At 41.6% G+C, this 72,089-nt stretch overlaps 1 protein-coding gene across 1 annotated transcript; it reads left to right on the forward strand.

Annotated features, from left to right (window-relative positions):
• Positions 1-29,637: 29,637 nt before the first annotated feature.
• LOC120025213 (TOX high mobility group box family member 3-like) lies at positions 29,638-60,083 on the forward strand. The gene is made up of 6 exons (XM_038969682.1): positions 29,638-29,687; positions 47,054-47,296; positions 55,873-56,133; positions 56,380-56,610; positions 57,280-57,360; positions 57,800-60,083. The coding sequence occupies exons 1-6, from the start codon at positions 29,655-29,657 to the stop codon at positions 58,643-58,645; spliced, it is 1,695 nt and encodes a 564-aa protein (XP_038825610.1). The 5' UTR covers positions 29,638-29,654; the 3' UTR covers positions 58,646-60,083.
• The last annotated feature ends 12,006 nt before the right edge of the window (positions 60,084-72,089 follow it).

The raw sequence follows: 72,089 nt of genomic DNA on the forward strand, positions 1-72,089 counted from the left end.
TTCCCCTTAAACCACTCGAGTGTTGCTTTAGCAGTATGCTTAGGGTCATTGTCCTGCTGGAAGGTGAACCTCCGTCCCAGTCTCAAATCTCTGGAAGACTGAAACAGGTTTTCCTCAAGAATTTCCCTGTATTTAGCGCCATCCATCATTCCTTCAATTCTGACCAGTTTCCCAGTCCCTGCCAATGAAAAACAGCCCCACAGCATGACCACCATGCTTCACTGTGGGGATTGGGTTCTCGGGGTGATGAGAGGTGTTGGGTTTGCGCCAGACATAGTGTTTTCCTTGATGGCCAAAAAGCTCAATTTTAGTCTCATCTGACCAGAGTACCTTCTTCCATATGTTTTGGGAGGTCTCCCACAATCCTTTTGGCGAACACCAAACATGTTTGCTTATTTTTTTTCTTGAAGCAGTGGCTTTTTTTCTGGTCACTCTTCCGTAAAGCCCAACTCTGTGGAGTGTACGGCTTAAAGTGGTCCTATGGACAGATACTCCAATCTCCACTGTGGAGTTTTGCAGCTCCTTCAGGGTTATCTTTGGTCTCTTTGTTGCCTCTCTGATTAAGGCCCTCCTTGCCTGGTCCGTGAGTTTTGGTGGGCGGCCCTCTCTTGGCAGGTTTGTTGTGGTGCCATATTCTTTCCATTTTTGAATAATGGATTTAATGGTGCTCCGTGGGATGTTCAAAGTTTCTGATATTTTTTTATAACCCAGCTCTGATCTGTACTTCTCCCCAACTTTGTCCCTGACTTGTTTGGAGAGCTACTTGGTCTTAATGGTGACGCTTGCTTGGTGGTGCCCTTTGCTTAGATTGCACACAGGTGGACTTTATTTAACTAATTATGTGACTTCTGAAGGTAATTGGTTGCACCAGATCTTATTTAGGGGCTTCATAGCAAAGGGGTGAATACATATGCACCCACCACTTTTCCGTTTTGTATTATTTTTTTAAAATTTCACTTCACCAATTTGGACTATTTTGTGTATATCCATTACATGAAATCCAAATAAAAATCAATTTAAATGACAGGTTGTAATGCAACAAAATAGGAAAATCACCAAGGGGGATGAATACTTTTGCAAGGCACTGTGCACCAATACTTAGGTGTTTAACCTTGATACACCACACTTCCTTTTACATGGGTGTGGCTGGCTTGAATGACAACAGTCATTTAAAGGAATCAAGTATTTCTTTGTTGTGGTTTGTTTTCAGTGAAGTCTATTAGAGCGCCATTGATTCTCCTGGAGAGAGCCAGAGATTGGTCACTGTCCAATGTCAGATCCTTTGTGTATGTTGAAAGCAGTTGTCTGGTGTTACAAAGGTCTCAACTTGTGATGTTGTTGAAACAGCAGCATATCTGTATGCTTTGGACAGTAGCTTGGATCATGTTCCTACTGCTTTATCCAGACCATTTGCTACTCAACAGGCCATAGTGCTAGCGGCCTAGCACCATTAGCTTTGATCACTGACTAATAAAGCGTTCTACTATCTAGGGATCCTGTTGCCACAAAACATTGAGGATGTCAGGTGATGTCATATTTTGATTGGCCTGTAAGTGTAAGACGTTCGTTCCTATTTGCTAATGACAACATTAGCCTGTTGCTGACATCATAGATTACACCTACTTCTCCTCCACAAACTATCCTCCAGATGCTAATAAGATATTTAAGCAATACTTAGCCTATATAGCGATGAGCTATTGCTTAAAAAGATAATACATTTTCTCGGCCCAGATGTGTGAAATCACAGAAAAACGGCATTGTTTACTGAAGCATGTTCCAAGTGATGCTTCATTCGTGTTTACCAACATCTGTGAGTAGTGAGTATTGTAATAAACTGTGGCTAAAATGGAATTAAGATGGTCGTTAATGAGGCGATATGCTGAAGTTAGACGGAGGAGCGTGAGTTACGTCTATCTTTCTGTAATTACCTCAGTGATTGTCAACTGCTTTGACTCTTATCAGACATAAACTTGAAGCACATTCATCTGTGTAATTGTGCTCGCCATTATTACTGCAATTACTGTAAGTTATTACTCATATTGTTCTCTGTTGGACTGGTAGTTTGCTAGTTGCCAAATATGGACACTAGGGTTGGGCAGTATCCAGGTTTTCATACATTCATACCATTTCTGTAACCTCCCAAAAACATTTATTACATTTTTTTTTTACACACAAAACAGTTTAGGCAACAGGGATCTTCATCCAGGGGGGAATTGAATGTCTCTGCTGTAACCAAGAAGCTTGATCTTGACATCTAGTGACTAACCAAATGCATAGCTGGAGCCCTGAGCTGGATATAATTTATTTGACACATCTTAGATTTCTTATAGTTATACTGAATTTATAGTTATAAGCAGAGGTGTAGCATGCACCCCCACAGCCACCAAGAGGCAGGGGTGCCCCCACATTTCCACTTCACAATAACAGCACTTACTGTTGACCGGGGAAGCTCTAGCAGGGCAGAAACCTGAAGACATTACTTTTTGGAAAGTTGGCATCCTATGATAGTGCCACGTTGAAAGTCACTGAGCTCTTCAGTAATCCCATTCTACATTCTAATGGTTGTCAATGGAGATTACATGGATGTGTGCTCGATTTTATACACCTGTCAGCAACAGGTGTGGCTGAAATAGCCGAACCCACTAATTTGAAGGGGTGTCCACATACTTTTGTATACATACACTGCCTTCGGAAAGTATTCAGACTTTTTCCACATTTTGTTACGTTACAGCCTTATTCTAAAATTGATTACATTTGAAAAAATCCTCAGCAATCTACACACAATACTCCATAATGACAAAGCGAAAACAGATTTTCATTTTTTTTAATGCAGATTTATAAAATATATAACTTTTACTTGGTACTCATCCCGGATCCGGGAGCACCCTCATCAGTAAAAAAGCTGACTAGCATAGCCTAGCATAGCGCCACAAGTAAATACTAGCATCTAAATATCATGAAATCACAAGTCCAAGACACCAGATGAAAGATACACATCTTGTGAATCCAGCCATCATTTCTGATTTTTAAAATGTTTTACAGGGAAGACACAATATGTATTTCTATTAGCTAACCACGATAGCAAAAGACCCAACTTTTTTTTCTCCACCATTTTTTTACTGCATAGGTAGCTATCACAAATTCGACCAAATAAAGATATAAATAGTCACTAACCAAGAAACAACTTCATCAGATGACAGTCTGATAACATATTTATTGTATAGCATATGTTTTGTTTGAAAAATGTGCATATTTCAGGTATAAATCATAGTTTTACATTGCAGCCACCATCACAAAATCTCACCAAAGCAGCTAGAATAACTACAGAGACCAACGTGAATTACCTAAATACTCATCATAAAACATTTATGAAAAATACACAGTGTACAGCAAATGAAAGACAAACATCTTGTGAATCCAGCCAATATTTCAGATTTTTTAAGTGTTTTACAGCGAAAACACAATATAGCATTATATTAGCTTACTACAATAGCCAACCACACAGCAGCATTGATTCATGCACGTTAGCGATAGCGAATAAACCAGCAAAATATATTAATTTTTTCACTAACCTTCTCAAAACTTCATCAGATGACAGTCCTATAACATCATATTACACAATACATATATGGTTTGTTCGAAAATGTGCATATTTAGCGGCACAGATCGTGGTTATACAATGAGAATAGTAGCCAAACTGCAAACAAAATGTCGGGAGAAATCTTGGGAGAGGCACCTAATCTAATCAATAACTAATCATAAACTTGACTAAAAAATACAGGTTGGACAGCAAATGAAAGATACATTAGTTCTTAACCTGTTAAGGCTAGGGGGTGCTGTTGTCACTATTTATGGAAATCGTGTAATTTTTGAAACGGCTTCCTACAAAATTCTTGATCGTACAATATGCATATTATTATTATTATTGGATAGAAAACAGTCTATAGTTTCTATAGGAGTTGAAATTTTGTCTCTAAGTGGAACAGAAGTCATTCTACAGCAATTTCCCTGACATGGAGTCAGATTTCAGAAATGTTGGCCCCTGTTCTGGAGTCAGTTTTAAGGCCAATGTTATTCATATGAGTATACGGACACTGCTTACGTCTTCCCCTGGATGCCTTTACGTGATGACGATTTGAATGGGGTCGATTGCGCAATCACAGGCACTATAAATAAAAAAACCCTGTAGCTAGGAACTCTTTTCTTGCTGCGTCATGCGCGTGGCGGCCACCGACCCGCACTTGTTCCAAGCATTAGTGTAGGGAGTAATATTACTCTGGTCATGTTTCTACTCGTTATAGGAGTTAAAAACATCATAAGGTAGTTAATTTAAAGCGTTTTATAGCAATTTATATCCGTTTAGTGCGATTTTGGGACATTTATTTCTGAGACGCTGTGAATCTCTGGGCACGCTTCCAGTTCATGCCGAACGCAGTTGGCATTTCCACATGGCAAGAGGACAGCTTTCCACCAAAAGACGATTAGACCCAAGAAAGGATCCTTTGCCCAAGATACTGATGGAAGAACAGCTCAAAGTAGGAACAATTTATTATGATAAATCGTGTTTCTGTCGAAAAATGTTAGTGGCTTAGGACGCCATCTTTTTTGACGTAGCTTCGCTTGGCGCAAACTGTATTGAAAAGTAAGGATAATTTAAAAAATGTAATTCCGCGATTGTATTAAGAATTAAATTGTCTATCAATCGCTGTCCACCCTATATTTTTTAGTCACGTTTATGAGTATTTATGTATACGACTAGATCACTGTCTAATATGGCACACGGCATTTTCTGACCAGCTCGGCTACTTTTCTCATTGTATAACCACGATTTTGGTGGCTAAATATCCACATTTTCGAACAAACTGTATATGTATGTTGTAATATGATGTTACAGGAGTGTCATCTGAAGAATTCTGAGAAGGTTAGTGAAAAAATTAATATCTTTTGGCGATGTTGACGTTATCGCGCTCTTTGGCTAGAATCAATGCTGGGGTAACGTTTGCATATGTGGTATGCTAATATAACGATTTATTGTGTTTTCGCTGTAAGACACTTAGAAAATCTGAAATATTGTCTGTATTCACAGGATCTGTGTCTTTCGATTAGTGTATGCTGTGTATTTTTACGAAATGTTTGATGATTAGTAGTTAGGTAAACACGTTGCTCATTGTAATTATTCTAGTCCATTTGTGACGGTGGGTGCAATTGTAAACTATGCCAGCTACCTGAAATATGCACATTTTTCTAACAAAACCTATCCCATACCATAAATATGTTATCAGACTGTCATCTGATGAGTTTTTTTCTTGGTTAGGGGCTATAAATATCTTAGTTTAGCCGAATTGGTGATAGCTACTGGTGTTGGTGGACAAATAAAAGATGGTGGATTATGCTAATGTGTTTTTAGCTAATAGATTTACATCTTTACATATTGTGTCTTCCCTGTAAAACATTTTAAAAATCGGACATGTTGGCTGGATTCACAAGATCTGTGTCTTTCATTAGCTGTATTGGACTTTAATGTGTGAAAGTAAAATATTTAAAAAATATTTTTTTTTTGAATTTCGCGGCACTGGTTTTTCAGTGGGGGTGGGGGGGGAGTGCCGCTAGCGGCACCCCAGTCCTAGACAGGTTAATGCAAACGCTGTGTTAGATTTTTAAAATTAACGTTACTACGACATACAGCGTGCGTTAAAGCGAGACCGCACCGAAATTAATGGCGGAATAATAGTTTAACTTTTTTGACAGAAATTACGAATTAACATCATAAATAGTTCTTACTATTTGATGAGCTTCCATCAGAATCTTGTACAAGTTGTCATTTGTCCAGAATAATCGTTGCTCGGTTGTAGAAGGTCGTCTTCAACTGTGGAATTAGCAGCAAACGTTAGCCATGTGGTGCAAACGTGTCCAACTCAGCATAACGCAGAACAAAGAAAATCCCGAAAATCGCAATATACTGATATAAACTGATACAACTCGGTTTAAAATAACTACATTATGATGTTTTTAACACGTATATCGAATAAAATCAGAGCCGGATATATCTAGCGCCTATAACAACAGCTTTTCAGGACGCAATCCTGAGGTCTGTCTCGCGTCATGACGAACGTAGAAAAGACTGCACACCCGGTTCCAAGAGCTCTTGTTCGGCCTCAGATCTACCTAGACACCCCATTCCAATTCTCACTGCTTACTGACATCTAGGGGAAGGCGTATGCAGTGCATGTAGACCCATAGATTACATGCAAATTAATAAACTGACCCTGGAACAGAGCCCCCGATTTCAGATTTCTCACTTCCTGACAGGAAGTTTGCTGCAAAATGAGTTCTGTTTTACTCACAGATATAATTCAAATGGTTTTAGAAACTAGAGAGTGTTTTCTATCCAATAGTAATAATAATATGCATATTGTACGAGCAAGAATTGAGTACGAGGCAGTTTAATTTGGGAACGAATTTTTACAAAGTCGAAATGGCGCCCCCCTATTGAGAAAAGGTTTTAAAACAGAAAAACATTATTTACATAAGTATTCAAACCCTTTGCTATGAGACTCGAAATTGAGCTCAGGTGCATTCTGTTTCCATTGATCATCCTTGAGATGTTTCTACAACTTGATTGGAGTCCACCTGTGGGAAATTGAATTGATTGGACATTATTTGGAAAGGCACACAGCTGTCTATTTTAGGTCCCACAGTTGACAGTGCAGGTCAGAGCAAAAACCAAGTCATAAGGTTGAAGGACTTGTCCGTAGGCACAGATCTGTTGTGTCGAGGCACAGATCTGGGGAAGAGTACCAAAACATTTCTGCAGCATTGAAGGTCCCCAAGAACACAGTGGCCTCCATCATTCGTAAATGGGAGAAGTTTGGAACCACTAAGACTCCTTCTAGACCTGGCCACCTGGCCAAACTGAGCAATCAGGGGAGAAGGGCGTTGGTCAGGGAGCTGACCAAGAACCTGATGGTCACTCTGACAGAGCTCTAGAGTTCCTCTGTGGAGATGGGAGAACCTTCCAGAAGGAAAACCATCTCTGCAGCACTCCACCAATCAGGCCTTTATGGTAGAATGGCCAGATGGAAGCCACTCCTCAGTAAAAGGCACCTGACAGCCCGCTTGGAGTTTGCCAAAAGGCACCTAAAGACTCTCAGACCATAAGAAATAAAATTCTCTGGTCTGATGAAACCAAGATTGAAATGTTTGACCTGAATGCCAAGCGTCAGGTCTGTTTTTCAGCAGAAGGGACTGGGATACCAGTCAGGATCGAGGCAAAGATGAACGGAGCAAAGTACAGAGAGATCCTTAATGAAAACCTGCTCCAGAGTGCTCAGGACCTCAGACTGGGACGAAGGTTCAACTTCCAACAGGACAACAACTCTAAGCACACAGCCAAGACAATGCAAGAGTGGCTTTGGGACAAGTCTCTGAATGTACTTGAGTGGCAAATCCAGAGCCCGGACTTGAACCCGATCAAACATCTCTGGAGGCCTGAAAATAGCTGTGCAGCAACGCTCCCCATCCAACCTGACAGAGCTTGAGATGATATGCAGAGAAGAATGGGAGAAACTCCCCAAATACAGATGTGCCAAGCTTGTAGCGTCATACCCAAGAATACTTATGTAAATGTGATGTTTAAAAAATTTCTAAAAACCTGTTTTTGTTTTGTCATTATGGGGTATTGTGTGTAGATTGATGAGGGGAAAAAATCTATTTAATACATTTTAGAATAAGGCTGTAAGAAAATGTTGGAAAAATCAGGGGGGGGGGGGGCTGTGGGCACCCCTGCCTCGTGGGGGCTGCGGAGGTAGTAAAGTATAACTATATGAAATCTAAGATGTGTCAAATAAATTATATCCAGCTCAGGCCTCCAGCTATGCATTTGGTTTGCTAGCTAATGTATAACTTGCTTTAGTTTTTTTTTTTTATAATACCGTCTGTATTTCAAAATACCCCAGTATATGGTGTAAACAGTATATCGCCCAAACCTAGTGGACTCCCTCGAAGAATTAAAGCATCTTTCCAATTATTTACAGATTGGACAGGCTCAAAGAATTCAAGCATATTTACATTTTTTCTTTCCAGTTTATATATTATTTTGCCTGAGGATAGTACATTCAGCAGATGGACTAATGATTACTTACACAGCTTCCACGGGCTACAGGTAGCCTAGTGGTTAGAGCGTTTGGCCAGTAACTGAAAGGTTACTGGATCAAATCCCCAAGCTGACAAGGTTGAAGTCTGTCATTCTGCCCCTGAACAAGGCAGTTGACCCACTGTTCCCCAATAGGCTGTTGTTGTAAATAAGAATTTGGTCTTAACGGAATTGTCTAGTTAAAGGTTCAACAAAAAAAATGCAGGATGCGTAATATTTTCATAACATTAACACATTTTCCACCAGTGTCCACCACATACCAGGCCTGTTTATTCAATTCCAGGATCTCTTTCATTTTATGAACTAGCCTAATGTGCAGGGGGTTTCAGATCACGTTTGCAGATCAAAGCACAAATTCCCTTTCTATGTTTTTCTCCAGCATGTCTAACTACAAACAAGCTCTCATATTTTCTGGTTGCAGTTTTATTTTGTTTACTCAAAACAGATGAAGAGGTCCGTGACACTCCAGCATGAGAGTGAGCTGTGCTAATATCTCTCCAGGCTAAAAGTCTGATAGACGTCTGATAGAGCCATGATATTGAGGCTAAATCACAAGTGTGTGCACTCACATTAGCAGGCTACAGTTGGACAGCCACAAGGTTGAGTACTAATTTGTGTTTTTAAAAGCCAATCAGTTCCGCACGATGGCTGCTTACTGCCGTCCAAAAGTGTAATTTTATTTAATCTGGGTATCAAAGTTTATCCACCAATGGAGTGTCATTGCAAATACAGGCAGATTGTTTTTGGTTTAATTGTGAGAAGGCGGAGACTGGGAAACGATAGGACAGAAAGAGAGAGCCGTATGTTCAGACTGGCTGTTGTGGTGTATTGTGGGTATTGACATTTTCAGAGAGAATATATTTTTAACAGGAGCTAATTAACAAATAAGAGTAAATGCTCCATCCGCATATTCATCACCAGGCAGGGTCATCTCTCTCACAACACAACAGGCAAGCCTTAAGCAGGAAAAACAAAGTAGTACATAAATCAAAGAGGTTTTCTCTGGCAAGGCGGAACCCCCTGGGACCTACCTTGGTGCTTAATTAGACTCCAGAAGGATCATGTTTTAAGTGGAGGTGAACGAGTTCTGAATAACAATGACAAATCATGCCTCAGAGCATTGGGTGTTTAGGGAACATAAAAGCAACATATCCCTTTTCCTAAAAGTGAATAAAATATTATTTGAGGGAAAGGATATTCACTGCACTATATCATATACGTACAGTAGTTAACGTAATGGCTACTATTGCTAATTCTGGCAGAGTTTCCCAAATTGAGGTTGAGCATATTCCTTTCATAATTACCCACATGGGATTACAATGAATATATGCTCTTTATTAGACTTCAGTGTGATGGCTTCACATGTTTTACTAATTTAAATTGTTGTCCTTTTTGCATCTCGTCATATTTGACCACAAAATTCTATTCACTTAACTCACCCCACATACAGTACTTATGTGAGGAAACACTCATGATAATATATGATCAATATCACGTTTCTCTTTTAATTATAAAAACATGATGTTTCTCTGCAGAAAGTGATACTAACATAACTGAGAGAATATGCAGCACTATGTAAAGCTTGTAAGATAAAATACTCCAGAGTTTGTTACACAGGCTGTCAAACCACTGTGTGCTGACATAGAGGCTTTTAGAGCCCAGTCAGGCAGGCCTCTGGCTATTGTTGTTCCTGATCTTTGAATTCCTGGATCTGACAACTCTACACTGACCGGCCTAACCAGCACTGATGTCTGATGGTCTGTGGGCTAGAGAGAGCCAACAACAAATCTGAGGGTAACAAATCATCATATAAAAATGATATGGATTAACCTCTAATTCCTCCCAAACCCGGATCCGGGAGCACCCCCACCAGTAGAAAAGTTACTAGCATAGCCTAGCATAGCGTCACAAGTAAATACTAGCATCTAAATATCATTAAATCACAAGTCCAAGACACCAGATGAAAGATACACTTCTTGTGAATCAAGCCAACATGTCCGATTTTTAAAATGTTTTACAGGGAAGACACAATATGTAAATCTATTAGCTAACCACGTTAGCAAAAGACACCATTTTTCTTACTCCATCATTTTTTCACTCCATCACTAGCTATCACAAATTCGACCAAATAAAGATATAAATAGCCACTAACCAAGAAACAACTTTATCAGATTACAGTCTGATAACATATTTATGGTATAGCATATGTTTTGTTAGAAAAATGTGCATATTTCAGGTATAAATCATAGTTTACCATTGCAGCCACCATCAAAAATCTCACAAAAGCGACTAGAATAAATACAGAGAGCAACGTGTATTACCTAATTACTCATCATAAAACATTTCTTAAAAATACACAGCGTACAGTAATTGAAAGACACAGATCTTGTAAATCCAGACAATATTTCAGATTTTCTAAGTGTTTTACAGCGAAAACACAATATATCGTTATATTAGCATACCACATGTGCAAACATTACCCCAGCATTGATTCAAGGCAAAAAGAGCGATAACGTTATCACCACCAAAATATATTAATTTTTTCACTAACCTTCTCAGAATTCTTCAGATGACACTCCTGTAACATCATATTACAACATACATATAGAGTTTGTTCGAAAATGTGCATATTTAGCCACAAAAATCGTGGTTATACAATGAGAAAAGTAGCCAAGCTGGTCAGAAAATGTCGGGCGCCATCTTGGAGAGTCACCTAGTCTAATCAATAAATAATCATAAACTTGACTAAAAAATACAGGGTGGACAGCAATTGAAAGACAAATTAGTTCTTAATGCAATCGCTGAATTACATTTTTAAAATTAACCTTACTGCGCAATACAAGGTGCGCTAAAGCGAAGCTACCCAAAAATTAATGGCCGCTTATGCATTTAACATTTTTCAACAGAACAACGATTTATCAGCATAAATAGTTCTTACTTTTAGATGAACTCGCATCAGAATCTTGGGAAAGGTGTCCTTTGTCCAGAACAATCGTCTTTTGGTCGAAAGATGTCCTCTTGTCCTGTCGAAATGGCCACTAACGTTCGGCATGTACCGGAAAAGTGTCCAAATCTTGAAAGTGCTTCACAAAGAAATGCCAGAAAATCGCAATAAACTGCTATAAGTCAGTTTAAATTAACTACCTTATGATGTCTTTAACACCTATAACGAATAAAAACATGACCGGGGATATAGAACTTGCTAAACCAAAACTTGGAAGGAGGCCAGTCCGACGTCTATTCTGCGTCAAGCACACAGCTGAAAAGAAAGGTACTTCCGCACCATGGTCTTATATAAAGTCCCAGATTGCGCAATCGACTCCATTCAAATTGTCACCACTTACTGACATCTAGAGGAAGGCGTAGGCAGTGTTTGTAGCCCCACAGCGTTCACAGGGACTTATAAACTGACCTGGGAACAGAGGCCAAGATTTCTGAAATCTCACTCCCTGGCAGGAAAAGTGCTGCAGAATGAGTTCTGTTTCACTCAGAGACATAATTCAAACGGTTTTAGAAACTATAGAGTGTTTTCTATCCAATAGTAATAATAATATGCATATTGTACGAGCAAGAATTGAGTACGAGGCAGTTTAATTTGGAGACCAATTTTCACTAAGTCGAAACAGCACCCCCTATATTCTCAAGATTAAGGATATGGATTCAGATGATGCTAGTGAGAAAGAGTCACTGAACTATAATATATCACAATTTGCGATGTGCGGCTGCCTGTTTAGAGAGGCCTTTACAAATGAGTAATACATTAAATAGAAAACCTTGTGTAGCTGAGTTATAATAAGAAAGCCATTTCCAGAGTATAAATCTGCTCAATTACAGACAGACAGGAGAGATATGCTGGAGCAACATTCCCATGGCTATTCAGTCACACTGAATATCCACACATGGCAGATTTGAATAAAGAGATCGGGATTATTATTGCTTCCCAGTGGGATGGTAGCCTCGTTTTCCAATCCAGGCCTTTATTTGGATTTTGGGGCCAGCATGCTAGCAGTAATGCTCCCGATTTAATAAAAACTGTGAAATAACAGTCAATACTGTTGGAGAGCTGATTTGGTCGATCTCTTCAGTTTACATGAATGAAGAGATGAATTATCTCTGTGTCCATTGAATCTGCCCCTCTCTCTCCAGGTAAATTGGCTGATGACAGGCAGGGTGATAGCTTGTATCCTCTCTCTCTCTCTCTCTCTCTCTCTCTCTCTCTCTCTCTCTCTCTCTCTCTCTCTCTCTCTCTCTCTCTCTCTCTCTCTCTCTCTCTCTCTCTCTCTCTCTCTCTCTCTCTCTCTCTCTCTCTCTCTCTCTCTCTCTCTCTCTCTCTCTCTCTCTCTCTCTCTCTCTCTCTCTCTCTCTCTCTCTCTCTCTCTCTCTCTCTCTCTCTCTCTCTCTCTCTCTCTCTCTCTCTCTCTCTCTCTAAAAGAAAGTGGTGTTTTCTCTCCACCTGTCCAGCACAACTGTTTAAAAGCCTCTCACTCTCTGTGTCTTTAAAGAAGGACTTCTGTGAAGGATAGTGAGTAGGACAGTGTAGAGTAGATGAGATGTGGGCTGCTACAGTATGAAGGAGCTGCAGCTGCTCCCAGTAGACCCTATACTTACAGAGATGTGGAGAAACAGTTCAAACACAAGCTTAATGAAGACGAATGGAGAGGCATGTTCGTACACACACACACACACACACACACACACACACACACACACACACACACACACACACACACACACACACACACAAAAAGACACACGAAAGTGCTTGGGTTCGTTGTAGAACGTATGGTGGAACCCGACCTTAACTGAACTGTCTCGTTTATTTTGGTGCAGAAACTCACAGCGTGGTTCCCATTTACCCCTAGCATAGAGGTCAAGGCTCAAATACAGCATATGTCACTGTCTGACCCCTTTATCATCTTCCTGGACTGTTAGAAATTGGATAAAACTGCTCTGAGGGAGCTGTGGTCAAAGGAGGAAGTCAATGGCTTATTTTGCTATAGACACTTAGCAGACCTTCCTGCCTCAGAGGTGGAGTAGTGTACAAAATCAAATGTGCAGTGTTATTTTTAAGCGTGGAAAAACGGATACTTTTTCCCCGTAGTTGTTTAATACAAACTGTACACTACTTAATCTCTGTAGTCAACTTAATTAATACCCAGCATTAAACTGTCCATTAAAGCACCTCTACATTGCAGTAAGTAGATCCTCATGTTCTAGAACACACTACCAAATCTAATTGAACCATGATCTTAATGTAATGTATTTCACTTCATCTAGTATACTCAGTTGAAAGGGGTTGGATAGACTAATGACATTACCATGACTCTCCTACTTTCCATTCCAGACCCAGATGTTGGTTTATGGTTGTAATGTACTGTATGCGCACATGACTGACTTTATGAGTTATACCATTGGCTCATACATTAGTCGTAAAGGCAAACGCTTAGCCTCATATTATCCAGAGGGAAATCCACACTTTTAAGTGTCATGGCTGTATTTGATTGGTCACATGCTTTTTACGTGTCAGCCTCACCAAGGATATTTTTGAGAGAGAGAAAATGAGAAAAGGGAAACTAGAGAGCACAAACAACATTGCAAATACCACCAATATTTATCTGCTTATTCATCTTACTGTACTATTCGTACTTCAACTATTTGCACATTACTAAAACACTGTAAATAGCTGATAATATAACACTTGAAAGTATTTATATTTTTGAAACCTTTTTGAGTGCAATATTTACTGTTAAATTCGAATTGTTTTTTGTTAATGTTTTGTGTCTTCTCACCTTTGTTTATTGTTTATTTCACTTGCTTTGACAATGTAAACATATGTTTCCCATGCCAATAAAGCCCCTTTGAATTGAATTGAGAGAGAGAGACGGAGAGACAGATATAGGTATATTTTCTCCTTCACCTTTTTCAATGCTTTGCCAGCTAAACTCAGCTTCTCTTTTTTCCTTCCCTGTAAAAAAGAAATCCTCTAAAACATAGTGGGGTTCCATTAACTCTGTGGACTGTCATTTTCAGGTTCACTTTGATCTCGCTGTTCTTTCTAACATTGAGGAAAGGAATAATTTTACATTGTGTCTAAACAGATGCGGATTTCTTCTTAAGCTCTCTAAATGTCACTGGCTGCTGTGATGTGAAATAAATAGTGAAGATTAAGTCTTTGTAATTATTCAACAGTAGGTATCATAATCTTACACTTCCTTTGAAAAGTGAAATGTTAAAATGGCACTTCAGGTGTAAATAGAGTGTAAAGCATGAACAGATCATTTAGTCTTGATGGCTCCTGTCACATAACGAAAACAATATCTGAAACTCAACAGACGCTTGTTTTTTTTGTTTTTTCGTTTCGGAGGCCCTGTTGCCAAGAATTGTCAGTCAAATTGCTGAATGGAGGGTAGTATGCTGGAAAATACATACTTGAAATAGCTAATTGTCTGTAATATGCAGGTCTAAACAGCTGTTTTTTGTCCAGAGTTGTCTTTTGCAGTTGTCCTTTCATTGTGAAATAAAACAATTAATAACATGCTTGGCAGTGCACTAACATTGACTCTTGTGCCATAATGGGTGTGTATGTGATCTTACACACCAACCCCCAATGATTGTGTAGGAGAACGATACTGTAACAACTAACAACGACTGGCAAAAATGGCAGGTATATGTCGCTCGACAACCCAAAGGAAAACATCCTTATCCATAGCATTTCCATAATTTCAGCCAATTTGCTCCAGTCATTGCGTTTATCTGTGCCGACCTGTTGATTGCCAGTTTTCCAGACACATTTCTGTAGCCGAACACAAACAGTATTTGCAGCAGGACCTCTCTCTGTTCTGTCAGTAGTGCCAAGCAACACAGCCACAAATTGGAACGTGGTAGAGCTCTGGGAAAGCAGCCAAGATTGAAATTATACAATAACCTTTGCTCCCCTATACTGGCTCTCTCCTCCAGCTGCAGGCAGATCCATTTGTTTAATACAGTCAGCCCTGTAGTGTATAATAGACTGATATATGAGTCACCGCTCAGCAGTTTGTGTTTCTCAGATTTATAGAGATTGAACAACTGGTCGGTTTCTACTTACTGTAGTCTTATGGAGAAAAATACATGGAAAGGAAGGATGCATGCAGCCAGCACAGCACAGGGTAGATAGATACAGTACACCCACGCCAGTTTACAGCTGTATCTTTACAATACATGCATGGAGATACACACAGGTATTTACCTAATCCATTACTAGCCTAAAGAGTTTTGATTTGCGAGTAAGAAAAGAAGCATGAGTTAAATGTCATTTTTATGCAATTACTCTCAAAGAATTAGAGGATTAGCTTACAGTGAGTCCCTCAAACAGTGACTGGTACCTGAGTTTTGCAGTGTGTACAGAGGCAAAACCGTTCTAATGAGTGTGTTAACCAGTAATAGTGTCCAGGGAATAGAGAAATGTGTCTGTTCTGCCAGCGCAATAGGAGAAGACTCCATTCTCCGCAGCCTTCAATAGGGCTGGATCCAGGTCACTGAGCCCATACCCACCTGTCATATCTAGTACAGCAACACCACCATCAGCACTAATACCACTGAAACAAACCCATCTACTGTGATGAAAAGCTTTCCTGTATGGCGATTAAACAATGCATTATCTCAGATAATGACACCTAAAACCACAATAGCCGTAGACCAGAGAGCTAAGAGTGCAGTAAAAGTAACCCGGGTTTAAATGATAGCATCTTGGAGCTGGAGTTACTTCAAAGCTGTCCCAAAGTAAACAGCATGTAGACATTCAAGGTTATGAGGCGAATGCAAGACAACACCACCACCAAGCTGATTTGAACTACTCTCATGTCATTTCCTTAAAGGTCCAATGCAGCTGTTCTTAACTCAATATCAAATAATTTCTGGGCAACAATTAATTACCTTACTGTGATTGTTTTAAATTAAAATGGTCAAAAAGAAACAAAAATACTTTCTGAGCAAAGAGCAATTTCTCAAGCAAGTATTTTGCTAGGACTGTCTGGGAGTGGTCTGAGTGGGGAGGGGAAAACTGAAAACTAGCTGGTTTGGAACTATCTTTCTTATTGGTCTATTAAGTAATGTAGATCCTGGTGATGTCACTAGGCAGGCCAAAACTCCACCCATAACTCTTATTGGTCTATTAAGTAATGTAGATCCTGGTGATGTCACTAGGCAGGCCAAAACTCCACCCAAAACTCTTATTGGTCTATTAAGTAATGTAGATCCTGGTGATGTCACTAGGCAGGCCAAAACTCCACCCAAAACTCTTATTGGTCTATTAAGTAATGTAGATTCTGGTGATGTCACTAGGCAGGCCAAAACTCCACCCAAAACTCTTATTGGTCTATTAAGTAATGTAGATTCTGGTGATGTCACTAGGCAGGCCAAAACTCCACCCAAAACTCTTATTGGTCTATTAAGTAATGTAGATCCTGGTGATGTCACTAGGCAGGCCAAAACTCCACCCAACACTCTTATTGGTCTATTAAGTAATGTAGATTCTGGTGATGTCACTAGGCAGGCCAAAACTCCACGCCTGAAATTTCAGGCGGTCTTTTCAAACAGCTCTTACACTGAAAGGGAATTCTCATCATTTGAACAATTTTACAGTATTATTCCAACCTCATAGTGTGGAAATACTGTATATATATATATAAAACACAGGTGAATCAAATGTTTGACTGCACTGGGCCTTTAAAGATTTGCATGTCTGTGTCTGTGCTACTAACAGCAGGCATTGTGGGAAAGCTTCCCCATGTTTCTGAGGCCTTATACTCTTCTCCTCAGCCCTAAGCCCCTTTGTGGCGGCGGGCCAATGGCTTTGCACCCCGCTAGATCAAAGATGAAACCCCTCATTCAGCTACTGCTTTCTTTTAGGATTTGCTCTTGGGAGTGTGGACCAGACCAGACTCAGTGGCAAGGGGAGAAGAGGAGAGGGTGGTTCATCTACATAGTATGTAGACTAGCTGGATTGGACCCAGGCTAAGGACACAAGTCCATGTAGGCCTAGTGCTAGAACAGATGCTTTTGGTCATTATTGGTATCAACTAGGGCTGTGGCGGTCACGAAGGTTTGTCAGCCGGTGATTGTCAATCAACTAACTGTCGGTATCACGGTAATTGACCGTTAATTAACATAAACACATTTAGCATCTCCTGGCTTCCACACATAGCCTACAAGCCACTGATGCAGACCTTTGGAACATATACATTTTATAAAGTCTAATAATTCCATGTAATATAGCCTACACCTTCACAATAAATCCATTATTTATTTTAGACAGGTCTAAAGAAACATGATATGAAGAAAATGTAGTCTATTTCAGAAGAACAGAATAGCATACTCCGAGTTGTCCTTATGTTAGGTCCTGATCTGGCTATGCCAAATGGCTGTAGTAGGCTACACTAATTAATTTAGCAGACAAGATTTGCTTAGAATTCTGGGCCATTATTTTATAGTATGAAGAATACAATTGAACATAGCTGAATAAAATAGAAAGGATATTTTCTCCAAACGATTTGAGGGAGTGCGCACATCGGTTAGTGTTGAGCGGTTAGTAAGAAATAGGTATTCCTATATGCTTCATTTAGAGTTATTAATGTAACTTTAGTTGTTCTACAAATGTTGGGCTATATGTTTAGATTTTTAATACATTGTAAGGCTGCATGATGCGACTTTAATGATCATTTGAAAAAGTTGCTTGAAAGGCATGATCTCTGCTTTGTTTTTTTGTGCAGGCTGTACACACTACATCAGTCACTCATTCACAATTTGACAAGCACTTGGTAATGCCTAGAATTTCAATAGCGGCATCCACTTTGTGTGGCCGAAATGCACCCTAAAAAGAATCCATGCCTTTTGCGGCCAGTGGCTGTTGTGCCCTTCTCGCTGAGTGCTGCGTGCTCCATCACATGATCGGGTCCTTCTCACAGGCTACAAGTGAAGACAGACACATCGGGGACGCAACTGCGTGCATCCTTATTGAATTCCGAGGCGCATATTGAAGATATTGGAAGAACTGTCCACATTTACTTTTCGTCAGCCAACAAGATGAGTAGGCCTAATGAACAGCAAAAACACCATCCTATGTCAATCTACTATCCCGCATAGTACAAAGGTCGACCTATTCTAGTCTGTGCAAGAAATAAATATTCATAACATAGTCCTGGACAGTTGTGGGCTGCGATAGATCCCAAATGAATACAACCACTAGCATCCCAAAAACTTTTTTACACAATGTGGCTGACACAACAGATCAGAACATTTACAGTAGCTTAAATGGTTGATAAACTATTAGGCTATTTCTTCACATTATAAGCGCAGCAAGGCTATAAGCACAAATGTTCCATTCGTGGAAAACATCATTATCAACGGTGACCGCAAATGCAATTATGCATGTAATGCTTTTATTATAAAGGCGCATTTTTATGGTGAAAATGATCTTCCCCAAACTTGATCTCACGCGCTGCTTATGTATGCCAGTTAGGCTCTCCTCTTTATTATTCTTGTAAAGCAGAATAATATGCTTAATTTTAAGAAGTTATTTGGACACTTTAGTTGTGATACAAACCTAATTAAATCATATAGGCCTATGGGCTAGGCTGCATGAGGTGTGCAACTATGATTCGAAATAGTCGCAAAAAAAGGCATTGTTTCTTATGCTGGGCATCATTCACAAGTGATAATATATAATTCACAAGTGATAGGATAATATTGTCACCCATCAGACAATTCTTGATTTAATCTTGTCTTTACATATGTAACGATGTGCGCTGAGAGTCGGGAAGCAAGTCCAGGGAGTGAGTGTTTAAATAAAATAAACGGAACATAATACAAAACAAGAAACACTAACAGCACACATAGATGAAACAGAAACAGAAACAATGACACCTGGAAAAGGAAACAAAGGGAGTGACATATATAGGGAAGGTAATCAGAGAAGTGATGGAGTCCAGGTGAGTCTGACGACACGCAGGTGCGCGTAACGATGGTGACAGGTTTGCGCCATAATGAACAGCCTGGTGACCTAGAGGTCGGAGAGGGAGCACATGTGACAACATATACTAAATAATACATATGTGTGAAATTTGTTTTGATTTAAAATGGACCATAATCATGCACGTGTATCGAAACAGGGGCAGCGGGAAAAAATGTAGGACTCTTTTCCCGTGGTTTATTTTCATGCCAGCCAGGTAGGCTATACTCCTGCTGTAAATATAAGCAATGTACTTAATATTAGGAGTTGAAAATAATATAGTAGGCCTAGCCTATAGAAAGCTGATCTTCCTCTTTTCAGTAGAGACCATCACTCTATTTACTCATGCAATTGCATAGCCTATTGAAATGTTGCACAACATGAGCTCATGGGCTCTCATGAAGTGTTTGATTCGATTTTTGAACACATTTGCATTGATGTCAGAGTGATTAGAGGGAAAATAAAGTGCTGAGTACCAGGCAGTTAGCAAGTTTAGTAGACTACTAATGACCATCAGCAGCATCAGAGTTTGGAGAAGCCTAATTACCCTGACTAAATGGTCACGTGGAATTTGACTGCCTTCATGACTTGTGACCGCCGGTGTGGCGGTAATACGGTCACCACAACAGCCCTAGTATCGACTACAGTGTTGAGGCTTTGGTGGGCATCTATCACAGATCCAGTGAATTTATGACATACTTTGTGAATTTGTTTTGACTGTAATGAAAGTAGCTTTGTGTCATCATAATTCCAAACGTGGTTGATTGATACTGCCTATTTATCCACATATTCCATATTCTTGAAACAGATCAAGCATTGTTTGAGTTGTAGGGAACATTTTTGGACAACAGTGAATATGTGACACAGGAGTAATAACAAGAAAAATGTAGCCTTCAGCACTGGCCGTCATACGGAACCAAACCACAACTCTCCTCGGCCCAGTATTTGTTATGTTTGCTCTGCAGAGAACACGACAAAAGATGTCTACGTCACTAACCTCAGACTTTTACTTACAGTCTCTCTCTCAACACTACCAAAACAAGCTGGCCCAGAGAAGAAACTTGAAAGCAAAGCACACTATAAAATCATTCAATCTCATTTCCTTTATTTTCTTAAAACCTTTACCGAACCCCAACCCCGGATCCGGGATCACCCCCCACCCCCCCCACACTGATTAGCATCGCTAGCATAGCGTCACAATTAAATAGTAGCATCTAAATATCATTAAATCACAAGTCCAAGACACCAAATGAAAGATACAGATCTTGTGAATAAAGCCACCATTTCAGATTTTTAAAATGTTTTACAGGGAAGACAAAATATGTAAATCTATTAGCTAACCACGTTAGCAAAAGACAGCACTTTCCTAACTCCATCAGTTTCTTACTCCATCAGGTGCTATCACCAATTCGGCCAAATAAAGATATTGATAGCCATTAACCAAGAAAAAACCTCATCAGATGACAGTCTGATAACATATTTATTGTATAGGATAGGTTTTGTTAGAAAAATGTGCATATTTCAGGTATAAATCCTAGTTTACAATTGCACCCACCATCACAACTCGACTAGAATAAATACACAGAGCAACGTGTATTACCTAATTACTAATCATAAAACATTTCTTAAAAATACACAACTCACAGCAATGGAAAGACACAGATCTTGTGAATTCAGACAATATTTCAGATGTTCTAAGTGTTTTACAGCGAAAACACAATAAATCGTTATATTAGCATACCACATATGCAAACGTTACCCGACCATTGATTCAAGCCAAAGAGAGCGATATCGTTATCATCGCCAAAATATATTAATTTTTTCACTAACCTTCTCAGAATTCTTCCGATGACACTCCTGTAACATCATATTACAACATACATATAGAGTTTGTTCGAAAATGTGCATATTTAGCCACAAACAACCGTGGTTATACAATGACAATACTAGCAAAACTAGCCTGAAATGTCGGACGCCATCTTTCACAGTGATCTTGTCTCATGGATAACTATTCATAAACTTGACTAAAAAAATATAAGTTGGACAGCTATCGAAAGACAAATTAGTTCTTAATGCAATCGCTGAATTACATTTCTAAAATTATCCTTACTGTGCAATACAGGGTTCGCCAAGCGAAGCTATACCAAACAAAATGGCGGAATATGCGTTTAAAATTTTTCGACAGAACAACGATTTATCATCTTAAATATTTCTTACTATGAGGTGATCTTCCATCAGAATCTTGGGCAATGTATCCTTTCTTGGGTCTAATCTTCTTTTGGTCGAAAGATGTCCTCTGTCCGTCGAAATGCCCACTAACGTTCGACCGGGACCCCGAAACGTGCCCAGCTCTTGGATGGGTGTCACATAGAACTGCCTCAAAATCGCACTAAACGGATATAAATTGCTATAAAACGGTTTAAATTAACTACCTTATGATGTTTTTAACACCAATAACGAGTAAAAACATGACCGGCGATATATAAGTGGCTAAACCAAAGCTTGGAAAGAGAGGAGGTCCAACGTCCATCCTGCGTCAGGCGCAGGGAGCAAAGGGACGGTACATCCGGTCTTTGCCGTTTTATACAGGCACTGATTGCGCAATCGACTCCATTCAAATTGTCACCACTTACTGACATCTAGAGGAAGGCGTGGGCAGTGTTTGTATCCTCATAGGATTTACAGGGACTTTAAAACTGATCTGGAACCAGAGGCCAAGATTTCTGAAATCTCACACACTCCGGAGGAAAAGTGCTGTAGAATGAGTTCTGTTTCACTCAGAGACATAATTCAAACGGCTATAGAAACTAGAGAGTGTTTTCTATCCAATAATAACAATAATATGCATATTGTACGAGCAAGAATTGAGTACTAGGCAGTTTAATCTGGAGAGCAAATTATGCTAATGCGAAACAGCACCCCCTATAGTGGCAAGAAGTTAATTGACCACTTCAGTTTGTTTCCAAGTGTAGCCCATGTTCCTTAAGCCAGCAACAAGGAAGCAGTAATGTTCTTAGTTATGCCATGTACTGTAACATAGTACCTGGGAGGTTCTACTTAGGTTTAACTCCCGTCCCAAATAGACACATCTATATTAGGTGCGCTCACATTTCAGAGAGAGCACCCTTAGGACTGTATCTTTCATATACGTTATAGTGAGCTTACACAAAATCTTTCTGAGACCTGCACATGAGACCTGAAACTCAGTTTTATTCACACACTCAACTCCACCGAGGCTACTTCCCAAATGGGACCCTATTCCCTACATAGTGCACAACTTTTGACCAGGGCCCATAGGGCTCCCATAGGGCTCTGGTCAAAAGTACTGCTATATAAGTAATAGGGTAATATTTGGGACGCAAGACATCAAACACTAGTAGAGTATAAGTGAACAGTGAACAGGTGGTCTTTTATAGCCATGTTGATTTCCCAGCATGGGGTTAAACAATTCCATCAGGTCTGGTCCAGATTTATTAAAGCAAACAGGGCAGACTGACGACACAATGGGCATGTCCCAAATAGCAACATATTTCCTAAATAGTACACTACTTTTGACCAAAGACCTATGGAATAGTGTTCCATTTGGGATGCAACCAATGCAGGGCCAGAGAAGAAGAGAGTGGACAGGCTGTTAAAGAGAGAGACAATCAGACACAAACTGAATAAAACTGTCATCTGTTAGATCCAAACTTCTGATAACACCAAGCCTTTCTCTCTCAGACCTGTTCTACTGCTCCATTCTAATCTAGTGAGCGGTGAGAGATAGGCTTGAATGGTATACCGTATATACTGTACTGTATAACGGGGTATTTGGAAATAGCCATGGGATCGTTTTTAATACCGTCAATACCGTTGAAATAGTTATTTGAAGTTTTTTTTATACATTTTAATATTTGTAGCTACTTTTTAAGTAAATATCTACAGTCAATTTGTGCAATACGTTAGGAGATTAAGAAAATCACATTCTTTATTTCACCTGTCACATATTTTTCATTATAGTTCGTAGTCACGTGGTGATTGTTTCCAAGCACACAACGACAAGAGACTGGAGCCTTGTGAGTCACTCACTGTTGTCCAGCATGCGCTAGGTGATCTAGGTCCAGCATGGAATTCACAACAAAATCTTTGCCAGCAAGATATCTTATAACTATTAAGTTAACCGTCTAAAATGTTCTAATTGCTCTGCAGTTGTGCTTTTGATTTGCTAATTTAGTAGCTAGTTAACTATCTAGCTAAGTGGTTAGCTTATTCCAAAATCGAGCTAAGATTGGTAACATCAGTGAATCCCTTGCTGGAGCCATGTTGTCTATTATTTGTTTTGTGCGTGCAACAAACTGTGTAGCGTTTTTTTTGTATAACTTTATGAGCTGGGATGTCTGTCCTGTAAATAATTTAGGTCAGAGATTGTATAAAATGTTCACAATAAGCTTGTTAGCATTCTCTATGGGATGTTACATGTACTTGTTAGTATTTTTAACCTTTGGATTACAGCGGCTCAGTGCGATTTTGTTCACTGCTGGTATTATTGAATATTCCGGGATGGCACATGGTCGGTATGAAGGTAAGAAAATCTGGATACCTCCCAAGCCTAGTGCGAGAGAGAGAGAGAGAAAGAGCAGGAGAGAGAGAGTGTAAGGGACAGAGAGAGAGAGAGAGAGGTAGAGAATAAGAGAGAGAAGGAAAGATGGGAGACAGACAGAGAAATTCACTTCAATGTTACTTCTTGTGTAGTCCTGGACCAACAGTCAGTTAGTTATGATGGGAGGGAACAGTCTGTGCTGTGCTGTGGGAGTAATGATTTTAGCTTTAAACTGAATTACCGATCGATTCATCCTGCAGATCAGAACACAGCTTGTGAGCTGACTGTGTGGACACGCTGTGCACTAGAGTCGCTTTACAAATTGACTGCCGAACACATAGTGAGGAATATATATATATATATCTATATGTGTCAGCTTGGCACTGCATGTATGGGGGCATGCTGGGGGTGAATAGCCCCTATAATCACAGGAGGGTCCAGCTGCAGACTGTTTACGCTGAATTGGGTGGTAAATGAGCATGTATTTGGTGAGGAGGACCCAGGGAATCAGAGATTGGTGTTTACCCAAGCTGCAACTGGCCTGGTGGAGGTTGGGCAGAAAGGAAAGTGTTCCGTTTGTATTGCTAGTCTTGGTCTCCTCGCCTTCTGCTAAATGAAAGGACCAAAGCTACAGTGGCTGTCATCTTAATGGATATATTAAAATAAAAAAACAGAGCAAATTACTTGTGTTTATACTCTGGACTGAACTGGAGGCATAGTGTAGTTGCAAGTTGACTGGTGTTTTATCCTTCTAACAGAGAGATGACTGGACTGGAAAATACATTAGCATAAGCATTGTGTCCCGGAGAACAGAGGCTATGCTGTGATTACTGAGCGCATAGTTGAACTGTAAAATTGCTTGTCAGCAGCTGATATGTTTCTGGCAAATGTCTGTTCTTGATTGAATTCGTTTTTGGTGTTTCTGTGAGGAGGAGGGAGGAGGAACACGGCCAAGATGCGTACCTGCTGTCAAGCAGGTACTGATACTGATGGCTTTGGATTGTATTGTGTAACCTAAATAGCCTATTTTCTGCTCATTCTGTGTCTCGTCCATCACAGAGTAGACATTTTTATTTTTTTCTCATTCTTCTCTGGATATTTGTGACATGGCCAATCAGTAATTGTGAGGTAATTTAATTTGATTTATTCATGAGAGTCAACTTTGGAATTGAATAGTCTAAAGTGCAGATGAAAAAGGAAGATTCTAGACCCTTTGTATTCAATTTAGTATGTAATTTTACACTCCAAGACTTAAGCGGAAAGAATTACTTGATTTATTCTTATAAAATTATGTTTTCGATGACTTTGCTCTCTGTTCATGCTCTTGTGAATCTGGACTGTATGGTGACCAAACCAGCACAACAGTCCAAGCTGACATTTATGTGCATCATCATATGACAGTTGGCCAACAGAGGCTCTCAAGGCATAATTGTGGGTCTAACTTGTCCTTCCCATGTTTACTGATATGATCCATTTGGTTCCTACCTCATACTGGGGGTTAGATGGGGTCATATAGATGGGGTCACACTCAGCAAATGAAGATGTGTTTGCCCTGGGGTTGAAATAATAGTGTTTGGTATAATTGCTGCCAACAGCTTATTTCCAATCTGACATACTTTCATACAAATATTCTTGAACTATGGTTAGAAGATATTGAAATGACACTGGTATCAGTCATACAATGGCATTACCAGGGTTATCAAATGTACCTGCTTGTGGAGAATATCAGTTTGTAAATATATATGGATACAGGAAAATGTGAAGTAAAAGATCCTAATACAAGTTACTGGGTGGAAAGTCTTGCCAAATAAAAACAAACCGATGAACTACTATGGTATTTACAGTACATGGAGAAAGCAAATGCATCTCAGCAAATGAAGATGTAAAGAGCCACCATCTCCCCTCCTCCTCTTCCAGCTCTCACAAGAGCTCATCATAGCACTATAATGTGAGAGAAGACTGCCAATGGAAAAATATTGGGTATTCTTTCCCTCCTCAAAACACAGAGAGAAATTAAATTAATCTCTTCATCTGATTCACTGTGAGGAAAGCTTAATGCTTTTCTGTCTCTCTGAGTGTTTTCCCAGACAGTACAGCATTTAGTCTTTTCACGGCAGGATCAGGATCATGTAAGCTCTTTAATTCTCTCTTCTCTGAAACATTTATTTAAGAAAGAAATGTTCTGCTAGTGCAGATAGAGAGGAAGTGGCTGGGAGTGAAAACACTAGGTAGATGGCCGGTCAGTCAGTGTGTTTTTTCTGCCGTTTCTGTCTCTCACACCGTCGAGGCTCGTGTTACACAGAGCTCCTTTGGCCATGGATCCACTCTGTTAATAAAAGCCTTCTATCCCAAGGATATTTTAAAGCTCTACTCTACTCTACTGCTGCTTGTTTCCCTCTGCCAGATAGAGCCTATAGGAGATAGAGAGAGTGAGAGAGAGATTGGGAGAGGGAAAGAGAGACATCACTTGTTTTTCCAAACATGCTGAGCTTGGAGCTTGGATGTGCAGGGCTGTCTAATGCTTAGTAACAGGTTTGCCTGGCCTGTTGCTGCTGTGCTCTTATGTTCCTACAGATTTTTCACCCTCAGTTCCCTGGTTCCTGTAAGAACACCCCATGATAACATTTCTGTAACATTTACTCTGTCATGTTCAGGTGATAATACCCCAGACAATCTTAGTTCCACCAGTGGCAGATTTCACTGCTGTCAAAAAGCTTCCCGTGTAAAATAGCGTGGGTTGGTTTTGTCCTAACGAGGGCTGTAGCAGGCAGAGTTTGTTCATCCATCCTGCTCATCTCATCATTTTAATTACAGAGCGCTCATTGTCTGCTCTGACCCATTTTAGTGCAGGCTCTGCCGTCAGCTGCACAGTCCTTCCAATCACACTTAATTTCATCTGGCATTTGACTCAGGGCCGGCCGTGAAACATGAACATTAAACGCCGGCGTTCCACAAAGATTAATTGGGAGCAACAATATAATAATAACAAGATCCGATCGTGTTGCTACTCCCTGTCCACTGAGGATGTGGCCAAGCGACTGCCACGGTAGGGTAAAGCTCTTAATGGTCAAGATTGATACTGGAGGCTGGGGACCATTTCCAATGGTGTTGGTGAGAGACTAGGATGTGTCCCAAATGGCACCCTGTTCCTTTTATAGTGCACTGCTCTTGACCAGGGCCCATAGGGTTTTGATCAAAATTAGTGCACTACATAGGGCATATGGTGCCATTTGGGATACAGTATAGTTCTCAGAGGAGAGAACTGGGCCCTGGAACTGGAAGCACAATAAAACACACCTCATGGAAACGGGGCAGTTTCACAATACTTTCCTTATTGCGGTGTTTTCTCTGAAGCTAATTTACTGGAACTCAGGCCAGCATCAATTGTTGTTGTTTGTTTTCCTATTGTCTCACCTTAGAGCATGGTGTTTGTATTTACATGGATTTGTTCTCTGATACTGTATGTACATACAGTATTATTGAGGTATAAATTCACCATGTGTTGGGAGCACACACCACAGAGGCGGTAGTTTACAGATATAGGATCTTAATGTGACCTGTATTGTCGCAGCAAAATAATCCTGTGCAACAGGATTTTAATGTTTATTCCATAATGTTGCTTGATCAGTGGTTAGGCTATTAGCTGGTCTGAATGAAGCTACATGAAAAGTGGAATACTGTCAATATAACCGCTTGTTAGTGCGGGTTTTCAGTGAATTTATGTAGATCACGGAGCTCATCTGCATTTTCTGCGGCACAGAAAAATATTCAGCAACAAAAGAGTGATCAAATTAAGATCCTCCATCTGTATATTGCAGGTAGTAATTGCATTGGGAAACGGTTGGATGTTGATGACGTTAATGATTAACTAAACACTGACAACCAACCCACTCAAATCTGCCTGCATGCTCTGTGAAGACATAGCCTACCTCCGCATCAGTTCTTGCCATTAGAAAGCCCACAATAACAACAAAATGATGTATTCACCTCCTTAGATCCTTATGTTCCCTCTCAATTTTCCAGAATGTTCAGAGAGTTCTCTTGGTTCCAGAGCTATTGTTTGTTCACCACCTAACGTTTCACTCACCAGTAAAAACCCAGGGGGGTTAGGAAGAGGTAGCACTACACAAAACCCTCCTATCTCTCCCCACATCAACACAATGTTGCCTGTGTTCCATTTGTAATCTAAAAGAAGAAGGGGACAGTGTAACACTTCACAGATAAGCCCAGGCTGCGTTGAGGTTAATTACTAGCAGAGTGCTGCTCAGAATGCCAGACGTGTGTGTGTGTGTGTGTGTGTGTGTGTGTGTGTGTGTGTGTGTGTGTGTGTGTGTGTGTGTGTGTGTGTGTGTGTGTGTGTGTGTGTGTGTGTGTTGTGTGTGTGTGTGTGTGTGTGTGTGTGTGTGTGTGTGTGTGTGTGTGTGTGTGTGTGTGTGTTGTGTGTGTGTGTGTGTTTGTGCTCCTCAGAATGCCTGATGTACTCTGGCCATGTCAGGTCTGAAAGTACAGAGGGGGGAAGGGAGGACCACTCCTTATTGACAGATGTTTCACAGTTGAGGTTGTCTGCAACTCTCTGTGGCGTGTGTGTGTGTGTTTGAGTGCTCAGCTCAGATGCAGTTCAGTGGGACAGCTCCAGGTAAAGAGGTCTTCAAACGGGTTGTGTTGAATGTATCAAACCACCTGCTCTGCCAACTGCTAGTGGGGCTTGTGGCTTCCCTTCTCATTGGTGCATTACACTGTTAACATTACTTCTGATTCTACACGCTCTCTCTCCAAGGCATAGGCTAATTAATGGATACCATTCACAGTTGATTTCTTTTTTTTTTTTCTTTTGGTAATTACATTCGCATACTAACCACTCACAAGAAAACAAGGGGAGAAAAAAACAAAGGAGTGGAAAATAAATTTATGCACTTCTCATCTCGCTCTGATCTTAATTTGTTTCCACTATTGTTTGGCTTCCGCTAAAGATAAGAAACCATTTTTTCTCTCCCTCTATATTTGAGTTGTTCCACATTCATAATGTTTCACTAGAATGACTTTGAAATAAATACACAAAATTAGATTATTCCAGTGCTTTGTGCAAATGGGGAAAGTGTCTCACAGAGGGAGGACTCATGAAGACACAAACTTCTTCCCCTCTTCCTCCCTGCCCGGTGTAGGCTGGGGTTTGTGCTGCTGCTCTAGCCCGGTCACAGAGAGGTGCATTGTGCTCTAGGGCCCAGCTGCTAGTGCATAATTCTTCATTCTGTGTCCCATTGTTCCTACCTGTCAGCATGCTTGTGTCTCAGAAGAAAGGAAGTGGCAGCCATTTTGCTAAGAGGGCTGTGTGTGTGGGTTTAGGGGGCTCGTCATGAACGCAAAACACAGCGCTGTTGCTATTTCTTAACTAAACTAAAGGACACATATTTTTTAATAGCTCATCTAGCTACACTTACCCCCTCCACTCATGCTTGCCTTTCACCAATCCAAAAAAACACAACTGCTCCATGTCCTATTGGTACTCTCCCACCATCTTGTTTTTGTTCCTTGGCAGTATCCTCCTCCCTTGGGTTACTTGAAGTTAATAACCTGCCAGAACATCTTGATACTTTGCTTTGTGATGCAAACCCGTGCTTAATTACCATCCCATAAGGCATGAATAGCCGGCCCAGATTTTCATTACCTTGCAGTGAATTGGCTATAACCTCTCGAAAGACATCTTTCTACTACGTGACAATAGAGCAATGTGGCAGAAATTACTCACCCAAGCAGAAACAACTAGGACTAAACTCAACACATAAATGTGAAAAACGTAAACGCAAGTGACACTAATTGAATGGATCTGTAAAAGGAAATATCTCTGTGACACTGATTTGACATCATCTTGGTACGAGGCCAGAGGTATAATGATGATCTGTTCTCTTCTCTTGCAGTTTGCCAACAACAACAACTACATGAACATGGCAGATGTCGCTGGTGGTGGTGATGTAAGTATCCCTTCTCCACTTTCCTCAACTATCCCTTCTCCACGTTCTGATCTCTTCTCCACGTTCTGATCGCTTCTCCACGTTCTGATCCCTTCTCCACGTTCTGATCCCTTCTCCACGTTCTGATCTCTTCTCCACATTCTGATCGCTTCTCCACGTTCTGATCCCTTCTCCACTTTCCTCAACTATCCCTTCTCCACGTTCTTATCGCTTCTCCACGTTCTGATCGCTTCTCCACGTTCTGATCCCTTCTCCACGTTCTGATCCCTTCTCCACATTCTGATCTCTTCTCCACGTTCTGATCCCTTCTCCACGTTCTGATCGCTTCTCCACGTTCTGATCCCTTCTCCACGTTCTGATCGCTTCTCCACGTTCTGATCCCTTCTCCACGTTCTGATCTCTTCTCCACGTTCTGATCCCTTCTCCACGTTCTGATCCCTTCTCCACGTTCTGATCTCTTCTCCACGTTCTGATCCCTTCTCCATGTTCTGATCCCTTCTCCACGTTCGGATCCCTTCTCCACTCTCTGATCCCTTCCTTCACGTTCTGATCCCTTCTCTACATTCTGATCCCTTCTCCACGTTCTGATCGCTTCTCCACGTTCTGATCCATTCTCCACGTTCTGATCTCTTCTCCACGTTCTGATCTCTTCTCCACGTTCTGATCCCTTCTCCACGTTCTGATCCATATTCTGATCCCTTCTCCACATTCAGATCCCTTCTCCACATTCTGACCCCTTCTCCATATTCTGATGCCTTCTCCACGTTCTGATCTCTTCTCCATGTTCTGATCCCTTCTCCACATTCTGACCCCTTCTCCATATTCTGATGCCTTCTCCACGTTCTGATCTCTTCTCCATGTTCTGATCCCTTCTCCATATTCTGATCCCTTCTCCACGTTCTGATCCCTTCTCCATGTTCTGATCCACGTTCTGATCCTTTCTCCACGTTCTGATCCTTTCTCCATGTTCTGATCCACGTTCTGATCCCTTCTCCATGTTCTGATCCCTTCTCCATGTTCTGATCCACGTTCTGATCCCTTCTCCATGTTCTGATCCCTTATCCACGTTCTGATCCACGTTCTGATCCTTTCTCCATGTTCTGATCCTTTCTCCACATTCTGATCATTTCTCCACGTTCTTATCCTTTCTCCATGTTCTGATCCCTTCTCCACGTTCTGATCCCTTCTCCACGTTCTGATCCCTTCTCCACGTTCTGATCCCTTCTCCACGCTCTGATCCCTTCTCCACGTTCTGATCGCTTCTCCACGCTCTGATCCCTTCTCCACGTTCTGATCCTTTCTCCATGTTCTGATCCCTTCTCCACGTTCTGATCCCTTCTCCACGCTCTGATCCCTTCTCCACGTTCTGATCGCTTCTCCACGCTCTGATCCCTTCTCCACGTTCTGATCGCTTCTCCACGTTCTGATCCCTTCTCCACGTTCTGATCCCTTCTCCACGTTCTGATCCCTTCTCCACGTTCTGATCCCTTCTCCACGTTCGGATCCCTTCTCCACGTTTGGATCCCTTCTCCACGTTCTGATCCCTTCTCCATGCTCTGATCCCTTCTCCACGCTCTGATCCCTTCTCTACATTCTGATCCCTTCTCCACGTTCTGATCCCTTCTCCACGTTCTGATCCCTTCTCCACGCTCTGATCGCTTCTCCACGCTCTGATCCCTTCTCCACGTTCTGATCCTTTCTCCATGTTCTGATCCCTTCTCCACGTTCTGATCCCTTCTCCACGCTCTGATCCCTTCTCCACGTTCTGATCGCTTCTCCACGCTCTGATCCCTTCTCCACGTTCTGATCGCTTCTCCACGTTCTGATCCCTTCTCCACGTTCTGATCCCTTCTCCACGTTCTGATCCCTTCTCCACGTTCTGATCCCTTCTCCACGTTCGGATCCCTTCTCCACGTTTGGATCCCTTCTCCACGTTCTGATCCCTTCTCCACGCTCTGATCCCTTCTCCACGCTCTGATCCCTTCTCTACATTCTGATCCCTTCTCCACGTTCTGATCCCTTCTCCACGTTCTGATCCCTTCTCCACGCTCTGATCGCTTCTCCACGCTCTGATCCCTTCTCCACGTTCTGATCCTTTCTCCACGTTCTGATCCCTTCTCCACGTTCTGATCCCTTCTCCACGCTCTGATCCCTTCTCCACGTTCTGATCGCTTCTCCACGCTCTGATCCCTTCTCCACGTTCTGATCGCTTCTCCACGTTCTGATCCCTTCTCCACGTTCTGATCCCTTCTCCACGTTCTGATCCCTTCTCCACGTTCTGATCCCTTCTCCACGTTCGGATCCCTTCTCCACGTTTGGATCCCTTCTCCACGTTCTGATCCCTTCTCCATGCTCTGATCCCTTCTCCACGCTCTGATCCCTTCTCCACGCTCTGATCCCTTCTCTACATTCTGATCCCTTCTCCACGTTTGGATCCCTTCTCCACGTTCGGATCCCTTCTCCACGCTCTGATCCCTTCTCCACATTCTAATCCCTTCTCCACGCTCTGATCCCTTCTCCACGCTCTGATCCCTTCTCCACGTTCGGATCCCTTCTCCACGCTCTGATCCCTTCTCCACGTTCTGATCCCTTCTCTACATTCTGATCCCTTCTCCACGTTCTGATCCCTTCTCCACGTTCGGATCCCTTCTCCACGCTCTGATCCCTTCTCCACGTTCTGATCCCTTCTCCACGTTCTGATCCCTTCTCTACGTTCTGATCCCTTCTCCACGTTCTGATCCCTTCTCCACGTTCTGATCCCTTCTCCACGTTCTGATCCCTTCTCTACGTTCTGATCCCTTCTCCACGTTCTGATCCCTTCTCCACGTTCTGATCCCTTCTCCACGTTCTAATCCCTTCTCCACGTTCTGATCCCTTCTCCACATTCTGATCCCTTCTCCACGTTCTGATCCCTTCTCCACGTTCTGATCCCTTCTCCACGTTCTGATCCCTTCTCTACGTTCTGATCCCTTCTCCACGTTCTGATCCCTTCTCCACGTTCTGATCCCTTCTCCACGTTCTGATCCCTTCTCCACGTTCTAATCCCTTCTCCACGTTCTAATCCCTTCTCCACGCTCTGATCCCTTCTCCACGCTCTGATCCCTTCTCCACGTTCTGATCCCTTCTCTACATTCTGATCCCTTCTCCACGTTCTGATCCCTTCTCCACGTTCTGATCCCTTCTCCACGTTCTGATCCCTTCTCCACGTTCTGATCCCTTCTCCACGTTCTGATCCCTTCTCTACGTTCTGATCCCTTCTCTACGTTCTGATCCCTTCTCCACGTTCTGATCCCTTCTCCACGTTCTGATCCCTTCTCCACGTTCTGATCCCTTCTCCACGTTCTGATCCCTTCTCCACGTTCTAATCCCTTCTCCACGCTCTGATCCCTTCTCCACGTTCTGATCCCTTCTCTACATTCTGATCTCTTCTCCACGTTCTGATCCCTTCTCCACGTTCTGATCCCTTCTCCACGTTCTGATCCCTTCTCCACGTTCTGATCCCTTCTCCACGTTCTGATCCCTTCTCCACGTTCTAATCCCTTCTCCACGCTCTGATCCCTTCTCCACGTTCTGATCCCTTCTCTACATTCTGATCCCTTCTCCACATTCTGATCCCTTCTCCACGTTCTGATCCCTTCTCTACGTTCTGATCCCTTCTCCAACTTCTGATCCCTTCTCCACGTTCTGATCCCTTCTCCACGTTCTGATCCCTTCTCCACGCTCTGATCCCTTCTCCACGTTCTGATCCCTTCTCTACATTCTGATCCCTTCTCCACGTTCTGATCCCTTCTCCATGTTCTAATCCCTTCTCCACGCTCTGATCCCTTCTCCACGTTCTGATCCCTTCTCTACATTCTGATCCCTTCTCCACGTTCTGATCCCTTCTCTACGTTCTGATCATGTCAAGGCCAATAATGGAGATGTAGGGAAGTCAATGAATGAGATGAAGATGTCAAAGATAACTACTATTTTTCCCGACAGTGTACTGGCATACAAGCTATAGCAAATTATAGGCTACAATTGTTTTTAACGTCGAGTAAGGCTTTGTTGTATTGCTGTTAAATTGCTTCATACTTAGTAAGATTAGTCAAGTTCAATATAGAGCCCTCTCTTCTGAAAGACTTGTGATGTCTCTAGGTGAGCCAAGGTGAGGTGTCAGAAAGTTAGGGATGTAAACACCTGTTTTCCCTCGTGTTCCAAGACATGATCAAGGAACCTGAAGAGAAACACGTGCCATCACTCACTGTCTTGCCTGGCAGTTCCAATGCCTTGAATGTCATGTGGCATGACTTTAGACGTGTCTGAATGATCTGTGTTTGTTATGGTAAGGACACATAGAGAAGGTTTGGGACTACTTCTGATGAGCTGCCAAACTCACATTTCATGTCTCTCTGAGCGTTGGTGACAGGATTCGACAATGTGCTAAATATACCAGTGTAGTCGATCTCCACCCTCTCTCCTGCCCTGTCATTAGGGAGAAGTGCACCAAAAATACCCATCATCCATCCACAGTAGTTCAAAACAGGGCAATCTCATACTGTTTAGTGTACCATGGTGCTGTCTAAAGAGAGACTGATCTAGCCTGCTCTCTCAACCATGTACCAAGCAACCTCAGTATTGCCATAGAGAAGAGGAAAACAGATTCCTTTGTAATGTTACACATCTCATCTCTCTCCATGGTTGAGAAAGCTATAGTTTCTTAACTCATTACCTCAATGGTGATGCTACTCAGTCAAGCAGTTACAGTACAGCAGGGACTGCACAGACTGACCCAACTACAAAGCCTTAATAGAGTCATATAGGAAGATGTTCCATTTGCCAACACATTTTCTCAAACTAGGTGCATCCATCCTCCATGTCCAGGGGCTGCTGAGGCCAAAGAAATATAATTACTAGAACCAGCATCCTCATGCAACTCAATGTGCCATGGTCAAAGGGGCTTTTTTAAAACCCAATCTAGTAACTCTACTTCTATGGTCGAGGCCCTCTGTGGTGAGGCGAGTCGAGGCCACGCCATCACAAGCTGTTCAGAGAGCATTCAGCCCAGGCTGTGAAAGCCCAGTGTAGCTGGACTGGTTAGGTGGGGGCTGGTGGGCGGGTGGTAGGGGGAGGACAGGAGAGTTAATAGAATAGCCAAGCAGCTCATTTGCATTTTATCAAAAGGAACAACTGTTTCCAGTGTTACGGCGCAGATGGCATTGTACTTCAGCCCACTTTTTGTGTGTGTGTGCGTGCGTGCGTATGTACATGTAAAGAGAGAAAGATTTTTAAAATTCTGAGTGTAACCACAGGCAGAGCACAGATTATTTATTTTTTCTAATGAAAAAAAAGGATTGGAGTGTGTGAAGTATTGTTTCTTGTAACCTGAACTGAGGAGAAATTTAAGTGACTTTCCACTTTGAGTTGTATAATTTCACACTAAAATGAGATTTCTCTCTACTGTAACGCTGTATTAATCAAGTTAATGTGACAGGCCTTGGCTCTGGGTGCACTGGAAGGGAAGGCTTCTGTACCAGCACCAGCCAAAATGGATCTGGCTCCATGATGAATGAGTGACTTTGACAGCAGCTAAATATATACAACTGCATTCTGCATAGACAATTGAGGCTAACGGTAATTGTAAAAAAAAAAAAACATCCAGTTCTCTTGCAACTCTTGTATAATACAGAACACTGAGTCATCTCTACACAAACACTACTGGCTATTTACTCACTGGTATACTCAAACTCAGAGAACATCTTTAAATTAGCCAATATGCTTATTCAAATAGATAAAACAATATTAGATACTTAGATGACTAGTGTATCAAAATAAACCAATATGCTTATCCAATAGATAAAATAACATTGAATATGTAGATGGCTGGTGTATCAAAATAAACCAATATGCTTATCCAATAGATAAAATAACATTGGATATGTAGATGACTAGTGTATCAAAATAAACCAATATGCTTATCCAATAGATAAAATAACGTTGGATATGTAGATGACTAGTGTATCAAAATAAACCAATATGCTTATTCAAATAGATAAAACAATATTAGATACTTAGATGACTAGTGTATCAAAATAAACCAATATGCTTATCCAATAGATAAAATAACGTTGGATATGTAGATGACTAGTGTATCAAAATAAACCAATATGCTTATTCAAATAGATAAAACAATATTAGATACTTAGATGACTAGTGTATCAAAATAAACCAATATGCTTATCCAATAGATAAAATAACGTTGGATATGTAGATGGCTGGTGTATCAAAATCAACCAAAACGTCATATGCAAAAGATAAAATAACATTGGCTATTTACTGTAGATGGCTGGTGTGTTATTACCTTCTGCACTTACAGAATGAGATAAGATGACCTTGGTGTGCTCCTGTTAAAACACCCATCCTAACAGGGAGGCTTGACTGCTCTCCTTAGAGAGCATGATACTGTACAGTGGGATTCAATTCCACTCAGCGGTGGGTATCACTTCTCCCTTCCAATCAAATTAGACAGGAGTAATGATCTATGTAGAAATGGATTTGAGATGGTTACAAATTTGAAATGTTGATTGCGGGCCCACCGTGATGTTATCATTTGAGTAGCTTTATGCTCCGCTGCCTCGCTAGATGTTGGAAACTGGAGTCTCAATCCTGGCTCTATTGATCCCGGGGCCTATTATATTCAGTAATTGCATGGCTCTGCCTTTAACAAGTCTTGGTTATTGCATCAGTGAATTGGATTACAGAAGTTTATTGAAAGGCTGGCGATATTGCCTCAAAAGCTTTTTCTTGCTGCTGTCTTCGATATTGGGAGTGAGAACACCATACATGTTCTAGATAGAAGGAATATGAGAGAGAGTGGAGTCCTTGATGGTTCACAGAAACACATCAGATCAGAAGCATCTGAAACTCAACCATTAATCATCTCATGCTTTTCCTGAACATTTCCATAATCCTTGCCTGTTAGCTCCAATAGTCAACACTTTAGCAGTGAGCCAATGTGTTTGTCATACATCTAATGGCCTTTTCACCATGCACGTAATGCTGCCTGTGTATTAACAACACACTCTATCATACAGCACTAGGGGCTCTGTGGCTGCTTGGGAGATTCCCTATACATCTGCCCAGACATGCTGGATTGATCTGGTCTGGCCTCAGCTCCCTCTTACAAGCCCTGCTCTGCCCCCTATGCCATCGGACCCTCCGCCTGCCCATGGAACAACCCGTCACACATGCAGGCACACATAACACATTACACACACAACACACACACACACAGTGACCGACATGGACACACACACACAAACATGAAGCCAGCATCTGGTTTGCTTGGCACTTGGCTGTGCTGAGCTTTCATAACAATTTAAATGGATAACCAGGCTGCTGATGTGAAGGAAGTGGATTGTGCATCTCTTAATCTGAGATCAGAGCCCTTCTAAGCTGCTCCTGGTGCAGAATTAGCCAGGCTTTATGTGAAGTGACACCAGGCAGTAATGCTGCAATGCTGTAACAGTGTGTTACTCTCTGGGCTCCACCAGCCATCCATCCATCCAGCCAGGCAGGCAGGCAGGCAGAGAAGCACTCCTAGTCTGGCACCTCTCCCCTGAGGAAGAGAGGCCTGCCCTGCACTGACAGCTAACACACTTCCTCCGTACCCCAGACGAGCCTTAGCTAACTTCATGTCTCAATTTTCAGCTCCCAACTTGTGCAGATGTTAATTTGGATCATCATTATGGACGGGAGATGAGGAACACAACCAGTCTTTGATAGCGATCTCACTTCCTCTCTCCCTCCCTCCCTCCCTCCATTACACTATTTATCAGAAACTAGGAAAATAACAGTCCTCTATTCCTGCCCTCCAGGGGCAGATCTGTTTATCTTGAAGGTCACAGTCACATTTGCTCTGTTTTACTATAAAAATGGAACTCACCTTTGCTCACCTTCATCTAAGGGAAGGCTGTCTCAAACCTCATCCTGCTTGCCTCTATAATTCAGGCCACAATGCCTCAGCCTACGGTCCAACATACCTATCCAGCTCGGTTCACTGTCCTGGTTTAGCTTCTTCCACACAGATCTTGGCAAGTTGTACCCATATGAAAAGGTCAGAGAGTAATACAAATGAATGTAATGGCATTGTCCTTTTTTCCTTCCCTAAAGTATCCTTCTGAGGCTTGTGAAACCAGCCAAACAAACAGAGAAGCCCTTTTTACTGCACATCATTCTTCTCTAATGACAGGTTCAGATTGGTAATGAAGCCTGTGATGATGATGTTCTCTCCTGATCACTGCCATGTGGCCCTGGCTGTAGCTCTACACCGTTGAGTCATGACAGTTCCCTTTTTACACTATTTATGTTTTAAACACTTTGTGTTTTCATTGTTAGGCACGGAGACAAAACATGTTAGGCGGCAGGTAGCCTAGTGGTTAGAGCATTGGACTAGTAACCAAACGGTTGCAAGGTTGCAAGATCAAACCCCTGAGCTGACAAGGTAAACATCTGCCGTTCTGAACAAGGCAGTTAGCCTAAGAACAGTGGGTTATCATTGAAAATAAGATTTCTTTCTTAACTGACTTGCCTAGTTAATTAAAATAAAATAAATGTTCCAGTGCTTTTTCGGTGGCGTTAACATTAAATAAGTTGGCAGTAGTCGAGTAGAGCACAGTACATGGTTGTTTAAATCTTTCTGCAATTTATCCTGCTCTCCTCTACACTCTTAGAAAAAATATATACAGTTTTTGAGTTGAGTTTATTTTTACAGGGACAGTGCACATTAATCAACGTTTCAGTAAAAGTGCCGGTTTTAGCCAGCCGGCTAATTTTCAACCGCAGTCCCTGGGCAGGTTATTAAAAACAATTACAATATAGACAATAGCAACATAGAACAAGACATAGCAACATAGGACAAGCAAGACGTAGCATACAGACAGAGCAACATAGAACAAAAAGCAGCAAGACAAAATTCATAAAAGCGACAAAGTGTTTCCACACCTCACCATACAGACAACAGACATGGAAAGCGGCAACACACAGCTAGGGACCATGTTCACAAATCTGATTGACCTTTAGCCATGTCTTCAAGCATTTTGTGAAAGTGTGATATGTGGTGCAGTTATGTGTGTCTGATGGCAGTGTATTCCAGACATGGGAAGCTCTCACAGAAAAAGCGGATTTACTAAAGGTGCTTTTCCTTAGGGGAACTACACAGTCACCTCTCATGGCAGACCTTGTGGATCTGCTGCCATATGTTTGGGTTTTCTGTTTAACAAAAATACTGAGTGGAGGGGGAGCCAAGCCATTTAGGATCTTGAATACAAGACATGCATCGGTGTATTGCACAAGATTTTTCCAACTCAGGAGCTCATGCTTTCTGAGGATGTGACAGTGATGATGGCTATTGGGCTTCCTATCAAGCACTTTGAGAGCCTGTTTGTAGACAGACTGAATAGGTCTTACTGTTGTACAGCAAGCTTGGGCCCAACTAGTCAAGCAGTATGTTAAGTGGGGGAGTATCATAGATTTGAAGTACAGTTTTGCTACCTCTGTAGTCAAACAATTTCGTATAAATCGGAAATTAGCTAGGTTGAATTTGGTTATTTGAATTACCTTTTTCACATGCTTTTTAAAAGAGAGGTTGGAATCAAGTATGATGCCAAGGTACTTAAAATCAGATACCACCTGGAGCTTCTCCCCTGACACATAGACATCTGGCTCAGTAGCATCTGTTGCCCTCTTTGTGAAGAACATGCAAACAGTTTTTTTCACATTGAGATGCAAACACGAGTCACTGAGCCACTTTGTAACCTGGACCATTACAGTAGTGAGTTCTTGTGCAGCTTGTTGTTTGCTCTTTGCATGCACATATATCACTGTATCATCTGCATACATTTGAACTTCAGACCCAGTACAGACAGAAGGCAGATCATTAATGTACAGGCTGAACAGGAGGGGCCCCAGTATTGACCCTTGGGGCACGCCCACATCATAGCTAAGAGTGGGCGACAGCTCATTGCTCACTCTGACACACTGAGTTCTGCCTTCAAGGTATGATTTCATCCATCTCAAGGCATCGGGGGAAAAGTTGAACTTGGACAATTTTGTGATGAGAATCTCATGGTTAACAGTATCAAAAGCCTTCCTTAGGTCCAGAAACACAGCCCCAACAACGCCCCCTTTGTCCATCTTGGACTTCACATTTTCCAGAAGAAAGCAGTTGGCCGTTTCTGTGGAGTGTTTCGCTCTGAAGCCAAACTGCATGGAATGTAATGTGAAGGGGCTGTTGTTGAGGTGGGCAATCAGTTGTTCTGCTACACACTTTTCAACAACCTTTGACACCACAGGTAGTATACTAATGGGCCTGTAGTTACTCACGTCAGCAGGGTCGCCTGATTTAAAGATGGCCGTTATTATGGCCGACTTCCATACCCTTGGAAACACCCCGAGACCAATAGATGTGTTGGTGACCTTAGTAATGGGGCCAATGAGTGACTCTTTGTAGTTTTTAAGAAAGGTAGAGTCCATCCCAAACACATCTTTGGCTTTAGAGTTCTTTAGTGAGCTAATCACCTTTTCCACCTTTGACTCAGAAACCTCCCTTATGATGAAGACAGGTTGAGCATCATTTACTAGCACTGAGCCCAAGAAACCAGTGGAGGGGTTCTGTGTCAGTACCCTGACAGAGTCAATAAAGTAGGAATTGAAGGCTATTGCTATTTCGACTGCATCCTGTGTTAGATTGTTATTCACCATGATTTCTAGTCTTTTTGCAGTGTTACTATGGTCTTTCCCTGTTAACTTTTTTAGATTCTCCCAGATCAGTTTAGAATTTCCCTTTGCTTCACCAATTATGTTAATAAAAAAGTTTGCCTTGGCCAGTCTGATTTCTTTCATCACCTTATTTCTCAACATGGTAAACCTACGTCTGTCATGCTCTAATTTGGATTTTAGGGCTATTTTTAGATAATAATCTCGTTCTTTCATCAATTTCCAGATTTCTCCATTTAGCCAAGGAAGAGTGCTCTTTTGGCCAGGTTTGGATTTGATTTTCTTTAGGAAACCATTTAATGTAGTCTGGATTGTGGATAGAAAAACTTGACTATCAGCTTCCACGTCTGCATAGGACAAGAGATCATTCCAGTTAATTCCCTTAATTGCGTTTTCAAAATAGCTTAATTCACTCTTAGGTATTCTTAGTTGATCAGGCTTTCTAACAATAGAGAGGTTAAACCTGCTCTTAGACAGCTTTCTGGCTATAAGTGTCAGATTATGATCAGATAGCCCAGTAACCATATTGAATGATTTAGTCACTCTCTCTGGTTTATTACTGAACACCAAATCAATCTGTGTTTTAGAGCAACAAGTCACCCTGGTTGGCCCTTTAACTAGCTGTGTAAGGTCAAAGGTATTAGTGATCCGTTTGAGGGTTTTCCTACAACACTTGTCTTCATAATTAATGTTAAAATCTCCCATTAAGATGACCTCTTTCCCAAAATCACATTCCCTAAGCATGTTATTAAACTGATCAAAAAACACACTTTTGGTGGAAGGTGGCCTATACATTCCAATGAGGGTAAAAGACATTTGGGGAGACAGTGTAATGTTCAGGCCAATACATTCTAGTTCATTATCACATGACCACTCAATTTGTTTACATCGGATATGTTCTTTAATGTAAATCATCACACCCCCTCCTCTTCCTTCAGTCCTGTCTCTCCTGAAAACATTGTAGCCAGGCACAATCAAAGCAGCAGATGGAGAGTTTTTATGGAGCCATGTCTCTGAGAGGCAGAGAAAGTCAAGGTTGGAGTCTGTGAGTAGATGTTGAATTTGATCACTTTTTGGAATGACACTACGAATGTTCAAGTGCCCCCCTAGTAGTCCCTTGGGCTTAGCTCGTGGGTCCCAGATGACTCGAGAGTGATTGACACATTGAAAAAAGTTAAATTTTCTGTGTTTTCTGACGGCTGGGTTTAGGCCGTTTTGTTTCGTTTTGATTAGGGGCAGTTCGGTAGCGCAATTAACAATCCCTCCCGCCTGCACTGGATGCGGGGAACTAATTAAAACAGCTTGCGTACCAGAAGCAGAGTCAGGGATCGCATATAGCGACTTTGGTATGTTTGAAGAGTCAAAATCTATCCTGGAGCCGGGTGAGTCGAGAGAAACCATAGGACCATAGCACTCACCCACTTCCACAGCGGCGACGATCAGTGGACGAGGCCATCCACCGCTTTCCACTCCGGTGCGTATCGCTGGCTCGGTGATGTTGGGCCCAGGATTGAGTTGCACATCCCCGGAGAGCAGGAGGGTAGTGAACAGGTAGTTTAACAGTTTCCGATAAATGTTGGACTTGTGTTTGTTGCGCCTAAGCGGTTCAGTAGAATAAGGAGCGAGGTAGACTTGGCCATTATTCAGAACATTATGGTATGCTGTGTACTGTCCGCTCCCGTGGAACGGTGAACCAATGTGTTTGGTGTTAATATTCTCCGGTAGTAGACTGATTGTGTCATCCCAGCAAGGACGCACTGAGATTATCAGTAGAGCAGCTACATAACTGACAATCATGGCAGAGTACTGGAGATAAAACACATAATTGCGCTTTAACTCTTTGCATGAGTTACTTAGCTGGGGTCGGCGTACACCTGATGGTTTAGATAAAATTACAGCATTCGAATGAGAAGCGGCACCTGCCGCACCACCCTGTCTTCTGTCCGCCATTTTGCCGGTTGTCCCAGTGCCCAGTTGAAGTCGGAAGTATACATACCTTAGCCAAATACATTTAATCTCAGTTTTTCACAATTGCTGACATTTAATCCCAGTACAAATTCCCTGCCTTAGGTCAGTTAGGATCACCACTTTATTTTAAGAATGCGAAATGTCAGAATAATAGTAGAGTGATTTATTTCAGCTTTTATTTCTTTCATCACATTCCCAGTGGGTCAGAAGTTTACATACACTCAATTAGTATTTGGTAGCATTGCCTTTAAAATGTTTAACTTGGGTCAAATGTTTCAGGTAGCCTTCCACAAGCTTCCCACAATAAGTTGGGTGAATTTTGGCCCCTTCCTCCTGACAGAGCTGGTGTAGCTGAGTCAGGTTTGTAGGCCTCCTTGCTCGCACACTTCCACACGCTTTTTCAGTTCTGCCCACACATTTTCTATAGGATTGAGGTCAGGGCTTTGTGATGGCCACTCCAATACCTTGCCTTTGTTGTCCTTAAGCCATTTTGCCACAACTTTGGAAGTATGCTTGGTGTCATTGTCCATTTGGAAGACCCATTTGCGACCAAGCTTTAACTTCCTGACTGATGTCTTGAGATGTTGCTTCAACATATCCACGTAATTTTCCTTCTCATGATGCCATCTATTTTGTGAAGTGCACCAGTCCCTCCTGCAGCAAAGCACCCCCCCAACATGATGCTGCCACCCCGTGCTTCACGGTTGGGATGGTGTTCTTCAGCTTGCAAGCGTCCCCCTTTTTCCTCCAAACATAACGATGGTCATTATGGCCAAACAGTTCTATTTTTGTTTCATCAGACCAGAGGACATTTCTCCAAAAAGTGCGATCTTTGTCCCCATGTGCAGTAGCAAACCGCAGTCTGGCTTTTTTATTGCGGTTTTGGAGCAGTGGCTTCTTCCTTGCTGGCCTTTCAGGTTATGTCAATATAGGACTCGTTTTACTGTGGATGTAGATACTTTTGTACCTGTTTCCTCCAGCATCTTCACAAGGTCCTTTACTGTTGTTCTAGGAGTGATTTGCACTTTTCGCACCAAAGTACGTTCATCTCTAGGAGATGTCTCCTTCCTGAGCAGTATGACGGCTGCGTTGTTCCATGGTGTTTATACTTGCGTACTATTGTTTGTACAGATGAACGTGGTACCTTCAGGCGTTTGGAAATTGCTCCCAAGGATGAACCAGACTTTTTTTTCTCTTTTGATTTTCCCATGACGTCAAGCAAAGAGGCACTGAGTTTGAAGGTAGGCCTTGAAATACATCCACAGGTACACCTCCAATTGACTCAAATTATGTCAATTAGCCTATCAGAAGCTTCTAAAGCCATGACATCACTTTCTGGAATTTTCCAAGCTGCTTAAAGGCACAGTCAACTTAGTGTATGTGAACTTCTGACCCACTGGAATTGTGATACAGTGAATTATAAGTGAAATAATCTGTCTGTAAACAATTGTTGGAAAGATTACTTGTGTCATGCACAAAGTAGATGTCCTAACTGACTTGCCAAAACTATAGTTTGTTAACAAGAAATTTGGGGAGTGGTTGAAAAACAAGTTTTAATGACTCCAACCTAAGTGTGTATGTAAACTTCCGACTTCAACTGTTTCTAGAACCTTAAACGGTTCTTTGCCTGTCCCCATAGGAGAACCCATTTTGGTTCCAGGTAAAAGCCTTTTGGGTTCTATGTAGGACCTTTTCCACAAAGGGTTCTACAAGGAACCAAAAAGGGTTCTCCTATGGGGACAGCCAAATAACCCTATCGGAACCCTTTTTTCTAAGACAGTATAAAACCGTCCGCATGCTTCCCAACAGAAACAGTTCATACATATATTATGATGACATTTTGTGAAAATGTTGTTTGTTTTGGCCTCCGGCTAGTTTTTTTTCCGGCTGTTCATACACACATCATTTTTTATTGAGGCAAGCCAAATCTATCCCCCTTCGTCTGTAATTGGTCAACAGTAGGGATTGTTCAATGAAGTGTTTGTTGTCATTCAACGATAGACGACTTGTTTTCATGCACATTGTTTCACTTGAGAAATACTAAACTAAACATCCTAGTTAGTTGTAAAGTTGCGCGACTAAGATCTCCTTGGCAAAAACATCAAAATTAATGGGAGATTTTTTTTGTTGTTATCTTAGATTAATCTTAAATCAAATTAAAGTTTATTTGTCACATGCGCCGAATACAACAGTTATTCACCTTTCAGCTTACAGTGAAATGCTTATTTACAGGCTCTAACCAATAGTGCAAAAAAGGTATTAGGTGAACAATAGGTAGGTAAAGAAATAAAAACATCAGGAAAAAAGACAGGCTATATACAGTAGCGAGGCTATAAAAGTAGCGAGGCTACATACAAACACCGGTTAGTCAGGCTGATTGAGGTAGTATGTACATGTAGATATGGTTAAAGTGACTATGCATATATGATGAACAGAGAGTAGCAGTAGTGTAAAAGAGGGGTTGGCGGGTGGTGGGTGGGACACAATGTAGACAGCCCGGTTAGCCAATGTGCGGGAGCAGTGGTTGGTGGGCCCAATTGAGGTACCGGTAGTATGTACATGAGTGTATACTTACAGTGACTATGCATATATGATAAACAGAGAGTAGCAGCAGCGTAAAAAGGAGATTAATTTTGAGGAATTCTATACTGGTTACGGCATCTCAAGATGGACTAACCAGTACTATTGCCATTTTTTTCAAATTTTTCAAGCGAATGTCTTTTCAAGGAAAGGTCGAAGGTATGCGAGCACACTAGTTTGGTTCACATAGTCGAGTTCTACTAGGCGCCCGCAAAACCGAAGCATGAGGAAGCCTTAAGCCAGAGTCCAGAGCTGTGATGAACATGCAGTGGCTTCTTCAGAAAGGAGGACTGATTGAACAGCTGTGAAACAAGCATCAGAAAGCATCAGAAAAGTGGTCTGAAACTAGGGGAACAGGAAAATACAACTCTATTAGCTGTCTCTGCCTCTGGAATTCATCAGTGCTTGTCAAGACAGCTGCCCTGAGTAGGCAATGAATTTATTTCAAGTGTCTGTGTGCCAAAGCAAGCAACAGAAACATTACTACTCTCTAATCAAGGACTAAGCTGGCATATTCGCTCTGCTGCCACTGCCTTAGGTGTTTTCATTGCCTGTAAGAGAGAGATCGAAAGAGAGAGAGAAATAGACAGAGAGAGAGAGAGAGGCTGATGGACTTCTGTTCTGCCTCCCCTCTAAGCTTGTCCTGGTAAAAAGTGTATTAACACTGATATCAACACACTGACCTAAAGCTAACTGAAATACTTTTTTCAACTCGACTTCAGACCTTTGATATTGAGGAAAGAGTATCTTCACTGCCATGCTAGTAGTGGCTGTATCCAATTGTGGCGCGTCCTATATGCATGTAACTCAGATGTGGTCATTGTGGGTCGCTATGTGAATACGTTGGCCTTTTACAGAGTGGCTTAAGGAATGTGCCAATGAAGACAAGACCAGCAGTCGGTGAACAGAGCAGTTGGTACCATTTCCAAGAATCCAAATAAGCTAATTAAGTGTGACCAAAAGCTTGAATTCTGCAGGCAGAGGGATTAGACTGTTTGATGAGCAGATTTAAGGGTTCAACCAAGGGGAACAATGAGAAACCCTTCTGGCCAAGCGTAATATTTCTCAGAACATTTTCTTTAAACCCATGTCTCTGTGACGTGTATTTTCTCCCACTTCAGACCCAACATCCTCCATCCCTGAGATTAAAGGGCTTTTATCATGTATCCTCTCCTCTCTCATGATTTCTTAACTTTTTTGTAGTTGCTTTTTCCCCCTCTTCCCTCCTTACTTTGCTCAGAGTGGACTTTAATCGGTTTTAAGAAATGTTACATCTCTGTATGGTTATAGACAAGTGTTAGTACCACTCCACCGAACTTCTCCTCCTTTAAACAATAAATCCCTGAAAGGAAGGCTTCATGCAGGTATGAGAGATAAGAATGATTCCAACTCGGATTGAAATGTTGTCTGTTTTGTGCGTCTGATTAAATCCCCATGGGAGCATAGCAGAGTTGCAGATATTCCTTTTTTCATTTGATTATAATTAATGGACATTTTTGTAGGGGTTGATACATTTTTCATAAGGAAAAATCTACTCTGAAATTTTGAAGTGGAAATTACAAACTTCGGAATCCTTTTTTAAACCTCAAATACACTCCACATTTAACATTTCCTGCATTTCCTGCACTCCTACAACAGGGTGATCAAATTAAGATCCTACATCTGTAACATGATCATTGGGATACATTATACATTCTTCTGGCCTGCACCTGATAAATTGGATGTGCATATTTGTCTATTTTTTCCATTAATTATAATCCACATAATAATTCACATGTCCTGTTGCTGCAGGATAATTTTCCTGCTTTAGAAAACTAGCTCAAATTAAGATCCTACATCTGCAGATAGTTTTAGCTAAATGTCACTATAAAGTATCTAGGACTGTAGCGACAGTACTGTTCATAAATTAATCCATTGATGTGGGTGTGTGCTTTTCCTTCCTTTTTCTCGCTCAGCCAACTTTCACTACTAGTTTCCTTTACAGTACACATGATCTGTATTGATTCACAAACATCAATCCAATGATATGACCGTGTACTTCCCTCTCCCTATCTGCTCTCTAGACATTCCACACCCCCAGCCTGGGAGACGAGGAGTTTGAGATCCCTCCCATCACCCCTCCTCCAGAGACAGAGTCTGGCCTGGGCCTATCGGATGTGGACTCCCCCTTCCCGGGGCACCCGCTCCAGCACAGGGGACCCTTCACCCCCCAGTTCCCCCCTCAGAGCCTGGAGCTGCCCTCCATCACCATCTCACGCAACCTCATGGACCAGGAGGGGCTCTCCAGCATCAACGGCCTGCCATTGGTGAGTACTAGACTGGACCAACACTTAGGGTTGAGGGGTTTAATAGATACTATGGTCACATGCATAGGCATCAAGTACAGTGTGCTATTAGGACATGCACCTCTTCAATAATTATAGGGTTAGGGTGGGTATAAGGTGTCAATTTGACATATTTGTTCATGCACAGAGAAAATAGAGTACCAAGCACCAACACTTGGGTACAGGATCAAGGTGCTGTCATATAAACATATAAATAAAAAAGGTCAGGAGAGCCCATGTGACCATTACAGTATGATCTGAGTACCAGGAGAATACCCTTACCCTTTATTAGGCCATAGAGTAACCTTCACTGCACTCAGTGCACACCTCCAGTTGTTACTGCATCTGGCACAGCATCTGGCCCGTTTATAAAGCTGGAGGATGGAATAGTATCACAATGCCAGCTAGACAATGGTCACAGTATGTAAATACTGAATTCTGTTTGGGTTTATAAAGGAAAAACAAAGCCTACTAAAATAACCCTCTTTGTAATAGGAAAAGATATGAATGGATCATGGGCATGATGGCACAATGAATTTTCCCCCCACAGGGAGTGATGAAAGTGAGTCCCCAAAAAATGCAACAGTTTCATGGGTCCGTATACAGTATTATGTATGTTGGTTCCAGAAACCCTGTTCTGTAGATGCTGATGAATCATTCTGTTCTGTCCTGTCCCCTCCACTGTCACATGATGTGTTTCCATGCCTTTATCTACATGTTGTTATGCTCAGAGCCTGAATGCACTCAGTCAACTGACAGACAGAGCTTTGTTTGAGTTCAGAATCCCAGGTTTTGTATTTGGTTAAATAACATGATGCTACTAGAATTAACCTTTCGGTGTGAGTACTTCGAAAGGGAGTCAATGAATGGATATCCAGCTTAGCCTTCCTGTCCATTGATGTGGATGAGACTGTGGAATGGTTCCGGAACCCGGTAATCACTTTCTTTATGTTGATAGAGTTCTATGTTATAGATTCAAAACATTTTGATAGAAAAAGCATTCTTAAATGCCATTGAGGATGAAATGCATTGAGGAGGAAACGTGGAAATGTCACTCGCTGACACTATTACAGTAATATGGGATTATTATAGAAGGAAAATATGGAAGCAAAAAGCATTATAAACAGAGAGATGATGATATTGATGCTGTGTTTTTTGGGGGGTAAACTGCATTACATTACATTGAACAAAAATATCATGATAGTTTTAGCCATATTATCCATATAAAAATGTATTTCAGACCCCCCACTTTTAAACCAGACACATATGGTGAATCGCATATGATATTACAGAATATGTATTTACATTCCGATATGGGCAGGCACTATAACATTTCATTGCCTTTTTTCCTCCCTTCCAAGCTGCTGGCATGTAAAATAATTGCAGCTTTTAAAATATCTGTGCTGCATAACCGAGCCCCGGAAGGCTTTTGCCTAAAGAATTTTCATTTCATGGTCAGTTAAGCTTTTTTACATCTGGAGAAGAAACGGAACCTTGACACAATTACGGTCCTGACTGTTCTCACGACTTGGTGGAGGATTAGATTTGATTCTCCAACATTATTCCTCTTTAGCACCATTTGCATGGCTCATGTCTCTGATTGTAAGGAGACTCTATTAAAACTACAGGGAAATAATGTGAGGTTTCTGCTCCTTTGCCTCGTGGCATTGTCACTGGGAGACTGTTGCACACTGCTTTGCTCCTTTATCACTCAGCAAACATTGGACCACAGACAGAAAGGCAGAAAGGCTTACCGACCGTGAACTCCATTATGTTCTGGATATGGGATTGATCCCCAAAAGTCCTGAACACAGACAATGCAGGGAAATTACATTGATTTATGCCATTGTCTTTGGTTTGAGATTTGAAAAGGGTTGAGGGAAGTAACTATTTTAATTAACTATATAGTGTTTATAAAAGTGTTATTACGTTTTAGGTTAATTTTGTCAGTGGAATGACATTGGGGGACAACATTATGTACACTACACTGTTGTGTATCTCTTATTTGAAACGTCTGCAAGGACATATAAATAAACCATGCAAATAAACCATAGTAAGTACGTTTCCCAACCAGCCTCTCGCTGCACCACCATGACAAAAAAACAAACAATAGGTGTACAATGTACCTGTACCATTTTCAAATCCCCCTCCATGTAGTTGCTCTGCCAAGTGTTCCACTAATTCCTTTCCCCTAATGCTCCATGTATGTCTTGCAAATTGGCCACAGATACTATGGTTCTACAAAGAGAAATACATGTCTGTGGGCTGGCAGAAAGCAAGTCATTATTTATTTAATCTGCTCTCCTAACAAGCTTCTGACTGTCATTTGTGTCTCGCAGCATGTGTCCTCCTGATTTGTGATTTGGTCTCTGTCAATAGTGCCAAATACTATTGGAGGTGGAACTGCCAGTATCTATTTATTTAGAGCTCCCTTCAATCTCTCTCTCTCTCTCTCTCTCTCTCTCTCTCTCTCTCTCTCGCTCTCTCGCTCTCTCGCTCTCTCGCTCTCTCTCTCTCGCGCTCTCGCGCTCTCTCGCTCTCGCTCTCTACGATGCACTGCACAGCCCCCTGGGTGCTATTTCTGAAAATATCTCTGTCTTCTCTATAGTATCCACAGAATTAGACTTTTCCCATATTTCCTCCCTTGTAAGAAAGCATGGCTGTCTATAAAAAGGTCCCTTCTATGTGTCACATCTTCATAATTGGGTTAGAAATAGCCCAAATATCCCGCTTGAATAGAAATGAATATGGAGTAAAATGTATCTTTCTTAGTTTGTTGCCTAAAATTGATGCAGAGATGCATGTTTATTGTATTTACATGAATACATACTGACTATTGGCCAAAGTGTAGTCAGTAGAAATCTAATCTGCATCATTTGCGCTACGTTCACCCTAATGACTTATTACACACAAACATTTAGCCAGCTAGACTAGTACATTCATCCACAGTTGTTTTGCTCTATAACCAACACCCAGCAATGCCATGCAATTTGGTCTGACCTGAGGATTTGTAGCTGACTGTATGTACAGTACGTTAATTACACCCTGATAGTGTACAGATAGTCTATGAATGTAATCCCCTAGATTCTGACCCGTCACAGACTGTCTTGAATAAAATGGAAAATATGACCAGTGTTGCAGAAACTTTTTTTTTTTTTACATTCTCTTATCTTCCTTTCAAGCTGAGTAGCACTGACATCAGTTGTACATCAATTTCAGAGAGTGGAGTTTTTGGTCTTTTTTTTTCTTCGTCCTGTTTCTTTTCTCTTTTTACTTTCAGCCAGACAGATGTTGTGACATATCAGTCAGAAATGAAAGATATTCATGCAGGCATGCAATACTTGTAATGAAGTCTCAACCTGACCTTCTGTATGATTGATTCTGTAATTTAGTTTTTTCAGGCAGCCAGCGCTTGAAATAAAATGATATCATGTTGAACAAGTTTTAAATACCCAGAGTGCACTGGGAGAAATGGGGGAAGGAAGGGTTTTGGGGGAGGGCATTAACTATGGGGGAGCGGGAGAAGGGGAAGGGGATGTGTAGCCCTTCAAGGTCAAGTAAAATGGGGTTGTGGAAGGGAAGAATTTGTTATTGAGCTGGTGGGTTGGATGGAGAGGGGATAGTCAGTGGACGGACTGTGACTGTGTATATGCACAGCAGTATACTGTGAGGTTTGTTAAAGCCAGAGACAGGAGAGAGGAGTCGAAAAACAATTTATCTTCATGCTATTATAGCCTTTACCAGCATTCTAAATTCCATTTTTCTCATTTGGCTTAAGCACCAAGGTTCTGCGGCCAGGGAACCAAAAAGGGAGTAAGAAAATAAGATGTACCCGTTTAAAAGCATATGCAGTAAAGGACTATGTGCAGAGGACTGATAAACTATCTTTAATAGGACTGACCTTTCATGCTGGCGAAAGTTACTGGGGGACTCATCCTTATAATTACCATATAGATGATTTTACCCCTCTTCTGCAATGGAACATTTCCAAGAGCCTCTGTCAATGATTGAATGGAAATTTAACTTGTTAACATTCTTTTCAGCCTGTTACGGCTCACACAGTGCCACTGGTAATAAATTCCCCCACCTCCCCAAATTCTGATTCCAATATCTTCAAGAACAGACCCAAGGCTCTTTTCATTGACATCGCTGCTATTGAGATTTTATCTCTGGTACTTCTGAATGAGTAATATTGCATTTTCAGTCCAGCTGCTGTGTTTATTAGCCAGTGTGTTGTGGAAGGGTCTCGGCTATTGTTGTTTTTTTTATTGCATCTTATACATAGTTGTTGGGATGCTTTGGTGCAGGGGAGAGGATAGGATGTGTAGTCAAAGCCAACAACCTTCTATCAAACAAGCCAATATGCTTGTGACAGCTTGACAGGTACACATGACTTGCTGTGTATCATTTTGCTGCTGGCTCCTTGAGCTTGAGGTTTTTTTAAAGGTATACAGTGGGGCAAAAAAGTATTTAGTCAGCCACCAATTGTGCAAGTTCTCCCACTTAAAAAGATGAGAGAGGCCTGTAATTTTCATCATAGGTACACTTCAACTATGACAGACAAAATGAGAAAAAAAAATCCAGAAAATCACAGGATTTTTAATGAATTTATTTGCAAATTATGGTGGAAAATAAGTATTTGGTCACCTACAAACAAGCAAGATTTCTGGCTCTCACAGACCTGTAACTTCTTCTTTAAGAGGCTCCTCTGTCCTCCACTCGTTACCTGTATTAATGGCACCTGTTTGAACTTGTTATCAGTATAAAAGACACCTGTCCACAACCTCAAACAGTCACACTCCAAACTCCACTATGGCCAAGACCAAAGAGCTGTCAAAGGACACCAGAACCAAAATTGTAGACATGCACCAGGCTGGGAAGACTGAATCTGCAATAGGTAAGCAGCTTGGTTTGAAGAAATCAACTGTGGGAGCAATTATTAGGAAATGGAAGACATACAAGACCACTGATAATCTCCCTCGATCTGGGGCTCCACGCAAGATCTCACCCCGTGGGGTCAAAATGATCACAAGAACGGTGAGCAAAAATCCCAGAACCACACGGGGGGACCTAGTGAATGACCTGCAGAGAGCTGGGACCAAAGTAACAAAGCCTACCATCAGCAAGGGCATTGAAGATGAAACGTGGCTGGGTCTTTCAGCATGACAATGATCCCAAACACACCGCCCGGGCAACGAAGGAGTGGCTTCGTAAGAAGCATTTCAAGGTCCTGGAGTGGCCTAGCCAGTCTCCAGATCTCAACCCCATAGAAAATCTTTGGAGGGAGTTGAAAGTCCGTGTTGCCCAGCAACAGCCCCAAAACATCACTGCTCTAGAGGAGATCTGCATGGAGGAATGGGCCAAAATACCAGCAACAGTGTGTGAAAACCTTGTGAAGACTTTGCCAACAAAGGGTATATAACAAAGTATTGAGATAAACTTTTGTTATTGACCAAATACTTATTTTCCACCATAATTTGCAAATAAATTCATAAAAAATCCTACAATGTGATTTTCTGGATTTTTTTTTCTAATTTTGTCTGTCATAGTTGAAGTGTACCTATGATCAAAATTACAGGCCTCTCTCATCTTTTTAAGTGGGAGAACTTGCACAATTGGTGGCTGACTAAATACTTTTTTGCCCCACTGTAGATGTTGAGAGTCTCCATCTCAATATTTCCATCACAAATCCTTATTGATTGGAGAGTAGATTGCATAGACTCTAGGTTTACTTGTGTTTGATACACATGGCCATGTATACAAACACACTAGCTGGATGGAGCCTGATAGGGGAGAGAAGAGAAGGGGTTGGCTTGTTTTTTTAAATTGTACCTTTATTTAACTAGGCAAGTCAGTTAAGAACACATTCTTATTTACAATGACAGCCTAAGAACAGTGGGTTAACTGCCTTGTTCAGGGGCAGAATGACAGATTTTTACCTTGTCAGCTCGGGGATTCGATCTAGCAACCTTTCGGTTATAGGTCCAACGCTCTAACCACTAGGCTACCTGCTGCCCCGCTTGTCACATCTGGCCACTGTGCATTCGAGATAAGGACTTATTTACAGATTTATGATGACTATCAAGCTATCTTCTTAGATGTCTGCTGTGACTGCAGACAATATCTGCGTCCCAAAGGCACCCTATTCCCAACATAGTGCACTATGGGCCCTGGTTAAAAGTAGTGCACTATATAAAGAATAGGGTGCCATTTGGGACGCAACTAATATTCTAATTAAAATGCAAATGAGAGGACAGAAGGACATAAATGAACAGACTTGTTGCAGATTCACACATTACATTCACAACCACTGTAGCTGGACATTATGTATTTCCTTTCTCAGGGACTAGTATTATCCAGGGGTGTTTTGATAGCATTGTTAACATAGATGTGTTAACATTAGGCCTAAGCTAGGTTATGTTCCCCTACTCTATAATCACTCACTCCTCTTCAAACTTTGTTTGTACAGCTTTTTTGTTACATACAGCATATATGTTACACACATTTTACATGCATGGTACTTTTTTTAACACTGTAGTTACATAGCAAATATATATATTTTTTCATATAGATTACATTAATCACTCACTCTTTTAGGTAAATAGTTGTGGGCTGTAAAGAGCCGTAGATGTATTTGTAGCCACCAGTCCAGTTTATAATATTATACCACTATAGTCTGTATAGCAGGCTGGGTTATGTGATATTATTGTAACACTAGTGTAAGCTATTTCACCACAAACCCATTTACAAAAAGGCCAGCTATCACTAAAGCCAGCAAACACAAGATACATTTTGAAAGGCAAACGATCTTTGAGTAGGGCAGGGCCGTAGCTGTTAAGAAGAAAACTCAACATTTGACAGAAATGGCATGATATGTCATTGCTCTAAGTGATATTGCATCATTGTGATATTGTGTTGAAATGTTGTTACACAGATGGCCATGGCTAAAGAGCTCAGTGTGTTTCATCTGTGATGCTCTCAATGAGCAGAGAGTCACTCAGAGCACTAACTTAGCTCACTACTGGAGGTGACAATGAGACTTACACATCAAGTGGAACATTTTAAAACTGAAGATATGTAAATCAACATTACATCGCTATCCTATTGCTCGAGTTTATTTCACCATTTATTCAAAGAGAGAATTGAATGGTTGGCATGTTTTATTTCACTATTTATTCAAGGAGAGAATTGAATGGTTGGCATGTTTGCATCATTAAATTGTATTCTATTCCGTCTCTGGCGGAGTATTTCTATGTAAATATTGAATACATTTCTGCCTTGTAGACTGTTTTGTGATAGGTAGTAGACATGGCATATGAGAAAGATGGGAGACAAATGGATTGTAAATTCAATGTTTCTGTTCTGAGAAGGTGTTTGAATATTGTTTTGAAGACAGGGTTCGTAAGGTTCTCTCAATAAGCAAGGTGTGTGGATATATGATGTGTTGATGTTGGGAGAGATGGAGTTTGTGCTGCTGCTGAATACCAGATGGATACCCAGGGAGAACACACAAACACACACACACCTCCCAAACAAATCACATTTTTGTTGTGTTTGGTTATTTTTCACTATTTCCTGTCAGCTCCGCTGCATCCCTGATCATTCTCCCCTCTGAGAGAATGGCAGGCCATGTAATTCCATCCTCAGTACAATCAATGCAAACATCTACCTCTCCCTTTACACAAAGAGCTTTTGAAAACCATAATGTTTTATCTGGAAGATATATTAGAAAATATGAAGATGGTATTGATGGTATCATATACTCAGCATTGTATAAAGAGGAAGAAAAATGCCCATGACACGCCAATCGTATCCCTTCAGACAGTTGAATTATAGAGTTGATTATACAGTATATAAATATATTTTCACTCTTTGGCAGTTAAAGTATGATCTATGAAACCTGCCAGCAGATAGCATTTAATCTTTAAACATACTGGAGGAGGTATCATTTGTGCCCCCATCTGCCAGCCAGGGGAAATGTATAACCTTCCAAATGTCACAGAACTTCACAGAAATGTATAGCATTTTTATTTGTTGCATGGCATTAAATCCAAAATGTCTTCGAGGTAGTCATTGTGCATACAGATGTTTTTGTCCTGGTATTAGAGGTTATGTAGCCTAACCATCAAGGGTACTAACTCTGTCCATTATACACCAGGGTCTGAGCAGTCAAAGCTGTGCCACAGATTTCCATACAATAGAGTGTTGTGAACCGTATCAATTGAGCTGTGAAGCTATCAAACTGGCGACTCAGGTTTCAAGATAATTCATCATAGTTGATAATGGGAGAAGTTAAAGACCCAGGGCCAGGTGTTATGTTATGTGATGCATTGTGGCCATGTGACAGTCTGGAAGAATGTGATGACCAGATTATTGTACTGTTATGCTCTGGTACAATATATGTTTGTGCTGTATAGCCAACTCCTATTTGGTTGTGATGCCAAACAAATAGCTATATAGCACAAACAGATCTGGGACCAGGCTACAGATACAGTACGGTCTCTTACAAGATGCTGTCATATTTACTGACTTTTCCCTCTCTTTCTCCTCTGATCCAGAACATGCAGGGCCACCTCCACCAGTACCCCCCTAACCCCGCCATGGTCATGAGATCCATCATCAGCATCAACAACCCCAATGGTATGATGTCCCGGAACCAGCTGACCACCATCAACCAGTCCCAGCTCAGTGCCCAGCTGGGCCTGAACATGACAGGACCCAAAATCCCCCATACTTCGCCCTCACCACCAGCCAGCAAGTCGGCCACGCCCTCACCCTCCAGCTCTATCAACGAGGACGACCAAGACCAGGACAATAGGGTGAGTGAGGAAAACTATGAAAGGGCCTTATATAAAAACACATTTTAAAGAAGGCTGCACTAAGACTGTGCTCACTTTATGTGAAATAGACCTGATTGAATAGCACAGTGACTGCTTGATATTCATATACATTTGTTGAGAGTGGTTGTGTTAGTAAAGTGTCACATGCACATTCCTCTGGCACTACAACAAGTCACCATTGAATTACATTCATCTGTCTAAACCAGATCACTCTTCTTGTAACAGGTAATGGCAGGAGAGAAGCGCCCAGCGCCAGATGCTGGGAAGAAGCCCAAGACCCCCAAGAAGAAGAAGAAGAAGGACCCCAATGAGCCCCAGAAGCCAGTTTCAGCCTACGCCCTGTTCTTCAGAGACACACAGGCCGCCATTAAGGGTCAAAACCCCAACGCCACCTTCGGAGAGGTTTCCAAGATAGTGGCCTCCATGTGGGATGGCTTGGGAGAGGAACAGAAGCAGGTAATCCATCATTATCTGTCAGAGCAATCCTACACTATGACGTTTACATCACTGGGTCTGCATTCACAAAGGCTGTGTTTACACAGGCAGCCCAATTCTGATCTTTTTTTCGGATCAGTTCTGTTCTTCAGCTCTGAAAAAGATCTGATGTGAAAAGATCTGTGATTGATCAAAAGACCAATTAGTGGAAGAAAAAATAAATCTGAATTGGGATGCCTGTGTAAACGCAGCCATAGCATCTCAGACTAGGAGTGTTGATTTAGAATCAGTTTAGCCTTTTAGATCACACTGAATACGATTATATATGAACAGGACAGGGGAGACTTACCAGATCCTGAATGAGCACTTCTACTCTGAGATGCTTTGTGAATACGGGCCCTTGACTTTTATATCTGATTGAGAAGCAAATGCATGATGATCAGTAATTAGCAGTAATTGCTCTAAGGGGATGCATAAAGTCAGATTGTATAATTTTTCCTGCCTGCTCTTTTCCCAATCAATATGTCGAGAGCTACAGAAATAAATCGATGAATATAGACATCAAAGGTAGAAGGCTTTTTAGTCAGTTATATTGTGCTGCCTATGCCGGCAGTTATATCTTGTATCTCTTTACAGAGTGATCCTTTGTTTGTCACCTGTCATTCACACCTGTCCGTCTTGTCATAACAGGGCTATAAAAGCAAAACAGAGGCTGCTAAAAAGGAATATTTAAAAGCCCTCGCTGCCTACCGCGCCAGCCTGGTTTCAAAGGTGAGACACTGCTTTCACTTTTCAGCCAACAGAAGTGTGAACTGCTGGGAAGAAGCCCAAGAACCCAACTTTTATTTCTGACTTGTTATATTTTTGATTTGACTTGATTATTATTGATATTGATGTTTGTACTGCATTGTTGAGGAGCGCTGCATTTCACTGTGCCGTTTATAACAGCAGTATCCTGTGCATGTGACAAATAAACATTGATTTGATTTGAATTTCATTGTGCCAAATAGTAAACTTAGATATTCAAATGTTCCTGCACGAGCTGCATCCACATCATGAATCTTTTCAAGATTGCAATCTTAGAAAGTAAGAGGATTTATAGCTAGACGTTGTTACCTCAGGCTATTGTCTAAATAAACATATTTGTTTAGTGAGTAAGTCTAGTGTCCATTCCTAGTCTGTATCTAACATGCTGTTGTTTCACTTCCAGGCTGCCCAGGAATCAGCAGAGGCTCAGACCATCCGTTCAGTCCAGCAGACCCTGGCCTCCACCAGCCTGTCCCCAGGTCTGATGCTGCCTTCGCCACTCTCCCAGCACCCGTCCATGTCCTCCATGTCCTCCATGGCCCAGGCTCTCCAGAACGGCATGCCACGGGCCATCGCCCCCAAGCCGCTGCAGATGAGGCTGGGGGGCAACCAGATCGTGACCTCGGTGACGGTGCAGCACCAGAACATGCCCAACGGTGTGCCATCCCAGCTGCTGAACCAGATGGGTGGAGGTGGTGGAGGAGGGGCCATGGTGGCCGGAGCCCAGCCCACGGCCATGTCCCAGATGAGCCCGCCCATGCAGGGTGGCGCGGGGGGGCACATGCAGCAGCTGCAGCAGCAGCAAACACAGCAGCAGCAGATGCAGCAACACCTGCAGCACCACCAGATGCAGCAGCAGCAGATGCACCACCAGCAGATCCAGCAGCAGATGCAGCATCAGCATTTCCAGCACCACCTCCAGCAGCAGCTGCAGCAACACAACATACAGCAACAGCAGCAACAACAACAACAGCAGCAGCAGCAGCAGAGGCATGACATGCAGCAACAGCAACTGCAACTCCACCAGATGCAGATGCAGCAGCTCCACCAGCAGCAGATGCAGCAGCATCTCCAACAACAGCAGCAACAGCACCAGTCCCAGTGTTCCCCACCACAACACTCACCTAGCACGCCTCAATCAGTGGGGGGCTCCGCCTCCATGGGCAGTCCCCAACCCGCCCCCCAGCAGCCACACCCCTCCCAGATCCAGGCCCATGCCCAGGTTCTGTCCCAGGTCTCCATCTACTGAGCCAAATGAATGGAAGATATCTATCTTATCTCAAAGAAGAGGAATAGAAATAAAAGCATAATTTCCACGTTGCTTTTCTAAGTTGCACTTAAGAAGTGTGTAAGAATTAGAATGTTTTACAAAGAACTTGTCCATTGTTATAGACGGATATGAATACCTACGTAGACATGTAAAGGGGCAGATACCTTAGCTGGATTTTGTCTATAAAATAGGCTGCGCTATGAGGAAAAGTCGGTAGGCAAATGCCCATTGATTGTTTATTGTTTGTTTGTTTGTGTTTCTCCGCTCAATTGTCAATTCAAAACTGACTTTGGGCACATTTGTGAAAGGACTGGTGTACCTGACTCACACAGGGGAAGGAATGCCCTGTTTTTATTTAACGCTAAAGCTTTATTTATGAGGTCAAAGTTGTCAGTTCAGCCCAACTACTGGACACAATGAATGGATTTCAACAGGCATTTTTTGCAGCTCTAACCTCTCCCAGAGAAGAACACCTGAACTGAATGACTTACAGGTACAATACTGGAGACCAGTAACCCACACATTAAACTTGTTTCCACACTGGCCAGTATATTATGAGACTTTCTACCTTTTTCCCATTTTTCTCTTGCCCTACATTCCTGCAGATGTAACTGTTTAACAAATTGTCTAAAGGAAACTCTCCATAAACCATCATGCATTTCAGGCCAATGTGATATCTGAGTGCATTCATCCTATGGCATGAAGGCAAGAGACAATATCTTAAGGAAAAAGGGAACTGAAAAATGTCTTTGGGATGGGGGATTGTGGGGGTTGCTGGATGGAGGAATGGAGGAATGGACAGACTGAGAGACATAAACTGCCATAAGATAATTTATGTCATATGTCATCAAACTGTAAATGTAACCTACTGTAAGTGTTTTGTAGAGTTGGGGACCTCCTCTTTCCACTAAAATACCCATTTGTTCAAAAAGTGTGTGTAAAACTGGCACTCCAAAAAATCCTCCTTTTATGTATTTGTTTTTACCTCAGATGTTTAACAATTAAATTATGTTTTTTTTGTGTGATAAAGGGGATATTTTATGGTAAATGAAAAATTCCACGATCAAGGTTGATGGTTTCATGATTGATTTATGTATTTTTACACTACGTACTCCTTGATACTACAAAACTTCAAAAGTAAGAAGAAGTAGCAGAGACACTTTGTTGCACTGTCAGAGCCAATTGAAAAGGCAATGGGGGTATTTTCTTGCCAGATGAAGTGATATATCCATGATGAAAAGAGAAGCGTTGTACATTTTTCATATCACCTGTTGTAAAGTTTTAATATGAGGCTGTAATTAAAACATTGGTAAAATGACCTGTATGATTACTATATCACGTAGTGCATTTCTGCTCTTTTATACTTTTTTATGAGTTATAATAGCAGCAATTCATTTGTTTGTATTTTGCTTACAGATAAAAATCCAACTGCTTTTTTTAAACTGTCCATAGAATAAATGCATTTTAGTATGAATATTCTACTTGTTTTTGAGCTCTTAATAGGACATTTAATTTAACGTTTGAGTTTAAATGAAAACACAACCAGAGACATTCCATCTATTATACGATATTAGCCATAATTTTGTATGACGTCTTCTTATTGTTAGCTATTGAAAAATGTGAAGAGAAAAACAATATTTATGTATAGAATTATTTCAAGATAGTAAAAAAAAAAGATTTGTATGCTTTATATGGAGTAAATAAGACGTATAATATAATAATAATAATAATAATAATAACGATGCAGGGATATAAAACCTACTTCTCATGTTGCCATTATTATAGTGTGTATATGTTTCTCTGTGATTTCAACATGGAGTACCAACCATTGTAACTGTGTCAAACAAACAGTGTTGAGACTGGAAAGAGTCAGCATGTAACTGGTGCTTGTCTCAATAACAGTCCTCATTCTCACTGACAAATGTTTTGGATTCTGACTCTTTCTTCACCAGGAACTAACCGTTTCGTACCACCACATATTAACTACTTCATTTCTAAGATAGCCTATCTTCAGGGGGCTCTGAGCTTACATCAACATGGAGAGTGAGTGGGGGAGGGAAGGCTGGCAAACAATAATTATCATATATCCACAATGAGCAGCAAAGCCATTAGACTACGTAGGGGGGAGGGACGTTTATCATAAACCAATTGTGAAATAAATCTGGACCTGTAAAAAAATGGTGAAATAAAACTCATGCATATTTTATACCGCCGATTGATATAATTTTCTAAATGTGGCTTTGTATTCAATTAGTTAGTTTGAAAAGGCATTTGTAATTTCGGTTTTGAGGGCTGGCTGCTGTTGCAGTAGTGTGTAGTGATTGGCTCTTCATCTCTGTGTGGAGCAACGATGCCCATTTCTCCGCCCGGCTTGATTAATTGCAGCATCTGTCCTGTCAGAAGGCAGTAGTGAAGAGGTCCGCAGAAAAACTGCAAATAAGCTCTGGCAACAGTCTAAAAGCGCTTATGATGAAATGAAATTAAAAACAGCAAGTGCCGTTCATGACCTGAATCTCAATAGGAGAGGGTGGGGGGAGGGAGGTGGGGGGGAGGAGAGAGAGAGAATGTTGTAGAGTGGGGTGTCCATGGCGACCAAACACATGCTTAAAAGCACGCAGTAATGAGGCGGAGGGAAATGGCTGATATTATTCTGAACAGATTCACGGCGGAGCTCCCATTAATAATGCATGGAGCACCTTGTTATTCCATAACCCCACAGCACTGCGGTCACTGTGTGGACAAATATCTCACAGCCAGGGATGGGAGTTTAGGGACTGTTCAATAAAAATATTACAGATTTATTTAGAAAACATTGTTAGTAGCCTACATCCTCAACATACATTTGAAATTATTACTGTCGAGCAAGTCTTTGGGAGACTGACTGGATTAGATTGAAGACCTAGCTGAATATATTTCACTTGCTTTCAGTGGACTTCCATTGAGGTTTTCTGCAGGCATTTACACTACATCATAACCAGTGTATTTATCTACATTTGCAGAAGTAGGCTAGTGCAATATTTATAATAAATTATCCCTCACAATTTGACGTTTTGATAACAAACATAACATAATAAGTCATATGTTAGGCTATATCAGGAATGGGCAACTTTTGAAGGCCCTCGGATAAATTTTCACAACAAAAAAAACTCAGTCAGGGTCTCAACTTACTGTTACAAGTTAGAATAGTAGAATACTCTCACGTTGGCATAAAGAGATTCGGGAGACAGACGCAGGAATGGGTAATAGTTTTTTAAATTTTACCCAGATGACAGAGTGCCCTGTAAAGGCACAGGGACGAAGACCAAACAAACACTATACAAAAACACAGGGTTGAAACCCAAACAAAAGAGCGAGGAGTACCTCAAATAAATAACACACTCGCACAATGATTAACAGACGGGACCCGTAATCATCTGCGCAATACACAATGGCACGAAAGCCAAAACACACAGCACAGGTACTCACACGCACCAACGGACATAGTAACAATAATCGACAGGACAATGGTAAACCAAGGACACACTTATACAATTACTAATCACTGGGAATAGGGGCCAGGTGTGCGTAATGAAAGTTCCGGAGGGATCCGTGACAAATACACAAGGTGCAATTTAGAAATTTGGTTGTGCATCAGCAGTTTTTCTCTTGTTATGTCAGTCAATGATAGTTACTCAATTAGCCCATGTCAGCAAATTTTTTTTGATTGGTAAATTAGTCTAGCGACCAGCTATCTAAACTTATTAATCATGGTTAAATTACCGGCCGGGGGGCCCCCATTGATTTTGTTAGTCGGTCTCACTCAGATATCATATCAAAAACTGCTAACATTTCTCTCCATCCTATGGAAAAATGTGTAGAATGTTTGGAAATTAGCTGTAAAACAGCACATTTTCCTCTCTGACCCATTGAAAAAATGAGTAGAATTGCATGAAATTAGTTATAAAATTGTAAATTCTCTCCACCCTATGGCAAAATGTGTAGAATTGCAGCAAACTTGCTTTAAAACTACAAAATGATCTCTACGCTCCATGTCAATATGTGCAATAATTAACTCTAAAACTTAAAAAATGTCTCTCTTCTCTCAGGTGCAGGGGCTGCTAAAAGGTTTTGCTCACAACTGCGGCCCCTCATGATGTGTTCAGATTTTTTGTGGCCCCTACCACATTAAAGTTGCCCATCCCTGGGCTATATGATTCATGCATAACCTGAGCCAGTTGCCTTCATCCTTATTCGGGTCTTATGCCTCATATGCTTGACGTTGTGTTAGAGGAAGCCTGAGGAGCCAGACGTGGAACCTGTATGATCCCTATATTTTAATGATTTATTTGGGTCCTGTGATTTCCTGTTCAATGCACAGATACAATGTAGCCATAACAATAGCCCTGCTGCTACTGACCCCTAGTCCCCCAAACACCCAGACCCACGTAGGCTTGGACCATACCCCACACCCAAGCTACAGCCAATATCTGTGTCTGGACTTGGACTCTAACTCCGGTATGCAGAGTTGCTGACCTGACACTTTGCCTATCAAAACTATGTCTAATATAAAAGCACGCAGCCTTTGGGTGTGTCCGAAATTGCACCCTATTCCCTTTATACAGATGTAGGATCTTAATTTGATCACGCTTTTGCAAGAGAACTTTCCTGCAATAGAGGAAATGTAAAACTGTATTTTCCAGCTATAGCAAACTGGCTCAAATTAAGCAAACTGGCTCAAATTATCATCTGTAGTGCATTACTTTTGACCAGAGCCCTATGTGAACCCTGTTCAAAACTGGTACACTATATAGTCCCAGTCGGTATTAAATAGAACGTTGCGGCCCCGCCCGCCTGTGAGGAAAACAACCCGTGGTTACCCAATTGACTAACAGCAAAAACTGACCTTTTTCAAATGCAATTTTCTTTTTGTCTGCTTGTTTTAGTCAATTACAAAACTCCATTTAAGAAAAATACATGTCTAAAGATTACTTTTCAGCATTGCCTGCTCCCAAGCGTTCTCACTCATTAGAAAAACGTAATATTGTAGGGCTTCCCTAATGCTCCATTTCATGACGGCGCTAACGTTAGCCACGCTAGCCAAGAACAACAACACAAATAAAAGGACTATAAAGCTAGAAGTAGTGAGGGAAGTTACAAACAGACTATACTGAACGAGATAAATGTCTTACCTGTGATTGAATGTTTTCCCTACTTGGATACCGAGTCTTACCAGTCTTCCACATCGAAAACCTGAAACCACAGGGCTCTTCTCGTGGGATTTTTTACCTGGTTACATTGACCAGCACAGCAGCTTTTCAGCATTTCTTGTTATTTCTGTTTAACAGAAAATCTACCCCGAAGTTGTCTCTTTTACAATGGGGGGTCAATGGTAAAGAATGTTTGTTTTCCCCAATTTGTGGGCGAGATCGAAGGGAATACCGACTCGGGGTATAGGGAATAGACCTCCATTTCAGATTCTGCCTTTAACTCCTAACACCTGGTCCTGGAGAGATGACAGTTGACCATCCAAGTGCAATGGCAAAGCTTTGTTTAGGGGAACCGTTAAGCTCACATGTTTAAAGTCCACTGGTGATCTTTGTTTGGAGAACTATTGACCCCATGGTTCAATGATGAACTTTGTTTAGGGGGGCTCGCTGGCTCTTCAGGCTTTGGCAAAATTAATTCTTGACTCCCCTGACCAATGGTAACCTTTGTTTCAGGAACTTTTGACCCAGCAGACCATGGATGGACATAGTTGAGAGGATAAGCAACCTCTCAGGATGATAAGACTAATTTAGTGTCTGTGGGAAGCTTGTGATAACCCCATACAACCCCTGTAAAACTTTCACTGATGCGTATCCATAATGTTAGTGTAGGGCATTTGCATTTTATTGTCGCTATAATGAATGTAGACCTACTAAAAAGAGTATAATGACTTGGGTTAGGGTCCTTTGCTCTGTTTTTTGTAAAACAAAAGAAACCACAGCATTAGTTTGCCGTGTTGGTAGTTTAACCAACACATTGAAACCTAGCACACACACATACACACACAGGACACACACATTCTCAATCCTTGGTGACAGTGATTCAGTCTTTAGGATTATCCCCTCTTTTGTTGAATTCAGTGAATGTAAGGCTGAACTGGCCACTCTACTGACCTTAGTTGGTCTGAGATTCATGCTATGTCATGCTATAGTTGGTCTGAGATTTACACTATACTCAGGCCTGATATTGGCGTTAGTTTACCCCAAAAATATAAAATACCATATTTAGAGGGGTACCCAGCTTCAGACGTGTTTATAGGTTTGTAATCAGACATTTATGTAGGCTAACAAACATCCTTACTAACCCAGCGTATAGGCTACCTCCTGAAATAGAACCAAATACAAACTGGAAATCCACTCTGACAGTATACACTGAGCATACAAAACATTAGGAATACCTGCTCTTTCCATGACATAGACTGACCAGGTGAATCCATTTGACAGCTATGATCCCTTATTGATGTCACCTGTTAAATCCACTTCAAATCAGTTAGATGATGAGGAGGATACAAGTTAAAGAAGGATTTCTAAGCCTTGAGACAATTGAGACATGGATTGGGTATGTGTGCCATTCAGAGGGTGAATGGGCAAGACAAAATATTGAAGTGCCCTTGAACGGGGTATGGTAGTAGGTGCCAGGCACACCGGTTTGAGTGTCAAAAACTGCAACTCTGCTGGGATTTTCACAGGCAACAGTTTCCCGTGTGTATCAAGAATGGTCTACCACCCAAAGGACATCCAGCGAACTTGACACAACTGTGGGAAACATTAGAGCCAACATGGGCCACATCCATGCCCTGACGAATTGAGGCTGTTCTGAGGTCAAAAGGGGGTGCAACTCAATGTTAAGGTGTCCCTAATGTTTTATACACTCAGGCCTAATGAAACTATTCTAAGACACAGTCACTACACATCACTTCAGTTTGTTTTAGTTCTCATGTCTCTTTAAATCCAACCATCATGTGAAAGCAGCAGCTCTAAAGGAAACTTTAGGGTGAACACAAACAAGAACGAGAACACATTCCTCAAGTACAAGGCAAGGGAACATTCCAGAATCGTTACTGTCAACTTCTGCAAAGGCCATCGAACAAACATCTAAAGTCAAATATCAGTTGGACGAAAATGCCATCAACCCTGCTTATAGTCCCACCATGCTGTGAACTGAATATACATTGAGACCACCCACTGGGCACAGGCGTCAGTTCTATGTCTAGTTTTGATAGAAATTTGGTTGAGTTGTCAACTAATGTGAATTCAACATGAAATCAACCAAAAATATCACAATTTTCATTGGATTTAGGTGAAAAGTTGGTTGAAAAAAACTAAATTCCCTTACGTTGATGATTTTTTGCAAATCCAATCAGTTTTCCACGTTGAGTTCCACGTCATCACATTGAATTTTTTCTTGTTGAAATGACTTGGAAACTACGCTGATTCAACCATTTTTTCCCTTCTAGTGGGCAACTACCCTTAGCATTCTACAGCTTGACTGGCTACCCATCCACATCGCTCCGGCCAAACGTCACGCCCTCTGGATTTGTTTCCTCCCCGATGATTTCTCAAATGCAAACACATTCAAACCGATCTGAATGGTCCCAGAAACCGAAGGGTTGGACCAGAGCCGGTCTACACGAATTATGAATCACAATTTTTACATCAGCACAAACGATTTCTAGGATGGTAGGTTGAGTTATACATGTATGGAGCAATCGATAGAGCAGTGGAATTAAATTCAGGATGAGTTGTCAGGCAAGCATTCTGAAGTTCTAATGTATTTTGCAGTATTTCTTTTGTGTTGAGTTGTAGCTACGAGTGACTAGTCATTTATGTCAGTGATTTGAGAACTCTGGCTATAGTATATTGTTACAGAACATCATAGCCCAGAGGTGTTCTGCAGAGTTGCCCATTCTCTGACATGGCTTTTTGTTGCAACTTACTTAGCCTGTTTATAAACTATTACCGAGCTCACATGTTTCTATGGCAACAAAACCAGACCAAAGTGATAGCTTACATGTGCGTGCTGTGTCATATCCAATTAAGTCAGACTGACTATATACCACCATTATGTGTTCCTCTGCTCTGGAGGAAAATCAATAAATATGGACGTGCCCAACAAGGATCCCCCTTCTTGTTTCTTTTCTTATCCACTTTGGACTAGCAAGGAAACCGGGAGGCTAATATAGATCAAGCCACTAGGATGTCTCTGATGCTACAAGAGGCAGGTGCTCTGTAGACACCATTCAAAACTTGGTCTATTCAGTCCAAACTCCTCTAACGCTCCATTCATGCATAGCAAAACACCATCTGCTGCTGTTTTGCCTGGAGCAATCACAGCTGACCAAAAAAAACATGATACCAGCTGTTGCCAAACAAAAGCCAAACAAAGGGGGCAGTAAAAGGTTAGACAAGTTCGACCGCGCTGAAGATTACTCAGTGGAGAGAGGGAGAGAGCAAGAGAGGAGGTAGATGGAACATTTTTGTTGGCTCCCTCAAATCATCAGAGTAAAAAGGGTCTATTCAGAAACAGTGAGTGTAAAGGGTTAACCATTAGATATTTAATCCCTTAGTCTAGAAGAGCCTTAAAGCATCAGTGGGTCAGGAGATAATAAAGACGGAGACTGTGGATGAGGATGGCTTCACTGTTCACACAGTCACCCTCAGTTCTATGTGTGCTCTGGGGACAAAAGAAAATGGGCTAGGGGGGAAGCATCATGGTATATTATCACTGTCCTGGTGCCTGCTGTAGCATGGAGAGGCTGGTAGGAGAGCATGTAAAACACAGGTGTTAAATGAGACTGAATTAAGCAGGCAGAGGGCCGGAGGGGGAATCACATGATAGAGAAGGAAGAATTATTCTAGTGAATATACACTGCTCAAAAAAATAAAGGGAACAATTAAACAACACAATGTAACTCCAAGTCAATCACACTTCTGTGAAATCAAACTGTCCTCTTAGGAAGCAACACTGATTGACAATACATTTCACATGCTGTTGTGCAAATGGAATAGACAACAGGTGGAAATTATAGGCAATTAGCAAGACACCCCCAATAAAGGAGTGGTTCTGCAGGTGGTGACCAAAGACCAATTCTCAGTTCCTATGCTTCCTGGCTGATGTTTTGGTCACTTTTGAATGCTGGCGGTGCTTTCACTCTAGTGGTAGCATGAGACAGAGTCTACAACCCACACAAGTGGCTCAGGTAGTGCAGCTCATCCAGGATGGCACATCAATGCGAGCTGTGGCAAGAAGGTTTGCTGTGTCTGTCAGCGTAGTGTCCAGAGCATGGAGGCGCTACCAGGAGACAGGCCAGTACATCAGGAGACGTGGAGGAGGCCGTAGGAGGGCAACAACCCAGCAGCAGGACCGCTACCTCCGCCTTTGTGCAAGGAGGAGCACTGCCAGATCCCTGCAAAATGACCTCCAGCAGGCCACAAATGTGCATGTGTCTGCTCAAACAGTCAGAAACAGACTCCATGAGGGTGGTATGAGGGCCCGACGTCCACAGGTGGGGGTTGTGCTTACAGCCCAACCCCGTGCAGGACGTTTGGCATTTGCCAGAGAACACCAAGATTGGCAAATTCGCCACTGGCGCCCTGTGCTCTTCACAGATGAAAGCAGGTTCACACGCACATGTGACAGACGTGACAGAGTCTGGAGATGCCGTGGAGAACGTTCTGCTGCCTGCAACATCCTCCAGCATGACCGGTTTGGCGGTGGGTCAGTCATGGTGTGGGGTGCCGCACAGCCCTCCATGTGCTCGCCAGAGGTAGCCTGACTGCCATTAGGTACCGAGATGAGATCCTCAGACCCCTTGTGAGACCATATGCTGGTGCAGTTGGCCCTGGGTTCCTCCTAATGCAAGACAATGCTAGACCTCATGTGGCTGGAGTGTGTCAGCAGTTCCTGCAAGAGGAAGGCATTGATGCTATGGACTGGCCCGCCCGTTCCCCAGACCTGAATCCAATTGAGCACATCTGGGACATCATGTCTCGCTCCATCCACCAACACCACGTTGCACCACAGACTGTCCAGGAGTTGGCCTCATCAGGAGCATGCCAGGCGTTGTAGGGAGGTCATACAGGCACGTGGAGGCCACACACACTACTGAGCCTCATTTTGACTTGTTTTAAGGACATTACATCAAAGTTGGATCAGCCTGTAGTGTGGTTTTCCACTTTAATTTTGAGTGTGACTCCAAATCCAGACCTCCATGGGTTGATAGATTTGATTTCCATTGATCATTTTTGTTTGATTTTGTTGTCAGCACATTCAACTATGTAAAGAAAAAAGTATTTAATAAGAATATTTAATTCATTCAGATCTAGGATGTGTTATTTTAGTGTTCCCTTTATTTTTTTGAGCAGTGTACTAGAAATGTGTAATAGTTGACAAACCTGAGAACTAATTATAAGACCATATCAACAGACTAATTCTCATCCAAAATCAACAAATAGAAGGAAAATCGAATGATCCACTGAAGGAAAACGGGTATTTTCAGTGAATATAGAAATGTATAATAAGTAACATACCTTGTCACTAGACCATATCAACATATCTTTATACTTAAGCTAAACAAACAGATTAGGTAAACAAATATAAATACAATCAGAGAGGGCTGGGTCACAACCTAAATGAGTGCATCACATTGCTTCCTTCCTTATTAAGGGGCTCTAATTGTCCCCATCGGTGTGATGCTCATTGCTTTGTATTGTAGAGTGATTGGCACCAGTTCCTGGACCCTGTGAGACTGATCCTGCTCTAATGTATGGCTGGTTGACCTGGGGGAGGAGCAGCAAGGAGATGTGAAAGACTGAACAGCTTGCGTGCCTTCAGACTTCAGCTGTCCATGCAGACTGCGACTGCGTCAGAAATGGCACCCTATTCACTTGTGCACTGCTTTTGACCAGAGCCCCATGGCGGCTCTGGTCAAAAGTAGTGCACTATATAGGGAATAGGGTTCAATTTCGGACACAACATGACAGGGTTGGGCTCAATTCAGAATTTTGGAATTGACTCCCATTCAATTTATGAGTTGAAATTTGAATTGGCCACACCCCACAGAATGTAGAATAGAACTTTGAGTTTGAGTGACAGGAAGTAGAATTTATTTCAGTGCATTTCAAAGAAATCCCACTCAGTCATAGAACATGAGAGTTTCATTGATTCTGACAGGTCAGACTTCCAGATACCAAAGAATACATAACTTTTGTCTGGAAACAATGTACTCTTTCAACATTAGTGCTTAGAATAGCCAATTATATTTCCACCAACCATTTCATTTGTTTGGCTTCTTTTTGAAGGCCTCAAGGTCAACTTGAGGGTTAAACGAATGCATTCTGGGAAATGTTGAACCAAATTTAAGTGATTTATGAAATGAAAAATAACTTAGAATATTCACATACAGTTTTTGTTTTCCTTGATCATTCATTTTAAAAATTTTATTCTGAAAATCAAATGTTCAAACAATATTTTATATGCATGTATATAATGACATGTTTGATGTTTTATGTATATTTATGTATATAACTATGTATATTTGTAAAGGCTACACCTAATATAGAATAGAAGAGGCATTTGGATTTCATTGAGTTTCAATTCATTCAATTCTATTTCCTTTAATCCAAATTAAATTTGCAATTCTGTATCATGTTTACTACTTCAATTCAAATTCAATTCAAAGATTTAATTGGAATTTGAGGCATTTTCAATTCAATACTGAATTGTGCCCAACCCTGCAACCTGTGAGCTGTAAAAACACTATTAGAGCCACACAGACCTGTTGTCAGAATAGGGCAACCATCTACAAAAGTAACAACGTGTTACAAATACATGCAGTGCAGTGGGCACTAACAATATACTACCACCAGTACACAGAGAGGGAAAGGGGAAAGGGATACCTAGTCAGTTGCACAACTGAATGCATTCAACCACAATGTGTCTTCTGCATTTAACCCAACCCTTCTGAATCAGAGAGGTGCGGGGGGCTGCCTTAATCGACGTCCATGTCATCAGCGCCCGGGGAGCAGTTGTTGTTGGGGATTAACTGCCTTGCTAAAGGGCAGAACGGCTGGGTCAGGGATTCAAACCAGCAACCTTTTGGTTACTGGCCCAACGCTATTAACCGCAAGGCTAGCTGCCTAAAAGGTGTGTGTGTGTGTGTGTGTGTGTGTTGGGATACTAAAAGTTTGATTTATGTTGACAGTGAATGAATGGTGCAATTTCCTTTTCCATTTGAGGCTGTAAGAGAGGTGTCTATTGGTGGAACTTACATTTACAAACAGACATTGATGATAATGAAATTTAACTAACAAATGCAATTTGACTAACAAATGTATGCAGTTGTTGTTTTTACAGCGGATTGTCAGTTTGTTATTTATACTGTCTCTTCCAATAGATTTATGTTGTTCAATAGATTGATCTTGGAAGTACTTTTTCCGGAAAAAGGAGTTTGTGGTAAAAAAATAACATTGAAATTATGACTCTTACATAATTAGATCAACTTTCTCCTTATTAATTTCTAAATCTACTGTAGCTAATTAAATGACACTATGCCTGTATGCCTGGAGAAGGAGGAGAGAGGGGCAGGCTCCAGTCTGTAACCATTAGCCTATTAGAGGTGATTTGGCTGCTGTACTGATTTCAGTGCCTGCAGTTTTATCAGTTTAAAGCACAGGCAGCGTTCATTATTTCTTTGCCGGGAGGGTCAGCCTCTCTTCAGCAGAACAAGTGTGGGTTGTGTTTCTGTCAAAAGGGGGGTTTAGTGCTTGACCCGCAAAGCCATTCAGGTCTCAGAGTGATCCATTGTTTGTGTCCTCTCTTTGTTTGCACTGTACAGAAGAGAGAGAGAGGGAGGGAAGGGGCCAGTGCAGGGGGAGGGAACAAGGGAAAGAAGCCGGGGTCTTCAGTGCAGTGCCAGAGGTTTGCACTCTTCTTCCCACTCTACACACACAGATCCAAGACTACAGTAGGCCTACACAGTTTCCTCTAAGTCCATGCTCTGTGAATGTCAACCTGAAGTCCTAGTAGGCGTGATTATCAATTACGACGAGACAGCCTACATCAGGAGGAGGTGAAAGCCCTGGTAGAGTGATGTCAGGAAAATAACTTGTCGACAAATGTCGACAAAATGAAGGAGCTGATCATGGACAACAGGAGACAGCAGAGAGAGCACGCCCCCATCCACATTGACAGGGCAGCAGTGGAGAGGATCAAAAGATTCAAGTTCCTCAGTGTGCACATCACTGAGGACCTGAAATGCTCCCTTCACACCAACACCGTGGTGAATGCGTAACTGTGCCTCTTCAACCTCAGGAAGCTGAAGAAATTTGTCTTGGCCCCTAAGACCCTCAAGAACTTCTACAGATGCACCATTGAGAGCATTTTGTCGGGCTATATCACC

Source organism: Salvelinus namaycush, chromosome 30 (genome assembly GCF_016432855.1).
Source record: "Salvelinus namaycush isolate Seneca chromosome 30, SaNama_1.0, whole genome shotgun sequence".
Taxonomy (NCBI): domain Eukaryota; kingdom Metazoa; phylum Chordata; class Actinopteri; order Salmoniformes; family Salmonidae; genus Salvelinus; species Salvelinus namaycush.

Excerpts from the sequence above, each read along its gene's own strand:
- LOC120025213 (XM_038969682.1), top strand. The coding sequence starts at position 29,655 with ATGAACATGGCAGATGTCGCTGGTGGTGGTGAT. Across the intron at positions 29,688-47,053 it reads ATGTCGCTGGTGGTGGTGAT|ACATTCCACACCCCCAGCCT; the intron begins GTAAGTATCCCT and ends TCTGCTCTCTAG. Across the intron at positions 57,361-57,799 it reads GCGCCAGCCTGGTTTCAAAG|GCTGCCCAGGAATCAGCAGA; the intron begins GTGAGACACTGC and ends TTTCACTTCCAG.